The 70,953-nt window shown below is 42.3% G+C and overlaps 8 protein-coding genes across 8 annotated transcripts in view; all 8 read right to left on the bottom strand.

Moving 5' to 3' along the window:
* LOC138605846 (potassium voltage-gated channel subfamily S member 2) overlaps positions 1 to 6,304 on the bottom strand; it is a 25,968-nt gene extending 19,664 nt beyond the window's left edge. The window contains exon 1 of the mRNA XM_069678299.1: positions 6,256 to 6,304. The gene's annotated coding sequence lies outside the window, so the exon portion shown is untranslated. The remainder of the gene's footprint in view (positions 1 to 6,255) is intronic.
* Positions 6,305 to 10,978: 4,674 nt separating this feature from the next.
* LOC138606572 (odorant receptor 131-2-like) lies at positions 10,979 to 13,479 on the bottom strand. Its single transcript, XM_069679042.1, has 4 exons — positions 13,277 to 13,479; positions 12,349 to 12,487; positions 11,507 to 11,932; positions 10,979 to 11,227 (listed from the first exon to the last, which is right to left on the bottom strand). The coding sequence occupies exons 1-4, from the start codon at positions 13,477 to 13,479 to the stop codon at positions 10,979 to 10,981; spliced, it is 1,017 nt and encodes a 338-aa protein (XP_069535143.1).
* A 9,434-nt stretch (positions 13,480 to 22,913) lies between these two features.
* Positions 22,914 to 24,441, bottom strand: LOC138605286 (odorant receptor 131-2-like). The gene is made up of 2 exons (XM_069677432.1): positions 24,331 to 24,441; positions 22,914 to 23,729 (listed from the first exon to the last, which is right to left on the bottom strand). The coding sequence occupies exon 2, from the start codon at positions 23,688 to 23,690 to the stop codon at positions 22,914 to 22,916; it is 777 nt and encodes a 258-aa protein (XP_069533533.1). The 5' UTR covers positions 23,691 to 23,729; positions 24,331 to 24,441.
* A 13,386-nt stretch (positions 24,442 to 37,827) lies between these two features.
* Positions 37,828 to 39,409, bottom strand: LOC138605285 (odorant receptor 131-2-like). Its single transcript, XM_069677431.1, has 2 exons — positions 39,260 to 39,409; positions 37,828 to 38,649 (listed from the first exon to the last, which is right to left on the bottom strand). Exons 1-2 carry the CDS (start codon positions 39,407 to 39,409, stop codon positions 37,828 to 37,830), a joined length of 972 nt encoding a protein of 323 aa, XP_069533532.1.
* Positions 39,410 to 41,947: 2,538 nt separating this feature from the next.
* LOC138605284 (odorant receptor 131-2-like) lies at positions 41,948 to 43,791 on the bottom strand. The gene is made up of 2 exons (XM_069677430.1): positions 43,636 to 43,791; positions 41,948 to 42,754 (listed from the first exon to the last, which is right to left on the bottom strand). Exons 1-2 carry the CDS (start codon positions 43,789 to 43,791, stop codon positions 41,948 to 41,950), a joined length of 963 nt encoding a protein of 320 aa, XP_069533531.1.
* Positions 43,792 to 46,565: 2,774 nt separating this feature from the next.
* On the bottom strand, positions 46,566 to 48,517 carry LOC138606436 (odorant receptor 131-2-like). The gene is made up of 2 exons (XM_069678904.1): positions 48,371 to 48,517; positions 46,566 to 47,333 (listed from the first exon to the last, which is right to left on the bottom strand). Exons 1-2 carry the CDS (start codon positions 48,515 to 48,517, stop codon positions 46,566 to 46,568), a joined length of 915 nt encoding a protein of 304 aa, XP_069535005.1.
* A 7,311-nt stretch (positions 48,518 to 55,828) lies between these two features.
* Positions 55,829 to 57,823, bottom strand: LOC138605283 (odorant receptor 131-2-like). Its single transcript, XM_069677429.1, has 2 exons — positions 57,674 to 57,823; positions 55,829 to 56,596 (listed from the first exon to the last, which is right to left on the bottom strand). The coding sequence occupies exons 1-2, from the start codon at positions 57,821 to 57,823 to the stop codon at positions 55,829 to 55,831; spliced, it is 918 nt and encodes a 305-aa protein (XP_069533530.1).
* Positions 57,824 to 66,544: 8,721 nt separating this feature from the next.
* The window catches only part of matn4 (matrilin 4), a 21,658-nt gene continuing 17,249 nt past the window's right edge, over positions 66,545 to 70,953 (bottom strand). The window contains exons 15-16 of the mRNA XM_069678034.1: positions 69,768 to 69,872; positions 66,545 to 67,834 (exon numbers count right to left, since the gene is read on the bottom strand). Coding sequence (XP_069534135.1) covers positions 67,776 to 67,834; positions 69,768 to 69,872 — 164 coding nt within the window. The 3' untranslated portion in view covers positions 66,545 to 67,775. The remainder of the gene's footprint in view (positions 67,835 to 69,767; positions 69,873 to 70,953) is intronic.

Raw genomic sequence — 70,953 nt, 5'->3', positions numbered from 1 at the left:
GTGTTTCCATGTTATACACCTACTTCTTCTACACTACAGCTCAGAGAAAATATTGTTTCAATTCCCAGTGGTTGGTAGCCAGTGGTGGATAAATTACCATGACTGAGTAAACGAATAGATATCAAACCAGAAAAAGACTTTGGCAGAAGTAAAAGTCAGCTGTTCTAATGTTACTTGAGTCAAAGTCTGAAAGTATCTGATCGTTTTTGTACTTAAGTATCAAAAGTATTTTTCTCACATTATTTGTATTGAAAGTAAAAGTAAAAGTACATGATGTTAATAAAAAAGAAAGTGTTCAGGAAAAGTGTTTCTTGTAAATGTATCAGAGTTAAAGCACATGTTACTCAGGAAATGTAGTAAAAGTTAAAGTTGTCAGAAATGTAAAAACTGTAAAGTACAAATACTCAGAAAAAATACTTAAGTACTGTAACTATAACTTTGTTACATTACACCACTGCTGGCAGCCATAGTTATCACAGTATTATGAAGAGCTACATTTGATCAACAGCAGTGATAAACCTTTAAATATGGTGCAAAGTTACACTGAATGTCCCACGTTAATAAGTAATGAAATGAACTGCTGTAAATAAAACGTGTCTGTTACAGGCCAGTAACAAGTCCGTCCAATCATTTCATTTAGGCTAATTAAACGATGCAGACCTGTGCACTCTGCAGGTGCACTCACTGTACATGACCTGAGTCTTTCACAAGCTAGTCACACAAGGATGGCGGAGGAAGACTGATACGGTTAGCCACGGCATGGACGCTCTCGTGGTCCTGCAGCACAGGTGAGCAGAGCACATTCGTGTGTTTGGTAGAGGAGCTCTGCCACATCCAGCCTTCTCCTGCTGGCCGTTGTTCTGATACCCAAACCAGAGTCTGTGTCTGCGTCAAACACCAAAAAAATGCAGTAAAAAAGAATATTGAGACGACTACTCGTGATATTTTTGTTCCTTTTTAAAGTTGCCTCCTTCGGTTTTAGGTCGAAGAATCATTTAACTAAAAACAGCTGATTACAAGTCCTGCCTTCAAAAACGCCTTTACTTGTTGTGTGTGTCTCTGTGGTCTTTGTGGGTCTCTTGGTGCAGCTTTGTGTCTCTGTGGTCTTTGTGGGTCTCTTGGTGCAGCTTTGTGTCTCTGTGGTCTTTGTGGGTCTCTGGGTGCAGCTTTGTGTCTCTGTGGGTCTCTTGGTGCAGCTTTGTGTCTCTGTGGTCTTTGTGGGTCTCTTGGTGCAGCTTTGTGTCTCTGTGGTCTTTGTGGGTCTCTGGGTGCAGCTTTGTGTCTCTGTGGGTGTCTTGGTGCAGCTTTGTGTCTCTGTGGTCTTTGTTGGTCTCTGGGTGCAGCTTTGTGTCTCTGTGGGTCTCTTGGTGCAGCTTTGTGTCTCTGTGGTCTTTGTGGGTCTCTGGGTGCAGCTTTGTGTCTCTGTGGTCTTTGTGGGTCTCTGGGTGCAGCTTTGTGTCTCTGTGGTCTTTGTGGGTCTCTTGGTGCAGCTTTGTGTCTCTGTGGTCTTTGTGGGTCTCTGGGTGCAGTTTTGTGTCTTTGTGGGTCTCTTGGTGCAGCTTTGTGTCTCTGTGGTCAGTGTGGGTTTCTTGGTGCAGCTTTGTGTCTCTGTGGTCTTTGTGGGTCCCTTGGTGGAGCTTTATGTCTCTGTGGTCTTTGTGGGTCTCTTGGTGCAGCTTTGTGTCTCTGTGGTCTTTGTGGGTCCCTTGGTGCTGCTTTATGTCTCTGTGGTCTTTGTGGGTCCCTTGGTGCTGCTTTATGTCTCTGTGGTCTTTGTGGATCCCTTGGTGCAGCTTTGTGTCTCTGTGGTCTTTGTGGGTCCCTTGGTGCTGCTTTATGTCTCTGTGGTCTTTGTGGGTCCCTTGGTGCTGCTTTGTGTCTCTGTGGTCTTTGTGGGTCACTGGGTGCAGCTTTGTGTCTCTGTGGTCTTTGTGGATCCCTTGGTGCAGCTTTGTGTCTCTGTGATCTTTGTGGGTCTCTGGGTGCAGCTTTGTGTCTTTGTGGGTCTCTGGGTGCAGCTTTGTGTCTCTGTGGTCTTTGTGGGTCTCTGGGTGCAGCTTTGTGTCTTTGTGGGTCACTGGGTGCAGCTTTGTGTCTCTGTGGTCTTTGTGGATCCCTTGGTGCAGCTTTGTGTCTCTGTGGTCTTTGTGGGTCTCTGGGTGCAGCTTTGTGTCTTTGTGGGTCTCTTGGTGCAGCTTTGTGTCTCTGTGGTCTTTGTGGGTCTCTGGGTGCAGCTTTGTGTCTCTGTGGTCTTTGTGGGTCTCTGGGTGCAGCTTTGTGTCTTTGTGGGTCTCTTGGTGCAGCTTTGTGTCTCTGTGGTCTTTGTGGGTCTCTGGGTGCAGCTTTGTGTCTCTGTGGGTCTCTGGGTGTTTGATTGACTTTCAAACAATAAATGTGAACAGTCGCTGCATTCGGGGGCTCTGCTGCAGCTGACATTAAATCATCCATGATGCTAATGATCCATCTGCCCACCACCCTCTGACTGTGGGGGGGCACAGAGGGGGTCAGTCAGATTTAAAGGGGGGGGGACGTGCCCGTCAGAGTCCATTGATTATTTACACCGTGCAGGTTTAGTTGGAGCTCCTCGAGGAAGGTTAACTGTACATGTTTGTAACTGTAAAGGGACAGTGCACCGTTTTTCATCACTGCAGTGGCTGTGTGCAGTAACAGGATGAGTGTCTCTGTATGTTGTTCAGTCATGTGAAGCACATGTTTCAGTTACAGTGGAGGTTCTTCTGCACACATGTCAGAACATCTCTGTGTGTCAGTGGTGCAGAACAAAAGATGTGAAGCAGCATTAAAGGACGTTCAGAAGCTGATGTAAACATTTCACCTGAAAAAGAACCTTTTATAAAGAAGCTTCATTAATATTAAATGAGTCATGAATGTATTCATAATGTTTGTGGGACATAAGGACATAAAATGGCCTCTGGTGAGAAAATCTAAACATGTTTATGTGACAACATAACCTCAGCTTAGTCTTACTCTCTGTCAGAGCCTCCAGCGTTCTTTGTTATTCTAGAAGCTTTAGAGCATCTCAGTCGGGTGACCAGAAGTCTTGTTTGACAGGATTGTCCTGGTGCAACTGTCACATTTTCCACCACAATAAAATAATAATTATTATATTTTACTATTTTACTCCTCAAAAATTAACGCTATCCATACTAACAGTAGGGGGCAGTGTAGAGGCAGAGAGGATGTGACAGGGTCAACACAGCAGCAGGGACAACAAGCTGATAGACCGAGTCCACAATGATCCACATCTGTACGATGTGTCGTTGCCACTACACAGAGACAAACATGCCTGTCAAACAGCTGCAGACTGATAAGTTCTGTTTGAGAAGTCGACATGGAAACCTGTAAAACTAAATGGAAACAAGTCCGGGACCGTTACATCCGTGCACGGAGGAACATGTTGGACAGATGGAGCGAGGACGGGGCAGAAGGCGTGTTCTGTCCACCAGTCATCAGTTACCTGAGCTGTGACTGGACTTCTGAGAATTCAGAACGAACATAACACTAACCTCCTCGAGAGTCGCCATCTCTGTTGTTTACATCCTGTACATATGGTAGTAGCATATAGCCTGAGCTCTCTGCTGCGCCCTCTAGAGGTATCCTCCAGTAACACGCGCAGTGCAGAGACGTATGTGAACAGTTACGTTCATGACACAGACGGTTGTGTACGTGAACACAAGGTTATAAAGCAAGAATATCTCTGGTCTAAGAGGATATGACCATAGATTGTAAATATTAGTGGATCTAACTGATTGTTTTTTAACGTGAAGCCAATACAGAAGTACCACTGGTTTTAAAAGCAGTCTGATTTTATAGAAGTCTATGAGAAAATAGTCCTCCTTCTGTCCTGATTTATTCCCTCAGTAAACATGTTCCTCATGAGTTTATGGTCTCAGTCTCTAGTTCCAACTCTTCTGCAACACAGCATGATGTTCATTTAGTCACTGATGCTCCCGTTTAGAGTCACAGAGGCCATCATCTTGGAACCCATTGGTAAATGGTAAATGGACTGTACTTATATAGCTCTTTTCTAGCCCTGCGACCACTCAAAGCTGCATTTACACTACATGTCACATTCACCCATTCACACACACATTCACACACTGATGGCAGAGGCCTAAGTGTCAATCTCCTGTCAGATCTATGCCCATTCATACCCGATGGCTCTGCCACCAGGAGCAGTTTGGGGTTTAGTGTGTTTAATGTGATCGAACCCCCAACCGTCTGATTGAGAGACGACCGACTCGACCACTGAGCCACAGCTGCCCGCCCACTGGCTATCATCTGAGGATGATGTATCCTCTGGGAGTGACAGTGAACATTTCAGGCATTCCGGGTTAGCCGCGTTTAGCGATAAACGTCTTCCAGCACAGACGTCCTCCTCCGTGCGCTGCATTGTTTACAGTCCAGTCAGCAGCTCGAGAAGCGACCGTGTGTTCAGATCAAAGTGAAGGTAAATTCTCCCTCCAGATGTGTCTGCTAAATAAACGCCGTCATCTCTCGGTTCGTCCCATCCCCCGGAAGAGCGCCCGTTCATCTGTCTATGCTGAGTCTCAGTCTCACTGTAAACAGGAAGTTACACAGAGGCTGCACTCTGGCTTACTGCAGCGGGATGAAGCCCAAACAGAAACAGAGTTTCTTGTGATCGACTTTAATTAACGGCTCTTCAGTTTGCTGAAAGAACAACATCATGATGCAGATTAGGAACAATATGAAGCTTTGTCAGGTCTGTCCTCAAGAGGAGAAGAAAACTACTTTAACATGAGACAGAGGGCGGAGCCATCATTTATGATGCATTCAAGGAAGTCAGGAAATCTAAACTTTAGTGACACAGCACCAAGCGAATGTGTCTCATTTTAATTTGATCTGTAACACTTTTGACTATGGGGCGCTGGTTTGGCTCAGTTGGTAGAGCAGGCGCTTAATGCACAGAGGCTACAGTCCTCAACACACCGGTCTGCCCATCGTTTGGCACATGTCTTCCTTCACTCTCTGTCTCTCTTCCGCTGTAATAAATTCAAAAATAATAATGAAACTACTTGGACTACAAACACAAACTAAAACACTTTTCGTACTAAAATCCGGTCGAGTGCCTACAGATTCCTAATAATAGAGATTAAATAGACGATAAAACGGGAGATGTTAGGGCAGAGCTACTGCGGTCTGTGGACCAGGATATAGACGTAACACTTTCCTTTCAGTCTGAATGCGATCACGTCTGGCTCCATGAAAGAAGATGACCACGGCAAACATTCTGAACCCGAGGCTTCAAAAAGGAGTTTACCAACCAATGAGTGATGTCCCAAAGGCTACGTGCACTTCTTTGATCCAGTCTGTGACTCTACGGAGAGATGTACTCCGTTCTTTGTAAAGTACCCGGGGACAATAATGCCACGTTCAGGGCCTTCATGGTTCAAAAAGGTGGCTCTGTAGACGTGTGCAGAACCAGTGCAGAAACAATGCTTCTTGCTCACACACATAAATATCCTCCTGAGCGTGCTGCAGACTAAAGGCGTCCCTGCGTTGGAGATGTGAATAAATCAGCCTACAAAGGTCAAGAATGAACTTCAGATCAAATCCATTTTTTAGGACGACGGCTCCACTTTGAACAACTTTCTGAGTCTCATTTCTACATTTGCAAAGACATTCAGACTCTTTCTCTTTTTTATTTGACCCTGACTCGTGTCTGGTCTTTGAGTTAATTTAAGCTCCGTCTTATCGCGGCTTAATTTAAGCTTTGAAGGACACGTCTACTGTGGTTTCTTTCCTCTGAAAGGACACTCAGAATCTTTGCTTGAATGTAGCTCCAAAACATGATCTATAGCCTGTTGGTGAAGGTGGAAGTGTTGCTATTGATGCTCCACGGCGTCACTTCTGATTAATGAAGGATGAATCATGATCAGAAAGTATAATAATACTTCAATTTTTTCATGTTTAAAAAGCCACAAACAACACAAGGTAATGAGAGTTAGTATCAGTGGGACAATGTGACTCTGTGTCTATAATTACATGTAGCACCATGCTGGGCTCTCAGGGGAGCTGCAGGCTGCACACAGAAATAAAGTTAATCTATAATTCAGCACATGAAGCTCTGCGGCGTAAACACACACACACACACACACACACACACACCGTCAACAACACACTGAAGTTCATACAAACTACATGTGTTCACCTGGAACAAGGAAAGGATGTCAAACTGGTGTAAAAGTAGGAACACGTCTTGAATGTGAGACTCACCTGTGAGTTCGTCTCTCCTCACCGGACCAGCATCCTCCTCACACGTCGGATTCACCCCATGATGCTTTAATAACTTTTACACTTTCACCACCGGAAATCACAAAACTCCCGCTCACGATTCAGTCAGAGAAAACAAGTCGATCTTTTCCCGCTCAAACCTGCAGGTACACCTCTCCTCCGCCGGGATCTGTAAACTGTAGAGGAGAGGAGACAAGAGTCCGCTGTGGGCTCGCGGGTTTCCTCCATCTGATCGTCTGTCGGTCCGTCCGCTCCCAGAGGACGTCTTCGGCTTTTTCCGGCACATTCCGGAAGAGAAGAACTAGACCCGAGCCTTAAAACACACTCCAGCAGCTTGTCGTTGTTTTTATGATGTGTTTGCGGCCCTTAGCGGTCATTTGGGAACACTTATCATCATATTTATAAATCTTTATTTTTATATCTCCAGAAGGACTCAGTGTGCTCGAGCCAATAATCACTTTAAACGCTTTTTAATGAGTTTCCTGCATCATCACTGTAATACTGCTGCTATCTCCCTGCTGGGATCATAAGAGTGTGTGTGTGTGTGTGTGTCTGTGTGTGTCTGTGTGTGTTATCTAATGAGCCCATGTTTGTTTGACTTTATGACTGTAATATATCTCTAACATCCTCAGAGACACGCTGCAGCACACTCAGGGGTTTTAGGGTCCAAATAACGTGTCGAGCTGAGCCGACACTTTTTACATGAAGATGAGCAGAGAACAGACACCTCCTCTCTGACAGCGCAGTTTTTAAAGTCGCTCGTGATTTGATGGAATAAATCAATGAATGCTTTTGTTGTTTGATTGGTAACTTTTCACAATAAGAGTATAAATAATAATGTGTGTCATGTGTCATTAATTCTTGTCGCTCTTCATTCTGGTTTCATGTAATTGATACTTAATTGATCATTAGTGAAGGGATGTTGATTCACAGGTGCTTCATACATAAATACATTTATGTAACTTTACATTTAATCTCGTGACTGTTTTTATGTCTATATCAATTTACATCCATCATCAGCTTATCCCAGCTGTGATTGGACCAGAGGCGGGGTTACAGCTAGGTCACCTGTCAATCACAGGGCTGACACAAAGACAGCCTTTCACGCTCACACTCACACCTACGGACCGTTTAGAGTCACCAATGAAGCTAAGGAGCATGTCTCTGGACTGTGGAAAGAAGCCGGAGTACCCGGAGGGTAGAAAGGCCCGCTACGTCTGAACCGGGGTTCGAACCATGAACGTTCTATCTGTGAGGTGACAGTGCTAACCGCTGCAGCTCATCCAACGACCAGTTAAAACAAAGCGTCATATTTCCATGAGCAGAGAGCGGCTGAGAGTCTAAGCAGACAATGAGGACATTTAAATACAGACTGGTATCACACGGAAGTGTTTGAGTGAATGCGGCTCAATCGGAGGCTTGTGCACGACCAGTCTTAGATCGCAGCACCGTCTTCACCTCCCTGTTGGACACACAGAGGTCTTTACGGAGAGTCAGACCCGGGATAACCTGCAACATGATGACCAATCAAAAAGCAGCAATTTGATGCTCATCAATTAATCAATGTATGAAGTTACTGTGATTCCCTGACTGGTGATCTATTAATTGGACTAATCACATAAAATCACAGTGACTTGATTATTTATTAATGACGAGCGACATTTTGCAGTAGCTCATTCTGAAGTCATTATTATTAATTCAGAATAAGACGCTCTTATTATCAAGTGTTACGTTTTTATTTCTACCAGCCACACACCTCTACATACACGCACCTGTTTGCACCGGAGCAGGGTTTTAGAAATCATACAACTCCAAAGATATTAGTTTGTTTATTGTGTAAACGTGTGGAAGCTGCAGGTCAGTGTGCTGCATGTCTGTGATGATGGCTCCATCTAGTGGCCAGAGTGTTGTCATGCAGCTCAGAGTGAATATACGTCCACCTTCTCTGCCCAACTACACAACAAGCCAAAAGTGTAAAATATGTCGATTTTTATATGAGGTTTGGTCTGAGTCTTTTTGCTTTATGCCTTTATTATACAGTAACTTTTTGTTTGTGTGTGTGTGTGTGTATGTGTGTGTGTGTTTGTGTGTGTGTGTGTGTGTGTCCCTCTCTCCCTGCTTCTCTCCCATCCAGTCTCTTTAGATGTGTGTTCACCACGAGTCTGGCTCTGCTCCGTGTTTCTGCCTGTTGATGGAAGTTTGGAAGCTGCTCATGGTGAACTCCTGTCAGCCTCGACCTGCTGTTAGAAAAGAGTCCTGACATAACTTTATCTCCTCACTAGCCTGATACAAACACCAGAGTCAACATGCAGCTGTACACCTGAAAGAACAGGTGTGCGAGCTGTCAAGTTGTTCTCTCAGAGGGATAAAAAACAAAAACAGAACTTCCCGATGTTGCTGAGATGTTAGCAGTGTCCACATTCAGGGGCTGCTTCCTTCAATGGATTTATTTAAAGGCCGACTGTGTCACAGCGGCGCGTCGAAGGCTGTCTCATTTCGAAGGCTCCTTCAGATGCGTCCTCCTTTTCCCAGACCACGAAGGATCCATCGGGTGCATCCTTCACAGCCCAACGTATCCTGAGATTCATTGTTCACCAGTCAAAACAAGATGGCGGACTCTCAAGCGGCCAAGGAATAAACGTTTAAATGTAAAAGTTTTTAGTTTCAACTCAGTCGAATAGCTAGTGTTCATTTTTCTGACAAGTTTATTTTTAATTAGTTATTTGATGCTGTAAAAAGGGGGTGTGGCCTCATGATTGACAGCTCTGTTGACAAATGGGGCTCCTGCAGCGTTCTGTTCCAGAGTAGCAGAGTAGAGGAGGAACGGCGAGAGGAGACGTAACTAACACTAATACTACAGTCATTGAACTTTCCATCAGCGTGAATATCTGCTTCAGACCGACACAAGAAGCTGTTCTGCTGCAGACTGAGCCCACCTGAGGGCTCCAACACGCCAAGGACACCTGAGGGCTCCAACACGCCAAGGACACCTGAGGGCTCCAACACGCCAAGGACACAAGGTAAAGGTATGTTTGGGGAGAGGAAGGGACAGGAGGTCCTTTAGCTTTGGTTTCATTTTGGTGAAAATATTTAATTGTGAGATGACTTAAAGGTTTTGGGAGAGTTAATGCATCTTGGATGCTGAGATCGTGAGAAACTTTCAGCACCTTTGGTAAATATAACACCACTCCATTTTCATAATTTGTTATTTGCAGTTGCACCTGCATTACTCAGCATATTATTTGCATACTTTTATGGTTTTAATGCAGGAGACAGAGAGCCGAGCAAATCTTCCTCTTCTGAGAGATTCTTTAATCGGCTCATTAGCAAAGTGCTTATTTGAAAAGAAAGGTTCATCTTGTCTTCACTAAACTTGAATATAAAGATTCTGTCGTACAGTCGTCATGGAGAGCGAAATGAGCCATAGAGACACAAACCGTTTTTGTACCCGGCTGTAAACGTGTTTATTTCTGCTGTAACGTTTTAACATGGGGCTCTATTTCCCCTTTTTATTTAAAAATGTTTATACATGTGCACAAGCTTTATACAACATGAACTGTGGCAGAGCTGCTCAATGGTGCAGGCGAGCTAACAGGTCAGCGGTGGCTGCAGCGTTGCGTCGGCCTCGGTGTCACCGAATTCTGTAAACAACGCGATGAGAACAATGAACTAAAGTCTTCCATCGCATTTATACAATGCTCGTCTAGAAGCCAAAAGTTAAGTGACGTTAGCTTATGAGCCAGTGGCAAAATGTAGCATGTTAGTAGCATGCTAATGCTAGCACGCTAACTAGCTGTTGGTGAGCTAGTATCACACAATTATAACTACAGGGTTTAACGTAACATCACTTTGAAAATGAGCAGCATGTCTGGTAACAAGGCAAACAGAAACATATCTTACCATTATCAGTAGAGACGGCTGTGGCTCAGTGGTAGACTCGGTCGTCTTTCAATCAGAAGTTTGGAGGTTCGAACCCCAGCTCCCTCAGGCTACATGTTGAAGTGTCCTTGGGCAAGACACTGAACCCCAAATTGCTCCCAGTGACAGAGCCAACGGGTATGCTGCTTGCTTCCTGCCAGCTGTCGGCGTTTCTTCATGTCTGTGTGTTCCTGCCTCTGTGCTCTCTAACCGTTCACCTGAAGTTGCATGCACCTTTTTCCTGCCCCACTGTGGTCACCTGTGGCTTCTCAGTCCTTTCTTTTTGAGTCCGCTGCCAAAATCAGTGGGCGTATTTATATTCACCCATTGAGCTCTCGCTCCATCTGCCGGGATTTGGTCCCTTTTCCTTTGATGTCCGAATTCACTGTGGTGATAATGTTCCTTGTACTCTTTGCACCATGCTTTGCACACTACTATCTCTCTCTCTTAGCGACATAAAAGCTAGGTTACAAACAAATGTGTGTCTTGTGTGGAGCATTTGAAGCTGCAAGATTACATCACAGTTCACATCAGGCGTTGCTTTAGCTGCTTTATACACGACAAGTATTCAGTCCAGTGATTTTAAAATCAATCAGAGAAGTCATCCATCGTCTCGATTGTGATTGTGATTTATCTTTGTTAGAAATTCAGATATCGGCATATAAGTTTGTCTAAAGCTGACTTCCTGTCAAAAAAGATGAGCGTTTTATTCTGAAAAACTGCAAATAGCTCTAACACGTCCCAACATGCACTGAACCCAGACTGTGCAGACTGATTGCCGATCCACCTACAGGTTCACTTTCACTAGCACGGGTCTGACCCTGACAGCACGCGGGCTCCCGCAGGTCAGGTACCGGGTCCAGTACTTCCTGAACAGCTCGTCTCTGAAGCCGTAGATCACGGGGCTCAGGAAGCGAGGGATGATGTAGACGACCAGGAAGAAGATGTAACGGATCTCCAAACTGAAGCGCGGGAAGAGAGAGATGAGAGCCGCCTGCAGGGAGGGGACCACGAAGGCCAGCATGCACAGCAGCAGCTGGAGCATAAACAAAGACACATCTGATTGTGATGAGGGTGATATCAAACTATAACATTTACATCAGAGAGTACGTGTTTGATTCAAAGGGCTTTGAACAGTTTAAATGTTTCAGAGCTTCTTTTGTCTTTATAAAAATCCTGCAAACAAAATAAAACCTTAAAGAGACACAAAGGAACCGATCGATGATGTCATCAGCTGTACGTTATCGTTTCAAACTAAGACACCTGACAAAGACGTGAGACCGACGTGTCGACGTGTCGATGCAGACATACCAACCTGCACCCCATGCAGCAGCACCGTGTTCCTGGCTCTCTTCACGGAGGCCAGGCCGGTGGAGGCGGCGCGCGCCGTCAGCATGATCTTACAGTAGGTGTAGAGCAGCGTGAGGGCCACGAAGGACAGGTACACCCCGTCAAACACACAGTTCTTGTAGTAGATGGAGCGGTGGCGGAAGAGGAGCGGGTGGTCGCAGAAGATGGAGGTGTGGAAGAAACTAAGGGGCTCGTAGACGATGGTGATGAGCAGGTCGGTGAGGGGAGGGGTGACGGTGAGGATGAGGATGACTCCGATGAGGAGGAGGGTGCGCGGGACGGTGCACATCTGGCTGTAGTGTAAGGGGAAGCAGATGGACAGGTAGCGCTCCACCGCCATGCCGGCCAGGATGAGAGGGGTGGAGCGGGTGGTGAGGACGGCTGTCATGATCTGAGGAAGCACAGAGGGGATGGAGTGAATCAGGAGGGCGGGTCCAGATTGCCAAAGACAGTCATAAAATATGAAGCACAGGTGTACACAGTATCAAGCATCTTTAACTGGTCACGAGCATACACAAAGAACAAATCACTGTCATCCAATAAACATAAAAGCATCAAGTGTTCCTCATATGGAGGGAAAATCAGGATCTTACTAGAGTCCTACTGTTTTCTACTTTCTCTCTGACTAGATGTTCAAACATTTCAGGACTCAGGACCCTGAAACTGTCATGTCTTATTTCCATATATTTCACAGAGTCGTGATTTTGGAGATGATTAGACCATCAGCTGTTCTCTGCTGCTGTTCACACCCAGACAAAGCGGTTCAGCAGAGCCCAGTGGGCACAAAGTGCATGCATACTGACGGACCAGGAAGCAGCAGAAGGAGGCTTGGATCTTCCTGAAGATGTAGCTGACCACGTAGAGAGCCGTCACCAGGCTGAGCTGCAGCGCGTCGTTGATCACCATGCAGATGAACATGATGTAACGAGGGTTCTCATAGAAGAGTCTGAAGATACACAAGAGGAGCAACAGACCAAACACAGAGAGACAGGTAACTCATCTAAAGACTCTCACCTGCGTCTACACAGTGTGTGTACATGCATCTGCACAGTGTGTACCTGCGTCTGCACACTGTGTACCTGCGTCTGCACACTGTGCACCTGCGTCTGCACAGAGTGTGTACCTGCGTCTGCACAGTGTCTACCTGTGTCTGCACAGTGTATGTACATGTGTCTGCACACTGTGTACCTGCGTCTGCACACTGTGTACCTGCGTCTGCACACTGTGTACCTGCGTCTGCACAGAGTGTGTACCTGCGTCTGCACACTGTGTACCTGCGTCTACACAGAGTGTGTACCTGCGTCTGCACACTGTGTACCTGCGTCTACACAGAGTGTGTACCTGCGTCTGCACAGTGTCTACCTGTGTCTGCACAGTGTATGTACATGTGTCTGCACACTGTGTACCTGCGTCTGCACAGAGTGTGTACCTGCGTCTGCACAGTGTGTACCTGCGTCTGCACAGAGTGTGTACCTGCGTCTGCACACTGTGTACCTGCGTCTGCACACTGTGTACCTGCGTCTGCACAGAGTGTGTACCTGCGTCTGCATAAAGTGTGAACATGTGTCTGCACAGTGTCTACCTGTGTCTGCACAGTGTGTGTACATGTGTCTGCACAGTGTGTACCTGCGTCTGCACAGTGTGTACATGTGTCTCCACAGTGTGTGTACATGTGTCTGCACAGTGTCTACCTGCGTCTGCACAGTGTGTGTACATGCGTCTGCACAGTGTGTACCTGTGTCTGAGGAAGGTGTGCACCATGCTGCCATTGATGATGCTGAGGGTCAGCCACACCAGCATGGCCACGATGTTCTTAGTGAGAGCGTTAGAGAAGCTGTCTTTGACCACCGCCACAGCGCCCCCTGTCAGCGTGGAGCTGCTGTTACTCATGAGCAGGTCCAGAGGGCTGGAGGGGGTGGAGTTCAGCATCACTAACATCTCCTCCCTCCACACCAGCTGAACGAACACAGACATTAAATCTGCTGTTACACAGACAGACACAAACATCTCGTACATGATGTTTTTAATGTTGTTTTGGGGATGCATTAATATTAGATACCAGAACACTGTTAGATGCAGTACCAGGCACTCTTTTTGAGCACACTGGTTGTTTTGGTGGATAATTTTCTTCCAAGAAGAAAACAAATACATCCTTAGAAACTGACAAAAACACATGCAGAGTTTGGTATGTAGGTGAGGAGAGCAGATGCATGAAGGCAGAAGTCGACATCTTTGTAACTGACAGACAGAGGAGCTGCACAGACATACAGTGCTGCAGAATAACAGACATCCTCACCTGTGCACACCTACAACCACAGATCTTCCATCCACACGTTTAGGAGGTCATGGCTCGCAGTGTTAAAAAGACAAAGCTCTGGACTCTGCAGGAAGATCAGAGAAAACAACGTTTAGAGTCAGTTATAAAAAGACATTTTAGTTTGTCGGTTTGCTCTCTGATGGTCAGACTCAGAAACAAGCAGGAACCTGGATGCACATTTTATCAGAGCTTTGAAAGACTTTTACTTTGACAAAAACATGTAAGCGTCTAAGACACGCCGCAGACACTTCAGTGGTGTTGTTATTATTCAATACTATAAAACGTCTCCTTTTACACAACAACATAAATGTGATTCAATACATTCTGAACAAACTTTAAGACTTACCTGATTCAACAGATCATAAATATTCACTGTGGGGTCTGACATGTATTTTATTTATTTATTCGGGTCAGTATTAACAATCGCTCTCCCCTTTAAAAGAACAACAGAAGTTATGTAACTATTACGAATAAATACATTTGGGGACAAACCAACAGAAAAGATGTAGGCTGAAGCTGGGGCTTATTATGCCTACCCTTCTTACACAACTAATTGTGTTTGGCAGCCATTCAATGATTTAACTTTAGTTATACCAAAGCAGAAAAAAACAAAGTTCATTTCTTACACAAGAGAAAAGAAAAAAGTTCCAAAAGAGTTCTGAACAAGTAAGAAACAAAAACAAGACAAACACAATCATCATATATTAGTTTATATTTGTTTATCATCAGAACACATTTTTAATTCTGCAGCTTTACGCCTTTGACAGAGACACAGTCCAGCTTTCAGTGTGTCCTTGCCTTTATTTCAGTGAGAACACCTGCTCACCTGAGTTCATACCGACTGTCTCCAATGTTAAACAAGTTATTTTGTGCTTTGTAAATAATCTGTGCAGTTTTTAGTTCAACTAAATCATAAAAGTTTAGAGCCTGTAGATGAATAAATCATTGGCTGGTTGGCAGTAATTAGATTTACAATTGGTAAACATTTCTTCTGTAACAGGAAAATAGAAACAGTGTGTGTTTTGTGTGACACCACACCTCCACACAGCCTGTAAGAAAAATGCATCAGAGCACAAAACAGCCTTTTTTATATCATCTGAATGATCGAGTTGGAACATACCTGTAATAAACATGAAGCCAGAAATCTGCACAACATGAAACATTTGAACACAAACATCATCATCAGCACATCACAGATCCTGCTGTACGACAGACTCACCCGCTGAGTCACTGACAGTCAGCGACCTCCTCCTGCTGCCTGCTGTCTCTTATATAACGATTCATACGGATGATATATATGGATCTGTGTGTGTGTGTGTGTTTACTGATCAGGTCGTCATAGTGATAGGCTAAAGGTCACGATGTCACAGGTTATGTTATGGATCCCTTTAATGAGCATGAGAAGACGTCTGATCCCAGCCTGTAAAGATGATGATGTGTGACGATAATGAACATGAAGATTGTTTTACAGAATGATTGAGTGATTTTCAAATGCATTCAGGATTTAACCTTGTGTGTGTAAAGTATAGCTTTGGTTTGGAATGAAGATTTTAGGTTGTAATATCCAACAGTGACTTGAGTCGAGCAGAAATTGAACTTACAACCTGAAGGCACAAAGTGCACCTAAAATACCAAAATAATCTTTAAACCAAACTGAAACTTACAAAGGAGACAGTCAAAGAGCCGAGAAATGTACTCAAAATATCCAGTGTGCAAAACTGTCTTGTAAAAAGTCTGAAAGCAAAAAGAAGAAGCAGACGGGTCTGAACGTTAAAACCTTTATTTACCTGCAAAGCTCATCGCGCTCATTGATGATGGTGCTGAGAATTAAAATGATTTTTGCAAACAGAAAAGCTTAAATAAAAAAACCTCATTGTTCAATGTCTAAAAGTAATTAAAAGAGTTTTAATAAATCCACAGGAGGTCGATCTTGGATAGACTTTCACCCAGCGGACTATTATCAGCCAGCAGCCTCTTCCTATTGCCATGACGGAAGATTATTATGGCAACTGAACACCGTAAGAGCCTTACTTTTTGAACTGACTTCTCTACATATAAGGTATAGCACTTTAATGCACAGGACTATTTAGGTTTTGTATAACATTGGCTGCTCTTAGTTCATTACATTTTATTTATTTATGTTCTCACCTGTTACTACCGGACTTCTATTTATATGGACAATGCAACACAAGTGCCTCATTCTCAGAACTGATTTAAGAGAAATTCATTTAGTGGGAGGCTTTCTGCCAATGTGTTTTTATTTTATTTGGGTGTTATTTTATTTCCCATCCTGAAAAGGCACCCTAATGCGCAACATTATTCCGGTTTAATATGTTATTGGCCACTCAACTTTTCTTCTCGTTATATTATACTCCGTGGCTCGTTGGGTATTTTTGGTTGAATTGCTATATTTTCTTTCTTTCTTAAGATGACCAGTTATTTTTCATGAGAACTTCAGACAGTCGGTGGTTACCCTCTGGTCAGCAGTCGTCACTACATCGCTGTGTCTCCATATAGATTTGACTGAATAACTGAGATGTGAGGAGACAGGGACAAAATTAATCTGATATTGGTACTACTAAAGACTTAAGACTATTTGAGACAAGAGAAGATACTCTTTACTTTCAAATCCTGTTTCCAACTCCGTTTCATTCCGTTATTATTACATAATTTACTCTCGTTCTTTTCTCTCTCTTTTGGTGTATATTGATACTGATCTTGGTGTTTTATGTTAAGAATGAACGCTCGGGAGCTCTACCAGGTAGGGTAGATAGCTCAAGATGGTTACAAGGAAGTTGTGTGTTTATCACAGAAGGGAGGGGGGGTGGGGGAGCACTCAGGGATGTTATATTCATCGTGTCATAGCAGGATTACATCTCACTCTGATTAGAGGTTACCTGGATGGCTAACTACACTATACTATCCCTCAATGTTAGAGGGTTAAACTCACCATTTAAGCGCTCAAAAGTCTTAGAATTATTGAGAAGGAAAAATGTTGATGTGGCTCTCCTATCTGAGACTCATTTAGAACCGACTAATGTCTGTCGTATGCAGAACAAACACTACAGAACGGTAGCATCCTCGGAGGATGGATCCAAGACCAAGGGGGTTATGATTCTAATGAAACGTAAACTAAATCTGGCAATTGAGAAAATTAGTTCTAATAATTCAGGGAGATTGGCTTATTGTGGGGTTTCTATCCAAGGGAAAAAAATAGCCTTTGCAAGTATATATGCGCCCACAATCTTTGATCCATCTTATTTTCCTTGGTTAACTAAAGAGTTACTGTGTCTCTCTAACTACTCACTTATTGTAGGATCAGACATGAATACGTTTTTCGATCGTAGTCTGGATAGATCTAATCCATCCATTACGCATTTACAGGCTTTATCCTCTGACGCTTTAAAGAACTTTGCTAAGGACATTAATTTGGTCGATATCTGGAGGGTTCAGAATCCTACAGCCAGAGATTACACATACTTTTCCCCATATCATAAAATGTTCTCAAGAATAGACTATATCCTAGCCACACCAAACCTGATTCCAGCTGCAGATGGGGTTGTATTCCTACCTCGTAATATCTCTGATCATAATGCGATAATAACCTCATTTAATTTGGATTCCCTACAAGGTACTCCGTCCAGGTGGAGGTTCAATACAACCCTTCTCAGAAACGGAAAATACCTCGCACAAGTTAAAACCAGATTGGAAGAATTTATTAATATTAACAAGGATTCAGTCTCGGATAACGCAATTGTATGGTCAGCGATCAAAGGCTTTCTACGTCACAATGCGATTGGTTTCTCATCTTATCTTAAAAAATGTAGTCTGCAAAAGATTTCTCAGTTGGAACGGGCTTGCAATGATTTAGAGAGAGAGCTTAAGGACAACTATAGTAATGAGGTGGAAACAAAGCTTAAATCAGTGAGGGCAGAATTGGATGATATACTTAGACAGCGGGTTGAATTTATGATGCACATCAACAAACATAGATATTACACTGATAGCAGTAAACCAAGCCGTCTCCTTGCACTTACATTGAAACGGCAAGAAAACCAATTCAACATTCCATCTATAAACTGTCCGGTGAAGGGTCTGGTCACTAAAACAGCCGACATTAATAATACATTCAAGTCATTTTTTGAGAATCTATACTCCTCAGAGGACAGACTTTCACAGGAATTATTCGACTCATTCTTTGACAATCTGAATCTACCCACGCTTTCTGACAATGAATCTAGAGAACTGGATGCCCCGATAACTTTAGATGAACTACACACAGCAGTTAAATTAACCAACAGGGGGCGCTCCCCAGGAATTGATGGGATCCCTGCTGAGCTATATTTAGAACTATGGAATATTGTAGGGCCCATTTGGTTAGACACTATTAATTCCGCTATAAGAAAGGGTTATTTCCACAAAGATCTTAACACAGCACTTATTTCAGTGCTTCATAAACCTGGCAAGGATCCCCAGAATTGTTCAAGTTACCGTCCTATATCGCTAATTAACGCAGACATCAAAATTTACTCCAAAGTTATTGCTATGCGTCTGGACAAAGTCATCGGGAAGTTAATCAATCCGGACCAAACCGGTTTCCTTAAAGGGCGATTGGCATCAGACAATGTCCGCCGGCTTTTGCATGTCATCGCTGATACCAAAAAGACAGGCTCGCCAGGTGGACTCCTATTTCTCGATGCGGAAAAAGCATTTGATCGCCTGGAATGGGGATATTTGTGGAAAGTCCTAGAAAAATTTAAATTCGGTCCAAATTTTATTAAAATGATACAGGTTTTGTATTCTAATCCCTCCGCTAGGGTTGTCACAGCTGGGCAACTTTCCGATCTTTTCAGTATAGGTCGCGGTTCTAGACAGGGGTGCCCAGCATCTCCCTCCATTTTCAATTTGTCGCTCGAACCATTAGCCCAATACATACGACAAAGTACATTAGTTACTCCAATTAAAATAGGGTCCACATCACATTCCATCTCAATGTACGCTGATGATACACTTGTTTACCTCTCCGACCTACAACAGTCCCTCCCAAACGTGCTGAAAATTATAGAACGCTTTGGTATACTATCTGGTTATAAGATTAACTACTCCAAGTCGATCCTACTACTGTTGAACACAGATCTGAAGAAATTGAACATCCAATCATGCATACCGGTCGCGCAAAAGGTGGTATATTTAGGTATAGAAGTTAGTCCTTGTGTCCAGGCAATAGCGAGAAATAATTACTCGTCCATTTTGAAGAAAGTTGAGGATGACCTTGAGAGATGGGCAGCACTCCCTTCGTCAATGCCCGCCCGTGTAGCTACAATCAAAATGAATGTGCTTCCACTCATAAACTTTGTAAGTTCTATGCTCCCTTTACCAACCCCAGCGGGGTATTGGCGGAAACTTGACTCAAAGCTTAAAAAGTTTATTTGGAATGGAAAGAAATCTCGCATCAAATGGTCAACATTACAACGGGACAAACCCCAGGGTGGATGGGCTTGCCCAAACTTTAAGTTATATCATTGGGCGTTTGTGCTGCGTTCTTTGAAACACTGGTTTGATGCAGAAGTGGCTTCACCCTGGAAGACGCTAGAACAGGAGCTGGTTCATCCCTTAAGACTTCAAGATGTAGCTTTCTCTGGACTCAAACATAGGAAGTGTTATTCTCAATATGGACCAATAGTATCATACATAATACAAACTATGGTGAGTGTGGAGAAATATATGGGTTTTAAATCAAAATGGCACAAACACTCCCCTATTTGGCATAACGTCAATTTATTGACAGGTGGCGAAACATTCATTTCACAATCATGGGCTCAACATGGCATTTGGACATTGGGGGATATCTCGGGCCAAAACTCAATTTTGGATTTCCCGGATCTAATGTCCCATTTCGGTATCCCAAGAAGCTCACAGTTCCTCTATTTTAGAATAAGGTCAGCACTTAGTTCACTCAAGGTTCCTTGGGGGGCTGAATTGAGGACTCACCCTTTAATATCATTGATGGAGAGTGCTCCCCGAAAGAAAACAGTCTCCTATATTTATAATAATCTCATGTCACACACCCCTACAGAATCATCTGAATGCAGATCATGGGAGGCAGATATAAATCTAGGAACGGAGACCATTGATTGGGATGCTGTGTGGAAAAATGTCTTTCGGTCATCTAAAAACCCAAATCACCAGCTAATCCACTACAAAATTTGTCACAGGACCTACTTAACACCACGTAAAAGACATTTGATGGGTTTAGCTCCCAATCCTGACTGCACATTTTGTAATCAGGGCATTTTGGGTACACTGATGCATGTCCTGTGGGAGTGTCCAGATGTACAACGGTTCTGGGTTGAAGTTGTGGATAAGGTGTCTGATCTGATAGGGGAGAAACTTCCACTGGAACCGGCACTTCTTCTCTTAAATGATGACTCCAGGTTCAAGATTGCTGAGGCAGAACGTAAACTCTGGTTGGCTGGCATGACTGCAGCAAAAAAAATTATAGTTTTAAGGTGGCTCCCACCACACCAGTTACCAATAAAACATTGGCTACGAGCTCTCCTCGAGGTGATCTACCTGGAGTGGTCATCAGCTCGCATTAATAATTCTAAACCACGAACGTTGGAGATGTGGAAAAAAGCCGCAGAGGATGTTAAAACATTATTGTCATGACTTTTGTGGCTCATCTGTGGTAACGCTGTATGTTTAGTTTTGTAATCCTGTTTATCACTCTGTCTTATCCGATTATTTTGATTTTGACTTTGTTAATATTTCTATGTTGGTCTGTGTGCTCCGCGGGGAGGGGGTGGGGGGGGTGGAGGGACAGAGGGGGTTGTTCTGTGTGTTCAGTATATGTGTTTTGTATTTGTGTCATTATTGTCTAAAATTTAAAATAAAAATAAAAAGTTGATTACAAAAAAAAAAGAGTTTTAATAAAGTGGTCAGGACCGACCAGAAGGGGAGCGAAGGCCCGCGTGATCCGATCCAACAGAAGAGCTTCTGAAGCTCAATCTGCTAAAAGAGTTCAGGCTGGTTCTGAAAGGTGTCAGAACACACAGAGCATCACAGCTTGTTGTGTATGTGGCTGACCACCCCTTCATGGAAACAGTATTCCCTAATGGCAGTGGCCTCTCTCAGCAGGATAATGTTCCCTGCCACACTGCAGACATGGTTCAGGAATGGTTTGAAGAACACGGCGAGTTCAAGGTGTTGACTTGGCCTCCAGATTCTCCAGATCTCAATCCAACCGAGCGTCTGTGGGATGTGCTGGACAAACATGTCTGATCCATGGAGGCCCCACCTCGCAGCTTACCGGACTTAAAGGATCTGCTGCTCACGTCTTGGTGTCAGATACCTCAGCACACCTTCAGAGGTCAGATGGAGTCCATGCCTCGACAGTCAGGGCTGTTTTGGTGGCAAAAAAAGGGAATACAGCATCTATGCAGCAGCTAACCTGAAGCTAGCGTGCAGTAGGACACACTGCTGTTCTAAGGAACCAAACGTCTGTAATGTGTTGGATCTGAATAAATTCATTAGACGGTAGAAGACTGCAGAATAGAAGAGACACAACTCAGAGAGATACACACGTGTGTTTATTTATTGTGTTAATAATTAAAAAAGAAAGTGCTCTCAGCAGATACATGTTGTCCTTCTATCATTATTAAACCAAATCAACCTGGAGGATCTGTGTGCTGCTGTTCAGATGTCCTGCAGTCAAGAATAAATCATAATAATATATAATAATAAACTTTATTAATATAGCACGTCTCTTAACGAGGCTACAAAGTGCTTAGAAGAAGCAAAAAGACATCAGATTAAAAGACAGTTACAGACGGCGGTCTTCAGCGACGATGTTGTGGGCGGAGAGCTCCACAGTGTGTGACCTCTGACTGCAAAGGTCACTTTGGTTACCAGACGAGATTTAGGAACAACCAACAGAGTTGCATCCACTGATCTTAGGGAACGCCCCGGGCACATAAGGGGTTAAAAGATCTGTAATATATTTTGGGGCCAGGCCATTTAGAGCTTTAAAGGAATCAATAACATCTTAAAATCAATACGATAAAAAACTGCGGTGTTGTGCTGGTGTTTGTGGGTGCCTGTTGAAACTCGAGCGGCGGCGTTCTGGACCATTTGGAGTCGGTGGAGGGAGCTCTGACGACGCCAGTGTGAAGTGCATTACAGGCGTGAGGAAATAAAAGCATGAATGAATGTTTGAAATTAGTCTGAGATGATTAGAACAGGATTTTACAACATTCTTAACGAGGGCGTCAAAACTATGCGTCAGATATTACGCCCAGATTCTTACCTTTCAGAGGGATGTTGTTGTGAAGGGAACCAAGTTTGCTTGGTCAGGACTGGAGGGATGCGTGTGACCGAATATTATGACTTCAGATTTGTCTGAAGCTTTGGGACATCAAGCATTTGACATCACTGAGGCATGAGAGGAAGTCCTCTAAGCTGTTATTGGATCGGAGGGGAACACACAGCTGTGTGTCATCTGAATGATGAGAGCTGGTTCTGAATGTGTCTGCAGCTTATCTTACAGTTGTTTAGACTGACAGTTATATTCAGTGTATTTATTTCTCTAGCAAACACAAATAAAAACGACTCAAATCGAGCTGCACCTAAAAACAGAGAATCAGTTACCTCACATTTTGTTATCTAAATCTCTGCTTTTGTTTCCTGCTCTGATGCATCCTTGCCATGCAGGAGACTCAGCGTGACAGGCTGCAGACTTTACAGACTAAAAATGACCCGTCACCAGGTTTTATCAGGAGCTCAGAGGTCTCCTTCTCTCCGAAACAAACCGACCTGGTGTTGTAAACCTGCAAAAACACTCGACGCTTTCACGCTGAAAATCTGTGACAGCAACTTAAGCTCACGAGCAGATTAAAATCCTTCATCCAGATAAATTATGCACAAACACATGTCCTCAAACGCTGTGGAAGAAGTACTGAAATGTTTTCTTATCCACTTGATGAACGTTTGTCTTTCAGGTAAAACATCAGACTCCTGTAGGCTCACACTTGCATGTAAATCACAGACTAAATACCTGCTACATGCTATCTGTGTTCTGAGGCGCCACGGCCTTCACTTTGACCCTGCACCTGTTGCTCAGCAGGTACATCTTCAGGTACTTCCTGAACTTCTTGTCCCTGACACCGTAGATGATGGGGCTCAGGAAGCGCGGCAGGATGTAGACGATCAGGTAGTTGGCGTATCTGATCTCTGAGATTCTCCCGGGGAAGATGAGGTGCAGGACGACCTCCACGCTGGGGGAGATGTAGGAGAGCATGCACATGGCCAGCTGGGCCCCGTGCAGCAGGATGGTGTTCCTGGCTCTCTGGGCGGAAATCTTCTCCGTGGAGAGCGCCCGGGCCGCAAACAGGATCCTCAGGTAGGTGAAGACCAGGGTGAGAAACACGCAGGAGAAGTATATGATATCAAAGACCTGTCTCTTGTAGGCCAGGATCGGGTCTTTGAACACGTTCGGACGCAGGCAGAAGACCGACTGGTGGAAGAAGCTCAGAGACTCTGTAGCAAGAGTCACGAACAGATCTGTGATGTCAGGAGCCACAGAAATGAACCAAATCAAGCTGATGACGATGTACGTCCGCCTCACGGTGCAGATCTGAGCGTGGCGTAAAGGGTCACAGATGGCGATATAGCGCTCTATGGCCATGCTAGCGAGGTTGACGGGCGTGTTCCTGGTGGTGAAGACGGCCACCAGGATGAAGAAGCAGCAGAAGGAGACGTTGATCTTGTAGAGGACGTAGCTGAGGACGAAGAGGGTGATGGTGACGGTCAGCTGGATGCCGTCGTTGATCACCATGTGGATGAAGAGGATGTAACGGGGGTCTTCGTAAAACGTCTGGAGGAGGACGGAGGAGGGAGACACGGTCAGAGGGACGACAGCAGGTTATGGTACAAAGGAAATGAGAGTCACACGGTGACGTTAAGCTTTGTTAAACTGTCAGTCTGCGGTTATTTCAGCTTTAAACATATTTCATTTACAACGAGAGAAAGGCAGGTTTCCCTCACTTCTAAAGAGCCGGAGTAAGAGAACGTTTGGGCGACTGAAATGATTCGTAACATGAAATATTAATGAACACATGTTCACCACCAACTGGCTGCTTATAAGCACATACATAGGAAACATACTGGCCGTTACTTGGCTAAAGCACTTATTAATGATGTATCATGCATGATTAGAGTCAACACTGCCGGGCAGTTTCCTCTACGCTTCCTTTAAAAACCTCCAAATAACACTGATAAATAGTTCGTTAGGAAGTTCACACATTATGATACGCTTTGTTCAGCATTGTGATAAACAAGGAAGGTATATTCAGACTGTAATGTTAACGGCCTGGCAGTGGTGGAATGTGGTCATGCAGAGGAAGGCATTAAAGGGAACAGACAGCAAATAGGTCAAAGGTGCATCTTCTGCTGTGTGTGTGTGTGTGTGTGTGTACCTGGTGTCTAAAGAAGGTGGTCACCAAGGTGCTGTTGATGTAACTGAGGATGAGCCAGACCAGAACCACGATCAGGTTCTTCACTAACGCTGCGGTGAAAGTGTCTCTGACAAGCAGGAACTGGTGCACCAGCAGAGGGAGCCAGAGAGACACAGACACGCGGCACACTCAGACACGATCCATCAATATTTACCTTTTAATGCCATCAAAGCTGACACCTGTGGCCTGGTTCATATTCAAGGCAGAACAACAACTCACACATGTAACGATTCTCCTTATTTGTCCAATATTGATGAATATATTAACATCCTCAACATTTCTTTGTGTACAAGCTGACTGAAGTCTGGAGCGGACACAAAGTCCACACTTGTTTACATTTTCATCTCTAACAATAGTTATCTAAAGTCACCTTTCTGTAGCACCAGATATAACAGGGTCACAGCAGCAGATCCAGAGCAGGGTAAAAAGCAGGTTTAGTTATGAAGCAGCTTAACATGAAATATATTAAAAGGGCGTATTACAAAGTCAAAGGCTGCATATGGAGCTGTAATGATACACTGACTCAGTTCTGGAGATATAAACAGTGCAGCGGCTACAAGAATATAATTTAATAAATATAATATAGAACATGTAATACAACAGAAAACAGGTAAAACTGTAATCTAAAGTAGTTATGCAGAATTATCGTAAATGTATATAAAGAGGTTGGAGACAGGTATGCACATAAATATATATATTCTGATGTAGTCATAAATATACACATACAGAGATGTAAACAGTGAGCAGGTGGAATATGTGCAGTATAATATGTATGTAGAGTTTATATAAGAAGCAGTGAAGATTGAGCAGCTGTCAAACTGTAAAGATGAACTTCTGATTTAAACGTTAATAAAGAGCATGTTTTGTTTTAGTGAACTTTACTGGAGGAACAAACAGCAGACTCAAATTAAGAAGAGAGTTATTCTTTATATCTAAACGTACGTGCCGTATCAAGAGCAGAAAGCAGGGAAACGCACGTCTGCAGGCTTTAGAGAACAGCAACACTGAACGTTACACTGAAACAGTGCTCGGGAAACGTGCAACACAACGGCGAATCAAAAACGGTGGACCAACTCAGTTAAAACATTTAGTGGCAGAAAAGATGCCTCAACAAACCTGATTAACTGTCATGTTTCCTGCAGGACTCAGTGATGAGCTCATACTTCTTAGGCCTGAGAGAGAGAGGGAGAGAGAGAGAGAGAGAGAGAGAGAGAGAGGGAGAGAGAGAGAGAGAGAGAGAGAGAGAGAGGGAGAGAGAGAGAGAGAGAGAAAATTTACAATCAATCAAAATATTGATAAATGTATAAAACAAGCCCTCTAATGATGAAAGCATATTGAATAAGTGCTGTTTTTTTGTGTTCTTCACATACTTTTACTCCCATATAAATCTGAACTCTGCAGCCTCTCGGTCCTCTTCGCTGTGAATCAGAGTTTAATCATCAGTCTTAATTGTGCGTGTTACACACAGCAGACCTGCAGCTGCGGACACTGTGGGAATCCGACGCTGACGTTCACCTTGAAAAGTATAAAATAGATCAAAACAGCTCCTTAAAAACTTGATTCAATGACATGAATTGTATTAATTGTCATTGTAAAACTGGCAGCAGATAATGAGCGTAACCTTTAATGTAATGTGAACACAAATATATCAGTGTGACTGGAGATACACACAAACTACTACCGAGCTAAATCTTACTTCACATGTTTAAACTAGTACACAGAGTTTAAGGTAACACTAAAAAAACATAAACATATTTGAATCTTCACATTTTAATAAAGTTAGCCAAAGTTAAAGTCTAAAGTCAGAAGCGACCTCACCATCATCTCCATCCTGTTGCACCTACCTGAGTCCAGGTGAGACTCACAGGAGGCAGCACACACACGAGCCTTTATGAACACTGAGAAACAACACTTTTTGTCGTCATCACCGCCTCAGAGTTCATCAGAGGAGAAAACATGATGATGCTCATGATGTAACTGACAGACAGAGGAGCTGCACAGACATACAGTGCTGCAGAATAACAGACATCCTCACCTGTGCACACCTACAACCACAGATGTTCCATCCACACGTTTAGGAGGTCATGGCTCGCAGTGTTAAAAAGACAAAGCTCTGAACTCTGCAGGAAGATCAGAGAAAACAACGTTTAGAGTCAGTTATAAAAAGACATTTTAGTTTGTCGGTTTGCTCTCTGATGGTCAGACTCAGAAACAAGCAGGAACCTGGATGCACATTTTATCAGAGCTTTGAAAGACTTTTACTTTGACAAAAACATGTAAGCGTCTAAGACACGCCGCAGACACTTCAGTGGTGTTGTTATTATTCAATACTATAAAACGTCTCCTTTTACACAACAACATAAATGTGATTCAATACATTCTGAACAAACTTTAAGACTTACCTGATTCAACAGATCATAAATATTCACTGTGGGGTCTGACATGTATTTTATTTATTTATTCGGGTCAGTATTAACAATCGCTCTCCCCTTTAAAAGAACAACAGAAGTTATGTAACTATTACGAATAAATACATTTGGGGACAAACCAACAGAAAAGATGTAGGCTGAAGCTGGGGCTTATTATGCCTACCCTTCTTACACAACTAATTGTGTTTGGCAGCCATTCAATGATTTAACTTTAGTTATACCAAAGCAGAAAAAAACAAAGTTCATTTCTTACACAAGAGAAAAGAAAAAAGTTCCAAAAGAGTTCTGAACAAGTAAGAAACAAAAACAAGACAAACACAATCATCATATATTAGTTTATATTTGTTTATCATCAGAACACATTTTTAATTCTGCAGCTTTACGCCTTTGACAGAGACACAGTCCAGCTTTCAGTGTGTCCTTGCCTTTATTTCAGTGAGAACACCTACTCACCTGAGTTCATACCGACTGTCTCCAATGTTAAACAAGTTATTTTGTGCTTTGTAAATAATCTGTGCAGTTTTTAGTTCAACTAAATCATAAAAGTTTAGAGCCTGTAGATGAATAAATCATTGGCTGGTTGGCAGTAATTAGATTTACAATTGGTAAACATTTCTTCTGTAACAGGAAAATAGAAACAGTGTGTGTTTTGTGTGACACCACACCTCCACACAGCCTGTAAGAAAAATGCATCAGAGCACAAAACAACCTTTTTTATATCATCTGAATGATCGAGTTGGAACATACCTGTAATAAACATGAAGCCAGAAATCTGCACAACATGAAACATTTGAACACAAACATCATCATCAGCACATCACAGATCCTGCTGTACGACAGACTCACCCGCTGAGTCACTGACAGTCAGCGACCTCCTCCTGCTGCCTGCTGTCTCTTATATAACGATTCATATGGATGATATATATGGATCTGTGTGTGTGTGTGTGTTTACTGATCAGGTCGTCATAGTGATAGGCTAAAGGTCACGATGTCACAGGTTATGTTATGGATCCCTTTAATGAGCATGAGAAGACGTCTGATCCCAGCCTGTAAAGATGATGATGTGTGACGATAATGAACATGAAGATTGTTTTACAGAATGATTGAGTGATTTTACAATGCATTCAGGATTTAACCTTGTGTGTGTAAAGTATAGCTTTGGTTTGGAATGAAGATTTTAGGTTGTAATATCCAACAGTGACTTGAGTCGAGCAGAAATTGAACTTACAACCTGAAGGCACAAAGTGCACCTAAAATACCAAAATAATCTTTAAACCAAACTGAAACTTACAAAGGAGACAGTCAAAGAGCCGAGAAATGTACTCAAAATATCCAGTGTGCAAAATTGTCTTGTAAAAAGTCTGGAAGCAAAAAGAAGAAACAGACGGGTCTGAACGTTAAAACCTTTATTTACCTGCAAAGCTCATCGCGCTCATTGATGATGGTTGTTGTTTTATTGTGTGGTTTGTGTGTTAGTTCTTATCATGCTGATTTATGTCCAAGTGTTCATTTTTCTGACAACTTTTAATTAGTTATTTGATCCTGTAAAAAGGGGGCGTAGCCTCATGATTGACAGCTGTGTGGACAAATGGGGCTCCTGCAGTGTTCTGTTCCCAAGTAGCAGAGTAGAGGAGGAACGGCGAGAGGAGACGTAACTAACACTAACACTACAGTCATTGAACTTTCCATCAGCGTGAATATCTGCTTCAGACCGACACAAGAAGCTGTTCTGCTGCAGACTGAGCCCACCTGAGGGCTCCAACACGCCAAGGACACCTGAGGGCTCCAACACGCCAAGGACACCTGAGGGCTCCAACACGCCAAGGACACCTGAGGGCTCCAACACGCCAAGGACACCTGAGGGCTCCAACACGCCAAGGACACCTGAGGGCTCCAACACGCCAAGGACACCTGAGGGCGCCAACACGGCAAGGACACCTGAGGGCTCCAACACGCCAAGGCCACCTGAGGGCGCCAACACGCCAAGGACACAAGGTAAAGGTATGTTTTGGGGAGAGGAAGGGGCGGGACGTCAACACTGTGGCTCCACCAGCTGATCTCTACTGCACACACTCTGGATACAGATGAACAAGATGGCAGCGCCCGCTCCGGGGGGGTTTAGGCTTCGGCTTTGTCTAACAGGAGGAGACGCGTTGTCCACATACATTAGGCCTCATTTACGAACAGTGCGTACGCACGAATCTGTGCTTGAACTGTGCGTACGCACGTTTGACGCACAAATCTTGGATTCATCAATTTCTTCTTACCTAAATTTCTTCGTACTCTGCGAACAAATGTAGAACTCCCTCAGACCATGCGTACGCACAAATGATGAAAGAAATGTCCTAGGAAATGTTAACACACACCCTTTTAACTAAATGCACACTATATTAAAACTTCATTTATTGAAAAAAAAGGCTTTAATAGACAATAATTGAATTTACTAATGTATGGACCAAACGTAAATGCCGTGTCATCCTCATAATTCATTGTCATATAATTAAAATCTTCAATTATAGCAGTTGAGTTAGTTTATTAAGTGTACAATAGAGTAGACCATATGAAAATGTTCATATTGAAGTGTAACACTTTTGTTACAATTGTTTCTATTTCTGCTGATGTGAAATGTTTCTTTTTTCCTTTAGAGGCCATCTTTCACGTTCTTTCAGCTTCTCCGTAACACCGCTCTCTTCATGCGGCACCAAACAGATGTCCTTATATGAAGAAATAGAGGCGTGGCAGTGTGCTGATTGCAGATCGCGGACACGCGCCTGTCGATTTAGAATGGTTCTGATTTACTAACATACGCACGGTGGTGAGAACAAAATTGGCCGGTACGCACGTGTCATAAATCCGACGGTGATTATGCGCAAGTACTTATTTTTTGTGGAGAGTAAGAACATTTCTGCGCAGATATTAGTGAATGAGGCCCAACGGGTGGTTGCTATCATTAAATATCTAATTAAATGTATATCCAACTATCATAAGTCTTAGATATCAAAACCAAATATATTTTATGTCATGACAAAAAAGAATTTCTACACATTTATTTTACCACTGCACGCATTCAACTACTTTCTGGACTACAATGAAACATAATGTATCACGTAAAACTAACAGCGTATGTATGTTGAGATTGAGAGGTCAAAAGGTCATCATCCACTCCAACATAAACTAATCTTTAATCATTTTAAACAAAGATACTTTATGGTAAGATTTACATTCTTAAAAGTATTATAGTAAAAGCCCATGTCTCTGGGTTTTAATGTGAATTTAAAGAACACCCTTAACAGTGTCTCTTAGTGTCTGCTATTTATTTATTTTATTTTATTTTTATTCTTATGCTGCAACTTATTTATACAGTACATTGATTTATGTTATCACTTTTGGTTTAGAGGGATGAGAGGGTGTCAGGGCAACATGCATTTTATTGACTGTAAGTTTGTGTGGTCTTTGGCAACATAGTATGTAGTCCCAATGAGAGCGCCTGCTGTCCAGATTTGGTAATCTGTTAAACACTAGCTGGATCAGGTTAATCCAATCCAGTTTCTTTATGAAAAATCAGGACAAAAGTAAACTGGATTATCTGATCCTGGATTAAACTGTTTGAAAAACTGAGCACTGATGCTTCAGTAGACTTACCCCTTCATGCTCACAGACGGAGAGCACCCTCAAGACATTCTGACACACGTTCTCAACCGCTGTGTTCCCAAACACACAGGTGACGCCCACAATCCGAATGTTGGGTGCTGCCAAGGCCATCATGATGGCCTGAGCTGTGTCAGTGATCACCTGCTTCTTCTCCATTGTCTTCCACAGAGTACACATTTCAAAAATCGCAGTCAAAATTACAAAATACATTTTGTCAAATACTGGAAGAATTGGCAGAAAGAAGCATTTCCATTTGTGTTACACTAATAATAAATTATATACACCTTGATTTATACATAACAATCCTCATTCCTAGCGACACGGTCGTGAGAGAAAAAACGCTGCGAACGGGTTTGGTTTCTATGACAACATAAGTTGTGGGTCTGTTTTGATTCCCAAAAGCAATCGAAGGTCTCTCCATGATCTGCATGTCCTGCCGATGTTGACTCTAGTTTTTCCCCTGAAGTCGATCACGTTGCTGTTTGGTCAGACAGGCTTCACTAGATAAAAATTATCTTTGTTTTTTATTCTTGTGTGTACGTTGTGTTGGTGTTGTTGTGGGTGCCGGTCATTTGTTGGCGTTATCCTTCTCCATTTCACAGCTTGCGTTGTCTCGTGTTGCACACGGTTGATTGTAGCGGCGGAGAATGAGCTCTCGGCAGAGGTACTCGCGAAGGCGCAAATACGTCACATCCTCATGTTTCCCGGAAAAACCGTCCCGAGTGCTTTACATAAAAATCAGCCCACAGGCTGTTAGAGGCAACAGAGGACGTTGGGGAAGGTCTCAATTTATCAGTTCCTCTACTATCCCTTCACACATTGGCAATAAAAAATGATATTTGATAGATGAATACATGTAAAATCTTACATATAGCCCCTTTAATTAATTTAAAATAAAGAAAAGATTTTAATTCTTTTCTGTGAAGTTTAAGCAGCAGGTTTCAGCGAAATGGTAAAAGCAATAGTAAAAGTTATTCTTTTACCTGTCGCCTTTTATCAGAGTGAAAATATAAGATTACATAGAACTTACACAGAACATAGAACCCAAACGATAAGTTATTTACAACAATAAGCTGAGTAGAAAGTAATGATGGCAACAAGAAGTAATAAAAAACATTGCACCGGATAGGCTATATAATGTCATGTTTATATTGAAATAGATAAAAATAAATAAATTACATTCAAATAAAGTTTTTTTTTTATTTTAATTTTTTTATTTTTTTATTTTTTTGTTTATTTATTTTTTTGTTTCATGGGTTAGTTAACAGAGGTTCCGTCTTGTTCATTTAAAGAACCAGAGGAATCTCTCGCAGAGAGAGTGTTTCTGCTGCTGGAGATTGTCCATTCGGTCCACAACTACTCGTGGGTCTTCACATGGTATGATGGTATTCGACTCCTCTGGGGCCACAGCTGCCTGTGGTTCTTCAGGTGGTGTTGCAGCATTTGACTCCTCTGGGGCCACAGCTGCCTGTGGTTCTTCAGGTGGTGTTGCAGCCTTTGACTCCTCTGGGGCCACAGCTGCCTGTGGTTCTTCAGGTGGTGTTGCGGTATTTGACTCCTCTGGGGCCACAGCTGCCTGTGGTTCTTCAGGTGGTGTTGCAGCCTTTGACTCCTCTGGGGCCACAGCTGCCTGTGGTTCTTCAGGTGGTGTTGCGGTATTTGACTCCTCTGGGGCCACAGCTGCCTGTGGTTCTTCAGGTGGTGTTGCGGTATTTGACTCCTCTGGGGCCACAGCTGCCTGTGGTTCTTCAGGTGGTGTTGCGGTATTTGACTCCTCTGGGGCCACAGCTTGTTCCTCTGCTGCGGGTGGTTCCTCAGGGGCCACAGCCACAGCCACCTGTTCTTCTGAAGCCATCAAAAGATGTTCATCACTGGCTGGTTCTTCCTGCAGGGCCTGTTGTTGATCTTTTATTATCTGCAGGAGCCGGGTCTGTTCCTCTTGCCACTGCAGTTTTTCCTTTTTTAGGTCGTCCTCTGCCTGGGCCAGTGCAGCCTCAAGCCTGGTGTTTTCCTCCCTCTGTCGGGCCAGGGAAGTTTCTACTTCCTTCTGACGATCCTTTTTCTTTTCAAGAGCTTTCTCCAGCTTCCTGACTTTGCAGAGAACCTCCTTTTCGGTGGTCTCCCTGTCAATTAACTCCAGCTGGAAGAGCTTGATCCTCGTTTCATATTTTATGTGAGCCTCGGCAGCCAGAGCTGTCTGAGTTTGGAGCTTTTCTTTAAGATGCTTCACCTCAGCAATTAAAGCTGCCTGCTCACTTTCCTGCTTGATGGTCAGCTCATCTTTGTCTGTCATGAAGTTGAGCTCAGCAGCTTCTACAATCTTCACCGCTGTCTGCTGATAGAAAGCCTCCCCTGGATTCATTAACGTTGTCTTCAGAGGCTGCTGTGTTGTTGTGTCAGGCTCTCTCTGGAGGATACAGGTGAAAGGCAGTCTCATTTCACACTGTGGTTCCTTTGGTTCCACAGCTTTCTGTGGTTCTTTAAAGGCCAAAGCCAGTTGTGGTTCCTTAGAGGTTATGACAGATTTTGACTTCTCTGGAGCCACCGCTAACTGTTCTTCTAGCACCACAGCAGCTGGTGGTTCTTCAGGGGTCACAGCTACTTGTGGTTCCTCAGGTGTTAGGTCAGGCTGTGGTTTCATAGATGCAACAGCAGCCAGAGGTTCTTCAGGGGTCCCAGCTTCCTGTTGTCGTTCAGGATCAGGCTCTACCTGTGTTTCTTCAGGTGTTTTATTAGAACTTGCTGCTTTCACAGACCGTTTAGGTGTAGCAGTCTGCTTCATTTTCTTGTTTAATGCCGACATGTTCGGCTCAAGGAGGGCTGGACCTTTTGATTGCCAAAAACTGACAATCTGGATGCTATTTTTACATTTGTTCCTGCCTTTCTTTCTTGCCACAGCTACCTGTGGCTGTTCTAATGTTACAGGTACCAGTGGTAAGTCAGGCTTTGGTTCCTTAGGTGAAAGAGCTACCTCTGGTTCTTTGAAGGCCACAGCCACTTGTGGCTCTTCGGTTGTCATGTCTGGCTGTGGCTTTTTACCTGCTCCAACAGGTAGGGCAGCCAGCACCAGGCTTTTAATACGAGTTATCTTTGGCAGCCCTCTCTGGAGCTCGGGATACTCATTCACGTTGAGCTCTGGGCAATAAACAGACGGATTTTCACTTTGCACATTAGTTTGAGTAGAGTTCATCCAAGGGTTTACCACCTGGGGCTCTTTCCTCTCCACTGCAGTTGGCTTCACAGGCTGCTCAGGTTTGGCAGATTGATCAGCTTTGCAGTTCAGTGCAGGCTTTGGTTCCTCATGTGCAACAGCTACCTGCAGTTCTGTTGCCATGACAACCTTTAGTTTGTCAGTGTCCACAGCTGGTTGTTCTTCTTCTGGGGACTCAGCTACTTGTGGTTCCTCAGGTGTTAGGTCAGGCTGTGGTTTCACATATGCAACAGCAGCCAGAGGTTCTTCAGGGGTCCCAGCTTCCTGTTGATGTTCAGGTGCAGGATCTACCTGTGTTTCTTCAGGTGTGTCATTAGAACTTGCTGCTTTCACAGACTGTTTAGGTGTAGCAGTCTGCTTCATTTTCTTTTTTAATGCCGACATGTTCGGCTCAAGGAGGGCTGGACCTTTTGATTGCCAAAAACTGACAATCTGGATGATATTTTTATGTTTGTTCCTGCCTTTCTTTCTTGCCACAGCTACCTGTGGCTGTTGTAGTATTACAGGTACCTGTGGTAAATCAGGCTTTGGTTCCTTGGGTGAAGGAGCTACCACAGCCACTTGGGGCTCTTCAGTTGTCGTGTCTGGCTGTGGTTTTTCAGCTTCTCCTACAGGTAGGGCAGCCAGCACTGGGCTTTTCACACAAGGTATCCTTGGCAGCCGTCTCTGGAGCTGGGGATACTCATTCATGTTGAGCTCTGGGCAATAAACAGCTTGATTTTCAGTTCGCAGGTTAGTGCCAGTAGAGTTCAGCCAAGGGTTTACCGTCTGGTCGGTAATAGGCATGATACTGCCGGTGTGGGTTTGAGTCTTTCCACTTGTTTGCATTTTGAAACTTTTCTGGACGTTGGGATACGTTTGTGTTCTGTCTTTGGACTGTGTTTGTCTCACTGGAGGTTAACATGCTTTTATAGCTTTTTAAAGGTTCTAGAATATCTTTGAATCAAAGCATCCAAGGAGGATTTGCATTAAAGCCTTCTTAAGTCCCGCCCCTTTTTTCTCTTTGCTCCAATTACAGTTGAGCAATTTGGGTACCTAACAGAATAGCTAGTGACATCACAGTAGTTCTTGCCAATGACATCACAGTAGTTCTAGCCAAGCGTCACAGTTAGTTCTAACCAATCATAGCACAATATTACTAGCCAATCACAGCACAGTAGGAGTAGCCAATCGCAGCATAGGAAGTGCAATTTGGCCATGTTTATTGGAACATTGGAACAATTATACTTAAGGTTAAATTACATTATTCAACAAGTTGTTACGTTTTACTGTCATAGCCCAGTTCAAGGGAAAGACATAGAGAAGACCACACATGAAATTTAACTCAACATTTATTTAAACCAAAGATAATTTAAACAATTGCAATGTTAAATATGTGTATGTGTAACATCAACATGTGAAATAAGAGTTTACTCTGTGATTCAGAGGTACCAGCTTGATTGATATAGACATACACAGTTTGCTGTAATGTTAATGTACCCTTGGCTATGACATGGAGGTCTGTGCGGCCCTCCAAGGAAATGCCTCCCCAGACCATCACTGACCCACCGCGAAACCAGTCATGCTGGATGATGTTACAGGCAGCATAACGTTCACCACAGCATCTCCAGACTCTTTCACGTCTGTCACATGTGCTCAGTGTGAAGCTGCTCTATTTTGTGAAGAGAACAGGGCGCCAATGGCGGACCTGCCAATTCTGGTGTTCTCTGGCGAATGCTAAAGGAGCTGCACGGTGCTGGGCTGTGAGCACAGGTCCCATTAGAGGATGTTGGGCCCTCATGCCACCCTCATGGAGTCTGTTTCTGACAGTTTGGTCAGAAACATGCAAGCCAGTAGCCTGCTGGAGGTCATTTTGTAGGGCTCTGGCAGTGCTCCTCCTGTTCCTCCTCACACAAAGTAGCAAAAATCGCTCCTGCTGCTGGGTTGATGCCCTGCTACGGCCCTGTCCAGCTCTCCTCGTGTATGCAACATCGTGGACGCCAGCTGGTGTAAAAACCTTGAAGCAGAAGATTTTTAACTTCCCAGCACCTTTTCCTCTGCTCCGCCTGGTGCAGCGTCACTTCGCCTGCACTTCAATACAAAACGGTAAAACAGTTACACCTGCAGTACGTAGTCCGACAGTTACAAGTGTTGAATTGATGAAGTAAGATTAAACAAAATATAATAATGTTTTATGTTCTAGTGTGTTAGAGCTGTTTCGCTGATTATGGACCGATTTACTTTTGTTGTTGCCAAAGGAAAAAATGAGGGTGTGTGGTGTCGGACAACTCACAGGCTGTTAAGTGCAGCAATGAGGATGCTAACTGTTAATGTGGTGGAGGAGGACCTTATGATGCTAAATCTGGTGGATAATATGGAGGATGAGGAGGATGAAAAAAGGACTGTCAGAACGAGCTGTATACTGCAAGTTACTGTCTTGAGCTGAAAGTAAGCTAATTCTATCATGTCGTGTGTCCCTCGGGCTAATGTTAGCTAGCAACTAGCAGGCAACTACTAGCTTGAAGGAGATATGTGTGCATACATTATCGTTTGATGAATCTTCTTTTACCATGAAGTATACAACTCCAGCCAGTAGTGCAGTAGTTTTTGCTCACAGCTGAATTCGTGTAAGTCATGTTCCTGCTTGTTGGGTACTCTCTGTGTGCATTTAAGTTGCTCAGTCTTAATTTACGGAATGAAATTGCACTTACATTTGACATTTAGTAACGTGCAGACGATTTGCCAAAACACCATCGAGTCGATAACATCAGCTAACTCACGCAGACTCCTGGGGCTGATCTGGTTGATAATTGAGTAATTTGTCGTTTGGTTACGAAGCACAATGCCAGATCCATGCCGTGTAGTTATGTTAGAGCTAGTTGGCTAACCTTAGCATGCTCGCTAATGTTATGACAACCAAAATGCGTTCTGTGAGTGTGTATGTCAGTGTTGTCAGTCTAGCTTGACATATAACTTTGCCACCTAACATGATACTAACTGAGGTATTATGACAAACAGTGTTGATTTTGGACAACATGATGCCGGTCAATGAACACGTCTCCTCAGTGAAAAGTAAACAGAGCCGGTGAGTTCTGAGACTGAGCATGCTCAGTTTTACATGTCTTCGGCAAAAACCCCGGGTGCTCGTTCATGCGTGTGCAAGAAGGTTGACTGCAGTTCCCTCAACGGCCGGCCGTGTCGCTAGGAATCAGGATTGTCTGAGAGTTACATATAGCACCTTTGTCTTTCGATTGTAAGTCAATCAATAGTTTTTAGGATTTTTTTGGTCGAAAAATAACAATAATAGATTATCGATGTAGTTAATAATTTTCTGTCAATAGAATAATTGATTAATTGACTCATTTTTTCAGCTCTGCAGCAAAATGATGCACGCAGCTGTGTAGGATTATACAGACCCAATTCAGACATACAGTGACGTGTTATAACCATATCAGCGCTTCATCTTCATAGATCAGTGTGCACAGTGACCTGAAACAATTACTTTATTATGGATAATCATGTTTTTTAAATTTTGGAAACTTTATTGCACTGTGTACATAGTGTGTGTGTGTGTGTGTGAATCTATAAAGCTGAGCCTTGCCCTCATGCAAACACAGATATGAAGCATAAACAGAAACACAAACATGACACACTCAAACTGTGGTTCCAATCCTCGGCTTGCAGCGGTGCTGACTGGATCGACCACTGTCGGATCTTTTCCCCAACAGATTCTTAAGCCTTCAAGCCGCATGAGCTTCTCTAAGGATTCATAAAATCTTGACAGTCCACCCTGAATGTGACCGCATCTGTTAAATAATATTTTGAAAGTATTTTTCTTTTAAATTTTTTAGTAGTATTCAAAAAAGTAAAAACAAACCAGCAAAAAAAGTTACCCCAAAATGATCTTGTCACATGCTGTAGTAGAGATACGTGTTCAGACTGCAGATGTGGCATCATGCAGTGTTTTTCCTGAGACTCTCTGCACCTTCACAGTTAGGCTGAACGATTTAGAAAAAATATCTAATTGCGATTGTTTTGACTTGTATGCAATTTCAATATGATTTGCGATATTAAAGGGAAAGACAATTTTTACATCATTATTCTCATTTTCATTGAAAAATATGAATGAGTGATTATGATGTGATTTCTGCAGGGATCTGTACCAAGCGAAGATGATACTTTTATTGTTCAGCCCTGTTTCACAGTCACTCTCATGGTTGATGTGGTGACAGTTTCCGGGTGGTTTCTTATGCTCACTTTACAGAGCAGGTACTGCCTCACATACTTCCTGAAGGTCTGGTCTCGTAGTCCGTAGACGATGGGGCTCACAAAGCGAGGCAGGATCTGGACAACGATATAGGAGGCAAAGCGTACAGCCAGGTACTGCCTGGGCAGCAAGTAGTGCAGACTCTGTTCAAACACGGGGCTCACATAGGTAAGCATACATAACAGCAGCTGGAACCCATGCAGGAGGGTCGTGTTTCTGGCTTTTTTACCGTCTAATGTTGCTCCTCTGGCAGCAAACACAATCCTGAAGTAAGTGTAGAGGAGTGTGAGCCAAACCAGGACGAGACAAACAATGTGTGAAGTGTTCCTCTTCTTAATGCTGTAGTTGCTTCTGAACACATAATCTCGGGCACAGAACCGCCTGGAGTGAAAAAAACGCGGCGGCTCGGTGGCGATGAGGATGAAGAGGTCGGGTATAATGGAGAGGGAACTGGCAACCCAGATAAAACCAATCAGGATGTAGGTTTTCCCGACGGTGCAGATCTGCCTGGAGCGGAGGGGCATGCAGATGGCGATGTAGCACTCCACTGCCATGCTTGCCAGATTCAGCGGGGTGTTCAGGGTGGTGAGGATGGTGATGATCAGTAGGATGATGCAGAAGGACACGTTGATGGTGTAAAAGGCGTAGCTGATGATGTGGAGGAGAGTGGTCAGGGCCAGCTGCATCATGTCGTTGATCACAAGGTGGATGAACAGGATGTAACGAGGGTTTGAGTTGAAGATCTGAAGGAGAAGAATTCAGAGTGGTTTAAGTATCACAGATGATTAAGTTAAAAATAACTCTTCTCATCATTTCTTGTCTTTTTAAAATCATTGTTTCTTATTTTGGATTTTGTGAAGAACAAAAAAAGAAAAGTTTGCACTACATCACAAGAAAAGCCAATGCAGCCGGCATAATTCACACTTACAGTCCACATGCTGTCAAACATTTGAAGTACAGCAAATTACTAACGAAACATTTACTAAGTAAATGTCCAAAACATTCAAGCGACCCTACCCTATGATAGAAAAGACTAAACAAACGTATGCTGCCAATACATGTGTTTTATCTCTGAATAACATTTTTTTATTCTCGACCTTTTCTTCTTTTGCTTAACTGTATTTACAGTCTGCGGTTATCCGAGATATTTAAACTGGGAAAGGTTTGATCATTTATCTGGTCGATGTCATCTACATTTATTTTTTCAAACTGATTTCTTGAAGTTGATAAAACACTGCACACGTACACGAGGGGGCAAGACATTTAGAAGAAAAGGGCAGGGAGGTATGGCATGTTGCTTTTCTGCTTGCACACATATGCAGTATAAAACATAAATACAGGCACATTTCATACCTGGTGCTTCCTGAAGGTGTGCACCAGAGTACCATTGACGTAGTTAATGGAGATGCAGAGGGCTGTGACGATCACATTCTTGGTCACAGCTGTGGTGAAGGTGTCCCGCTGGTTCCCAGATGAAGAGCCGTTAAGGGATGAAACGTTCATGTCTGACGTGATGCAAAACCCTTCCGTCTGAAATCAGCACAATCATTCAGCAGAGAGTGACATGTCCTCTAGAAACGCAATAACTCTGCCATTAGACTCCCTGATCTGTGGAAACATATTTCTCTTCTAAAAATCTGATATTTATGTCAAACTGTTCAACGTCAGGTAACTTAGAGTATATACAGCACTCGTAAGACCTTCACAGTTCGTACCCAGAGAGACAGAAGCATCAATATATCAGCAATATCTGTTGATCATTAATCTAAATCACACAAAAGGACATGATACATAAAACATATTACATAAATGATAAACACAACAAAACAGTACTTTGTAGACCACACAGTATGTGTATCAGTCCAGTGCAACCAAAGCAGTAATCATGTACCCAGCAGGATGACACACACACCTCTGTTCTGTCTGCTGATGAGAGGTGTTCACTTATGATCAGTGAAGACATTTGGGATTATATTAACCCATGTGTGTGTGTGTGCGTGTGTGTGTGTGTGTGTGTGTGTGTGTTTCTGCTACAAGATTTCACAGGACGTCAATCACACATGAAGTCTTGGCAACCAGATAAACAACAGAGGGACCAGTTTACTTCTAACGGCAGAATAGTTAGAAGGCATATGCGCTTCTACTACATGATGTAAACAATCCACGTGCCTATATCAGCCGTATCTAACTCCATATGTCCCTACTCATAAATTCATTGATTGTTTCTGTTTATGAAGCTTATGAAAGGTGATGATGTCATCTGGTAACGATCGATCGTTTTGATCGCTACGTCATCAATAACGTCCCTCGTGCACACGCGGCTCACATGCTGTTGTGAATTGTGAGAGAAAATATTTAACTTTTGTGACTTAATGAAACAGAGTGCTGATGAAGACAGTCAAACAGACAGAGAGAAAGAGGGGGCGGGGCCAGCAGCTGTGCAGAGAGCAGAGGTGCAGGTGTGTTGGGGTACTGAAGCAAAGCAAAGTGATCCGATTAAAGTAGATCACGGCTGCAACAACTAATCGGTTAAAATCGATGATTAAAATAGTTGGCAACGAATTTCATCATCGATTAGTTGGGTCTTTGTTATGATGCACGGCATGCGCTGTGAAAACATCACTGGGGGCAGGCAGCCAACGCCGCGGCTTGTGTAGCTCGTGATGAATTACAGGAAGTTACAACATCTCCGGCCTCCTCTGGGATAAACAATTATATTTCAATGAGGAGTATCCGACTAGGAATGAACCGATACTGACACCAGTATCGGGTATCTGAGCTTAAGTACTCGTACTCATAAAACTACGACGAGTACAGCACCCAGGATACCACTTTGACGTTAGCCGCCCGTTAGCAAGATAAAGGCTTAGTCCTCACAGACAGCGCTAACATGTCCACTCACGGCCAAACTGAAGCTAACAGAGTGTAACAGAAACATTAAGGCAAACTAACTGACATATTCATGGACGCACACACGATGAAAAGAGTCCGTCGGCGATCACTGCCCGGACTGTGAACAAGTCCGGGCATGTCTCCCTCACCGCCGTGTTTCCCAGGGATGCGCTGTGGAGTGCTGCGTTCAGGTGCGCTCAGAAATGGGAGTGTTCATCACGTGACCTTTTTTACACTATATGTGGGATGTTGTGTTGTACTGAAAGTGTCATGTTTGTTAAGTAAAACAAAGTTGAGTGTTAAAAGCAGCAACAGTTGCATCATTCTGTCGATTCACTTTGTTACAGTCAGAAAGTGAGGAACGTCTAATGAAAATGAAACATGCTTTTAAAGTCATTATGAGAACTGTAACCATATTATTAAGTACTCATATCGGTACTCTGTCCCCAAATGTAAGTACTTGTACTTGGTCTGAAAAAGAGTGGTATCAGTGCATCCCTACACCCGACCGTTGTTTACTCTTCCTCTCTAAACTGCTGTCGCTGCGAGGTCATCACATGACATGCCAGCTCCAACCAAAAGTGAAGCCCAAACCCCTCCATCGCCCCCTGGGGGAGGGGCTGTTAGTTTAGGGAGCGCTTGATTTAATATGCAGCAGAGTTTTCTAAATAATATAGTAAATAATGATTTGATGTTAGTGTGATCATTGCCAGGACATATGCTAGCTGTTGCTGTCTGTTAACCTTGTTTTCTGTTGCCTGTCTGCACAGCACTTTGTTCGGCTCACGTTGTTATGAATGTGAGATAGAAATACATTTAGCTGTTAGATCACACAGATCACACAGCTGCTTCATTGTATTAATTTGATTTCAGACTGAAAACAGAGACTTGTCGGATGTTTGAACATGATTGTGTTTGCTAGTGAGACTGGAGTTTTGTAGTCGTTCAGACTTGATAAAGAACTCAAACTCAAGAACATCAGCAGAATGTGTTGCATTATTATTTACTCATGTATTAGTTTATTCATTATCTGATGCAGCAACACAATAATATAATGACATGTAGGAAATACAAGAAAAGCATTAAACATGAAGCTAATGAAAGCAGGTTTATCTTTTAGAGTTTAGACAGCTGAGAGAAATCTGAGCATTATTTTGCTGCAGTCTGTGGTTTGACGCTCTCCCTCGCCGCACACAGCATGTACATTTTCAAATGGTGTCGAAATGTCTTGTCTCGTAGCCCGTACACAACAGGACTGATGAGCCGGGGAAGGATCTGGATGATGATGTAGGAGGCAAAGACTACATGTACATAATGTTTAGGAAACCAGCTCAACAGAGCCTTTTTGAGCACATGGGCCACAAAGGTTAGCATGCACAGCAGAAGCTGAAAAGCATGCAGCAGGATTGTGTTCCTGGCCTTCTTTGCATCTCCGTCAGTTAAGTTAGCAGCTTTAGCTTGTTTAGCAGCCGTGAAGATCTTCAAGTAAGTGTAGAAAAGTGTGAGCCAAACACCAATCAGGTAAATGATGTAAACATCCTTCTTTTTCACATGTATGGGGTGTCTGAACAGGTTGTCCTTTTCACAAAAAACTGCAGAAGAGAATAACTGCACAGGTTCTGTTGCCAGAAAAATAAACACATCTAATAGTGTGGAGACAGCACTCATGGCCCAGATCCCAGCAATCAGGATGTACGTTCTTCTGATCGTGCACAACTCGGCGTGTCTCAGAGGTAAACAAATGGCGATGTAGCACTCCACTGCCATGACAGCTAAATTTAATGGCGTGTTGAGGGTCGTGAATACGGCGAGTGTAATAATGAGGCAACAAAAAGAGGCGTTAATTTTGTAGAAGATATAACTTGAGACAAAAAGGCTTATCGTTGTTGTCAGCTGGATCATATCGTTCACCACCAGGTGGATGAACAGGATGTAACGGGGATTCACATAAAACACCTGAAGGAGAGAAGAAGAAGAAAAACAGCCGGTTAAACTCCCCCAGTACTCCGTCTCTGTTCTATACATGATTCTTTGTTGTGTTTGAGCGTCCTGAAAACCTGCTCTCGATCCCAACTCGTCAAATATGGCTCGGACTGTTGTTTAATGCTCTTTCTATATGAGGTGTTAAAGTCAGCTGATTGAGGATAAAGAGCGATAAATTACAGGTGTGACTTTCACACAGGAGTCAGGGGTTTCTGTGTGAGAGCAACAGTCAATGATCGCCTCTTTTTGACACAACTATTATGCAAAAGTACTTATTTAAATATTTTCTAAAACCAAACCAAGTCGTTCAGCTGCCTAAACATGACAAAACTGAAACACAAACCTCGTGTTTGTAATTGTTGCATGTCCAAAACTCGTAAATGTGCCGTTTTAGAGCAACATTTATTTTGAAGTTGCATGTTTTTAACTCGACCACACAGCTGTGCACATAAACATTGTTAATACTTTGAAGCAAAGGGCCTCTGACAGAGCTGCACATGATGAGTTAGGAGGGAGAACACGCTGCTCCTGCACCAAATGGACTTACAGATACTAAAGACAGCAGTGACAGAAAGGATGCCCATGTGACAAATTGTAATATTAAGTTCTACAAATTAAAAACACCAAATGTTCTACAATGATGCATTCAGTGTTCTGTTTCTTTACGTACAGAAGACACAAAAAGGTGATTCCTCACGTCCCCACACTCATCCTGAACAACAATCACATCTGAGTAAAGACTGAGCCTTCTACTTTACACGGAAAACTGATCATTGAACAGAAATGATTTGGCAATAACAACAGTCACACTTATATACATGTGATTTAATGTTAACAACATGAAGCAGTCTGACCTCGTGTTTTCTGAAGGTGTGAATCAGAGTACCATTGATGTAGTTGATTGTGAGGCCGACAGCCAGGACGATCACGTTCTTGGTCACAGCTGTGCCGAAAGAGTCTCGATACGTCGCACCGCTCGACATGTTGAAGCCATGAGACGAGGAGTTCATCGAGTTAATCTGAGGGTCTGTGTCACAAGAGGACATTTAAACATGTTTAACTTTAGTTCAGACTCGCTGCAAAACTCAGCTTTAAATGTGTTCATCTTAAAATCAAATGTGTTTTTACAATAAGGAATACCTTTGTTAAGACTTCAGATAATAACATCATGAGAGTGATGCAAATCTACAAGCAATAAACTCATCATAGTAACATTTATCTTTTAATGTGTCCGTCCCTTTTAACAACGTGTTATATATATGTATATATATGTATATATATACATATATACATATATATACTGATGCATGAGGCTGAAATGTTAAGGTGCTTTGCATTGATACGAGGCGTCATATAAAAGTTTAGGTTCCCCTGAATAGTTCAAAATTGCATCAACAAAAGCTCGATGAATAGATGTCAATAAATACCGCTGATGAAAAATAACAATAAAAACACAATTATTAATTGTTATTAATTATTAACCATCTCATTGCTGAATTGTTTAAGAGTTACTCAATTAATATTGCAACACAATTCTGTAGTTCAACATTAAATGCAGATACAGTTCACATGGATTGCATGAGTAAAACATTATTATAAAACATTGCATTAATGTGTTTCCTACCTGTGAGGGTGAACTTCAGTCTCCACCTTCACGCTGCACTGTGAGTGTGAAACCAGTTTAATGGCTTTATATTATACAGGGTGTCAGAGATGATGTCACTGCGATATCCAGCTGTGTGTGTGTTAGGCTGCATCAGCAGTCCTTAGTAAACGAGACCAACGTGGAAAAGTTATAATCTTTAATAAATGGGAACCTTACCACTGATTAGGGCGTGTGCATGCAAGATGTCACATATATGAGTTACAAGTAATGAGATATATTGATCATAGACAGTCGTTTAGATTGCTTTAGTAAATGATCAAAGTGATGAAGTGCTACCAGCTTCAGCACTCGATGTTAGGGCTGCTCGATCATGGCAGAAACCACCATAACAATTATTTTGTTCAATAATTGAGATCACGATTATTGAAACGATTACTCACTGACCTTGGAACAGCAACCATTTATTGAACAGTCGGGCTGGGTTTAAAAAATAGATTTTTCTGATTCGAATCGATTCTCATTTGAATGACCCAATATCGATTAATAAATCCCGAGATCGATCTTTAAAAATATGTAAAAACGTGTCTGATCACTCACGTTTCTGAGCGCTCCTGAACGCAGCACGACTCAGTGCATCCCCTCGAAACACAGCAGTGAGGGAGACATGCCCGGACTCGTTTACTGCAGCTACTACGGAGACGTCAGTGATCGCTGACAGACTCTTTTTATGTGTGTGTGTCCATGAATATGTGAGTTAGTTTTGCTCTGATGTTTATGTTTCTCTCTGTCAGCGTCGGCTTTGGCCGCGAGTGTATTTTCAGCATGTTGGAACATTACAATATTATAAAAGCTTCCCACCCTGAGCGAGGAAAATGTCTTGTGGCAAAATCCCGCGCAAGTTGAAGCCCAACTGTTTAATCAAAACCATGAGCCAGATGTTCAGACTGAAAACTTTGAACTGGAAAAAAAGTTCATAAGCTGTCTTATTTATAACATTGTTAATATTGTGTTGACTGACGTGTGTTTGTCATGTTAAATAAAAAGTACATGATGTAACTCCTTTGGGGTCAATTCTTATTGTAAACATTAAACATGTTGATAACGCACCAGGTTAGAGGTGCAGTGATATTGTAACTGAATATATATATATATATATATATATATATATATATTATATATATAATGTATCCTCACTGCTCTGTCGATTATAAAGGAAGAACAGGTCAAAGGCTGCGCGTGAGGAAACTTGTGGTGTGAAGTTTTTTGTCTGTTGAAGTGTTAAATGTTGTAAAATCGGTATGAGCTGCTGTTAATATGAATTCACTGAGCATGGATTACTGCGGCCACTGATGGCACCATGAATGAACCCCCGCTATCTGCTCTGCGTCAAGGTCCGATTCCCAAATCATATTGTATTAACGATAATCGAGCGCATCCTTACGGAGCTCAAGTCCTTCACATAGCCTACAGATGATGAGCTGGATGGGGAGGGGCACGTCCCACCAGTTTCAGCAGTGAGCCAGCAGGAGCAGCTCGTCCAGATGACACTCTGATCCGCGTCATGTGTAACAGCTCAGGCTGTCTTGAGGTGAAAGTGTGGCCGTGTGTGCCGGAGTTAAGCCCCGTACTGATTTAATCCCTGGTTATAACAAATTAGTCCCCTAATGTCAAAGTCATATTTACAGACAAATTGTAGTTGTGGGTCATCCAGAGGGGGTTGCGGATGTTTGTTGTTGTACGTGGCTGTCCGAGTTATTACCTCGTGGTCATGCATTATTATTTTTTCCTCAGATGTCACCAGAGGGGCTCCGTGCTTCACTTCTCTCTGTGTAACAATGTACAACAGACCAAACCTTTCTTGTTGACCAGAGGCTCTCTCTCTCCGTCATCTTGGCTCGGACTGAACTACGTGCCGCTACATCCTGGCGAGTGAGTGTGGGCGGGGCAAACGTCATGCTAAGGCAAAGGGCTGCGCTGGATTTAGATCACGGGACGAAACGAAAGCGGCAAAATAATCGTTTTCACTCGATATACAAAATAGTAATTTAAATGAATTATTCGATTAATCAAGCAGCCCTACTCGATGTCCTTGCTAGTTAGTTCACATTGTTCACCACCTCGTAGCTGAAATAACTTTTCTTTATTTGAAAGACATTCTCGAAGGTTTTGAATGGCTGCTCACAGTATGATGATTTTACAAAACAGATGCCTTTTCAGGTACCTCCTGAAGGTGTTGTCTCTTATGCCATAGACAACAGGACTAATGCATCTAGGCAGCACCTGTACAATGATATAATAGGTGAAGAGATGATCGACATATTTGTCAGGGAACCATAGCTTCATAGCGTCTAAGAACTGGGGGCCTACATATGTTGTCATACACAGCAGCAGCTGAAACCCGTGCAGGAGGACGGTGTTTCTGGCTTTCTTAACATCTTTGCTCGCTGCTTTTGCAGTGAACAGGATCTTGAAGTAAGCGAAGAAGATAGTCATCCAGACGATAACTAGAAACAGTGTATATGTGATGTCTCTCTTCTTGGTGATGTAGGGACTTCGAAAGACCGTTTGCCGGAGGCAGAACACACGGGAATGGAAGAAGTCCAGCTGCTCTGTGGCCAAAGCGATGAAGAGATCAGGAAGAACAGACACCATGGTCGTCATCCACATCAAACCAATCAGCACCACCGTTCTCCTGACGGTGCAGATCTGCACGTGGCGGAGCGGGATGCAGATGGCGATGTAGCACTCCACTGTCATGCAAGCCAGGTTCAGAGGGGTGTTCTCGGTGGCCAAGAGAGCCAGCACGATGAAGACGCAACAGATGGACACATGTATTTGGTAGACGGCGTAGCTGATGACGAACAGGACAACGGTCAGGGTCAATTGGATCATGTCGTTGACCACCAGGTGAATAAAGAGGATGTACCGAGGATTCCTGTAGAAAACCTGAAGGGTGGAACCAAAATATGAGCAAGTTGAGGAAAAGTTTAACAAAAGAGGAAACATCATTGCAGGCAGTGGACATGTGTGGGTGTCATTCACTTTAAAAATCACTATTTGTGTGGAAAGACTCTCCAGTTACTAGAGAGGCAGAGGCAGGTGAAACCTGTTGCTGCCGTGGTCCACTGGTCCAGATTGTGCTGTTCCAGATATTCTGATCCACATGTCACATGTTGATCCCATTCACAATATTCACATGGCTGGCACTTTCCTCAAACATCACACGCATGGTGGTAATTCTCAAATGCTAATAATGTTGTCCTGCTGCGTTTCAGGTTGACACGTAAAATGTCGGGAATCTGACAAAGTGTTACGAGGTCACCGCTTTTCATTAGTCAGCAACCACAAAGACAAAGGATAGTTAAAATGTGTGGTTCCAACGGGCACATTTCAAGGTAAAACACTAAACTGTAAACTCATTAGGTAGCAACAGCTAATTCACAACACATCAGCATTCAAACATTTGTTTGCCAATTCTTAGTGTTTTAAAGCTTTCTAAATAATCCATCAATGGTATTGTTAGCTAGGAAATGGCTGAATGCTAATGTTAGCTGCTGGGTTAACGAATATGTTCTACCTTGAAATACAGCCCAATGTCCCTCTAGATTTTCAGAACTTACAGTTGCTGATCAATTAAGAAGCTTTGAAATGATAAAACTCTTTATCGTTATCAACTTTCATATCTGGAACATTACAATATTATAAAAGCTTCCTGCCCTGAGCGTGACGTCAGAGGAAAATGGCTGCCGTGTGAATATGGTGACCAAACACAAACAGAGCTTTGTCTCCACAAAGAGGATCGAGGAGTGGCTGTGTTAGAGGAAACACCTTCGGCTGTGTGTCTTAAATGTTTTGTCAGAAAACTGTGAGACAGACTTTTGTTCCTTTAGAACTAATGCTGCAGTGTGTCAGGCACAATTTGTTGAGGTTCCCCTTAAAGTCTCATAGAGACGCACAAGGTTGCATTCTTCGTAGTGCCAGACCTCGTGTTTGCAGAAGGTGTGAAAGAGGCTGGCATTGATGTAGTTGATGGAGATCCCGAGAACCACGACAAACACGTTCTTGCCCAGAGCTACGGAGAGGGAGTCATGCTGCCGAACGACCACCGTCACGTTGGCCGACACGTTCATCTCTGAAAAGACAAAGTAATGTCTAACAGAAAGAAAGCATCATAATGTGCAGATATTAATAATTGATATGAGAATAGAACAAATCAATCTTACTGGATGAATGTTATTCAACGCTGATTATCGGACAATTTAACAGCATGAAGCAAATTATTAAATTGTTTTCCAAATACAGTAACAAAGCCTACGAGGGAACATTCAACAGTGGTTTAGTTTGGTAACCCACCACCATTAAACCTCATTCTCTTTCATTTAATTATTATAACTTAACAAAACATGATAAACAAATGGGAAGTGTCACAGTTTTATTCAAACAGAAAGGGAGAGGAGCCAAGGTGCAGACAAAACTAAAGTTTAATTAACAAAAAGGCAACAAACAAAAGGTCACTGTGAGCAGTCCAGGTCAAATCCAACAAAAAGGTCCAACTGAAAGGTACGACCACAAATCCAACGGAACACAGGGAGGCACATAAAGTCCAGGTAACAGGTTCGGGCAACAAAGATACAGGATGACTACGAGCTCTGACAAATGACGACGACCTGACACTGAGACACGGGAGCACGAAGACTAAATAAATTTGGGAGGTGATGCTAATTAGGCACAGGTGAGACAATCAAGAGGCAGGTGAACACAATAATCAAACTAGCGGGAAAACACACAAAGGCAGGAAGTGGAAGATCACCAGAGACAAGGTGTCAAAGTAAAACAGGAAACACTAAAAACCAAACTCAGGACTGTGACAGAAGAACTTCAGGAAATCATCTCTTAACATCCAGCCATCTATGCCGCTCAGGGTCGCGGGGGGCTGGAGCCTATCACGGCTGTCATTGGGCGGAAGGCGGGGTTACACCCTGGACTGTGATCAATCACAGGGCTGACACATAGAGACAGACAACCTACGGGCAACCCAATAAGCTGTCTTTGGAGTGTGGGAGGAAGCCAGGGACCCCGGAGAAAACCCACGCATGCAGAGGGAGAACATGCAGACTCCACACAGAAAGGCCCACTTTTTGCAAACTGGGGTTTGAACCAGTGACCTTCTAGCTGTGAGGCAACAGTGCTAACCACTGCACCACCGTGCAGCCAATCTCTTAACAATGAAAGACAAATAATTACATAACTAAACAAGACTAAATCAAGACAAGAACACAGAATATATTAAATACAGAACTAAACAATTGAACTCATGCATGTGGGCATTAGAAGTGTTTTGACTATTTGACACACCCTAATGACAGAGCTTATGACAGAAGAACTGAAAGGTCAAAAGTCATGTCATATGTTTTAGTTAATGTCAAAGTGCTTGATGGAAACACAATCTTAACCACATCAGTAACATGTCTCAAAAAGGTTTTTCGTTCCGCGTCAGTAACGATGACATTAATGCCAGACCTTTTCAGATACGACAAACACCTTCTACATCCTGTAAACCAAACATGTTGTCGCTACATGGAATCAAACTTTGTCTTCTAAGACCGACACTGTTAGAACAATGTATGCAGAATGTGTGCGTACAGTAGAGGCAGAAAATGCATCGCTGAAAAGTGCATCGCTGCCCTGTTGAGGAAGTTGTTATTCATAAATTGTCCGTTTCAAACTAAAATGAAATTGGATTATTAGTGTCAAACCTCCTAAATTTACCTCGTCCATCGTTTAAAACAGTACTGTATGATATTGCATGTGAACTAATCCGTTTGTGTATCTCCTCATTGATAATTCAGCCAATGACTTTATATGACTTTGATGATTTTTCACTAAGGTGAAGGTGGTTGTCTCACACGTAAATATGGTCATAACTTATTCAATTCTGAACAAACTTCTGTTTCAAGCAGCCAAATGGCACCATCTTTATCCCATGTCTACTGAATGCTTCACAAAATCTCACTCGTGCCTCGTCTCATTCAGGTTACACTGAACAACTGCCCATGTCAGAGTCAAATTATAGTGATGTTGTCTAGTAAAAGTTCCACCATGACAACAGACACAAAAGGCCGATTAAATTTAATATGAGTTAAGTTTAGTTGTGTCTGTATTTTGTACTAAACTGGTTTACAACCTGTGAAAAACGTATAACTCCCAAACAATGTTCAAACTAATCTATGTTTGAACACAAACAACCTTCTGATAAATCAGGATGGTTTAGTAATCAATATCCAACTATTTATTGCACTGTGTAATGATACATATGAAAGGTGTCATTTTGCACGTTACTTCATTATTATATGAAAATAATGTCGCACCTGCTTTTTAAAGGTAATTTTGGTGCCAATTTTCCTCCTCAATCAAACCATCACGAGACATTTAGAGACGCTCAGTGATGAAAGCAAAGAAGAACTCACCTCTGGAAGAAGGTCAGGGCATCGATCTTAAATAAAAAAATATATATATTTACTCGCACAAATAGACATCAATGCATAAAGACTTATGGGATAGAAGTCTGACGAAAACAGTATGACCAAAAGATGTCAGCGCTTTGGAAAGAAGCTAAACATGCAGTCAGACAATCAGTTCTTTGAAGAAGTGTTTTAAAACGGTTTCATTCAGTCTGTACCAAAACAGTCAGAATCAGTTAATTGCAAAAATAACAGTAAAACAATGAACACATTTAACAATCATGAAAGGAAAATCACCAACACTGTTTATGCAGAACCAACACGTTTGCCTTAATTGCAAAATATTAATTGGAAAGTTTGAAGCCATGATAAATAAACATAACTCATATTCAGAGTGAGGTGGTTCTTCTTACCTCAGTTAATGCAAAAAGACAAGCGCATCAACATTCGCTCCAGTTACTCTCTGACACATATTTGTATTTATAGCCCAGGATTCATGGGTGTGTTTACATGGTGATGAGTTGCATGCATCCATGTAGGGGATGTTCAGATTTGGATTCTTAATCAATAATTGATGAAAATAAGCTTTGCATTTCCTTTGAAAGCAGAATGAAGTATTCTTTAAAAAGCACTTCAAATACAACACAGTGTAGCTCACCTGTAATCTGCAGCTGCACTTCTGGAGACAGCCAACATTTAGCCATCCCTGTAAGACTCGACAGTCTGTCAGAAACGTTTTAATAATACCTTTACATGAACATTGTTTGCCCTAACTCAGAAAAGAGTATTCCTACTAAAATAATTTTGTGGCTAATGACTATTATTATACTGTATTCCTGTCCTCCGCACATATTGTGATTAACTGCAGCACAGAGCAATCACACAAACAGACAGGAGGCCATCTTTCACAAACTGAGCATATTCAAAATTCATGCATGTCCAAAGAAGGCTTCTAAAACCTGAATAATAACTGCATATCAATCAGAAAATACTTCATTATGAGGCCTAATTCAGGTTTCAATCCAAACAGAATATTACTAGATGACTATAACCAGCATAGTCAAGAGGAAACCCCGCTCACTAGGAACGGCCTGCGGGTTCCTGAAAGATTGCTACTTTTGAGGACAGCAACATTAACCCTATAGAAAAGGGCAAAGGTGCCTGGTGTGGCCCAGGCAGCCGCAGCACAAATCTCAGTCACAGGCAACCCTTGTAGGGCTGCCCAGAAAGTGGAGACGATCCTGTTGAGTGGCCCTGAAAAGCCTCTTTTCAGTTTCTGGCAACCAGCAGGAGTCAGTGGTTGCCTTTCTGGACTCTGGACGGAAACAGGAGGCCCCCTGACCATGGATGCATCAGGGCGTCCTGTCCCAATAGACTTGTTGACTTCTGGGCAGTGTGTTGGGGACTCTGAGGTGACAGGTCCACTTATGCTGTGCCATATTGGCTCCTAATTTATTCACCTCTGAATGGAGTCTCTATTCCCCCGAGGGTAGCTTCTGGCGTGAGAGAAAAACTGCCACCTTATTTCCTGGCTCTGGCAGGTGCATTGCCCTGAGGCTGGAAAGCCAATATGAGGAGCTGTCTTGCAACCTGTACTGACAGATCAAAATGGAGGTCATTTATCCAAACTTGGAATGGCACCAAGTACACAAGGCCTAATGGCAGTATTGATGTCACTCACGTCATCAAGACCAATAGTTTAAAGAAGCTGGAGTATTGTCTCTACTTGTCGCAGAGTTGGGGAGGCCAAAATCTGTCAGAAGTTTGAAGTTACACCAATATACACGGCCCTCTGGCTGGAAAGACGGACAGTGTGGCCGAGTCTTGTCACATGACTGAGAGGGGCTGTATAATTCTGCTCTGATTCTTCCTGAGTTGGAGCCCAGATCAAGCAGTGATGTAACTACTGTTGGCTTACACTGGGGCAAGTGCTGCCTGCATGCACCTTGTAAAGACCCTTGGGCCTATGGAAAGACCAAATGGGGGAACCTTGAACTGACAATACTTGCCTTCAACTGTACTTAGCATGTGTAACATTTTCAGATAGTCATTCAGAGAAGGGTGCCATCTTTTTAGATCTTGTTTTTTGATTTCTCCAGTGCCTTCAACACCATACAGCCTCTGCTTCTGGGGGACAAGCTGGTGCACTCGGGAGTGGATCACCTCCTCACGGCCTGGATTCTGGACTAACTCACCAACCGTCTGCAGTACGGGAGGGCTCGGAGGTGTCAGTCCGACACTATTGTCTGCAGCATGGGGGCCCCCTGGTAACGGTGCTGGCTACGTTCCTGTTCACCCTCTACACTGCAGACTTCACACACAACTAGTGTTGCAAGTTAGATACTTTTTCGAAACAGTTTGGTACCTGAATTTCTCAACGTTCGGTACTTGCTGTAGGTCAAGTCTGTAGGTGTGGCTCTGGTGTAAGTGACAGAGAGTGGCATGTCTTGGCATGAGAGGATAAAATACTACGACTCGCATCTCTACTAGGCGGCAGTATTAGCAAGGTATGCAAGTCAGACCGTTGATGGTGAGGTAGACGCCTGTCATTCATCCACGTTTATGCAGCATTAGCCTCAGCTTTGATTGAGAGAGAGAGAGAGAGGCAGTGCCTCTGCCTCAACAGGTCCACTATCGGCGACAACAGCGAGTCATCTTCTGAAATAAAGTACCTCCGTACTCTGTACTGGAGAACACAACAAGCTGCTGAAGTTTCCGTGGGGACGACTACTACAGAGCAGATGCTGATGGTAAACCCACTGACTTATCGACACCTGTATGCTAAAGTTCTTCAAAACAGTGTCGTTTAAGGGAGGAAACACTAGAAACCTCGCCAAGCACCTCATAACAAACAGCCAGACATCTCCAAGGAGTACAAAACATGACAGGTTAGCATACAAGCGTGCATCGCAAATAGCATGACAAGCATATTAGAAAGTTCCACACGACGAACGTATCATCAGGGTGTCGTTTCTGTGCTTTTAAACGCTCAAATAATGCAGGGCTACTAGCTGACGTTACATGTCACTTCTATTATGGTGGAACTGAAGCGTTAGAACAGCCAGCAAAAGAGGAACACCCCACCGTAAACAATGTGATTGGGTTGCTGGAGTATCTTGTAAGTGGAAACGGCCTGTTGGCAGAATCATGGTTTGTCCGTTTGGAACTAGCATATGACTTTATATGAATGAAATTCAAATGACATAGTTAAGATATCATTGAAAAGTTTTTGTTCGCTCTGTGAGCGTCGTGGGTTTTGCAAAAGAGCACTGAATTTGAGCCAATAGATTAGAATAAAGAGATATACAGTATATAAATATAAATTGGCAATTTGCCCTGATATGTATGAAATAAATATTAAATTATAAATAATTAATTGTAAATGTTGTGTTAAGCTGTGGTAATTGCAACTGCAGCTACAAGTTTAAAGTGTTTAAAATATTTCGATACTAAATTGACGTTTTTCTGACCTGAAGTTTGTTTGGGACTTGTCCAGTAATCTCACAGTGTTACAAGCTGTTAATGAACTGTGAATTCCAAAATGTGACCAACCCTCGTGGACATCCTGTGTGTGATATATTAGGTATCGTGTATCGAGCCAGTATGGTTTTACTTTCAAGTATCATATCAGTATGGAGTATTGTGATACTAAACTCGGCATTGGTATCAAAGTCAACAACACTGTGACAACACTACCCACAACTCAGCGAACCGCCACCTCCAAAAGTTCTCTGACCATTCTGCCATCGTCGGCCTCATCGCCCATGGGGACGACAGGGCGTACAGAGAACCGACCCAGGGTTTTGCAGTCTGGTGCCAGAGAAACCACCTCCAGCTCAACGCAGGGAAGACCAAGGAGCAAGGAGAAGACCAAAAGGAGAAATCTTTTAAGTACCTGGGTGTCCACCTGAACAATAAACTGGACTGGTCAGAGAACTCAAACGCTCTCTACAAGAAGGGACAGAGTAGACTCTATCTGCTCAGGAGACTTCTGAAGTCCTTCCTTAACTCTGTGGCGGCATCAGTCATCTTCTTTGGAGTCGTCTGCTGGGGCAGCAGCATCTCTGCTGCTGACAGGAATAGACTACACAGACTGGTGAAAAGTCCAGCTCTGTCCTGGGCTGCCCTCTTGACTCTGTGGAGGTGGTGGCTGACAGGAGAATGATGGCCAAGCTGTCGTCTCTGATGGACAACACGTCCCACCCTTTGCAGGTGACACTAACAACAATGGGGAGCTCGTTCAGTGACAGACTCCTTCACCCGCGGTGTCTCACAGAGAGATACCGCGGGTCTGTTCTTCCTGCCGGGGTCAGACTCTATAATCAACAGTAAACACCAAAACGGACACAAAGTGCGATAACACTCCTGTTAAGAGTGCTGCAACATAATCTACATGTGCAATATTTATCTTTATTTATTAATGTGCAACATCACTTCACTTCATCTCACCTCTCAACATGTGCCATACTTCTTCACTTGTCGTATTCGTTCTGTACATATTTTTTGAGGATACACTTATTTACTTACTTATTCTATATGCCCTTTATTGTAATGTTGCACCATCCACTTTGCTCCTGCACAATGTACATTTCCCCGTTGTGGGAGGAAGAAAGGATTATCTGATCTGATCTTATTAGGAAGGAAAATATCGGTTTGTGATTGAACCACCATAAAAAAGACTTGCCAAAAAACACCACAAGCAGGCCTTTTATGTTGAGGCAAGATTAATAATAAACAATATAAACTAGAAGTTGTTTGGAGAAAAAAATAGTGATATGAAGAAGCAACCAAGCACAACTTGTGCTGCTCTGAATGCCATGATTTAATAACCAAACAAGAATAAACAGAATCAGTCTCAGTAACTTGATGTTGACATGACGTGTGGTCTCTAGCAGAACAAAGTGAATGCAGAGGTTTGTTCTGTTTTACGATCTCACTCCATGTAAAGCAGGTTTTTGACGGTATGTGTGTGACTGCTGCTCACTGTGTTCTCACTTTACAGAACAGATACCTTTTCAGGTACTTCCTGAAAGTCTTATCTCTAATGCCATAGATGATCGAGCTGATGGACCTCGGAAAGATTTGTATGATGATGTAACAAGCGAACAGGGTGTCTGAAAAATTCTTAGGAAACCATTGCAGCAGAGCGGATTTTAGCAGGGGCTCTACATACGTCGCCATACACAACAACACCTGGAAACCGTGCAGGAGGACGGTGTTTCTGGCTTTCTTAGCATCTCTGCTCGCTGTTTGTGCAGTGAACAGAATTCTGAAGTAAGTGAAAACAATAACGAGCCAAACTAGAACCAGATACACAATATATGTGACGTCTCTCTTCCTCATGATGTAGGGATTTCGAAAGGCAGTTTCCCGGAGGCAGAACACACGGGAATGGAAGAAGTCCAGCTGCTCTGTGGCCAAAGCGATGAAGAGATCAGGAAGAACCGACACCATGGTCGTCATCCACATCAAACCAATCAGCATCAATGTTCTCCTGACGGTGCAGATCTGCACGTGGCGGAGCGGGAAGCAGATGGCGATGTAGCACTCCACCGCCATGCACGCCAGGTTCAGAGGGGTGTTCTCGGTGGCAAAGAGAGCCAGCAGGATGAAGACGCAACAGATGGAGACTTTTATTTTGTAGAGAATGTAGCTCATGAAGAACAGGATGATGGTCACGGTCACTAGGATCAAGTCGATGACCACCAGGTGAAAAAACAGGATGTACCGAGGATTCATGTAGAAAATCTGTGGGAAGAAAAGCACACAGAAGAGAAGTGAAGAACAGCAGGAGCTGGAAGTATTGATCTTATTTACTTGTTACTGTACTTATCCAGCAGGAAGTCTTTTGGATTGACAGTTCTACAAATGTAGGCCTAAATGAGGACATTGATCTGACTGCTTTGTGTATATTGACGTGTTTGTTGTAAGCTTTCCTGTAACCCGTGTCTGACTGGTTTTGTTGAAATTCAACTGCAGATTTTAATGTGTTTGTGTTATTCAAGAGTAACACCTACTTCTTCTGCTAACATTGGTTATATTTAGTTTTTTCTCTGTGCTCTTTCGCGTCCCAGAAACAACACATGAATGAGTGAAGTCATAGAAATGACATCATCTTTCCTCCCCCGTCTGTGTTTCCTATAAAGCTGCATGTAAACAAACAGCTTGAAAAGTGACCTCTGATTATAATACCCTTCTGTTTTAAAGTTATCCATAATAAAGTCCGTACTAGGTAGCACAAAACGTGCACAACATTTAGTTTTTACAGATTACAGGTATCTGAAGTTTTTGACTTTTTCCAAGAAATGACGTCAAAACAGAAAAAAAACACAAACATAGGCTCCGTATTTTAACTGCAGGTCCAACTCCTTTGCACTCTGCTCATAAATATGAGCATTAACGTTAAAACATAATGATACAGAGTTCAAATACGTTCTGTAGTGCAAAGACATATTTTGTTCATCTGTTTCCAGATTGAATTGTTTTGGATCGATATGTTCTGTGTGTTTAATCAGCAACATTTAATAAAAACAAAATGTTTAATGTATTTTAAGACAACTTTGATCAATATTTATGTTCCATTTTCTTACTTACATTAAGCATATTTGAGGGATATGAAGTGTTTGAGATACTTCATCACAATAAGCATGAAAGACACATGTGAGCAGGAGCAGACCAACACTAGATGTTTCAGGGTGCTAATGATTACAAATGATCAGCACTGATGAAACTCTTCTGCTGCTACATTGATCATAATTTGAAAATGTACTTCTGTCACTTTTCTTGAGTAAACGTGTTATTAATGTAATCAAAGGAACATCAGACCTGGTGCTTGCGAAAGGTCTGTATGAGGCCTGCATTGATGTAGTGGATGGAGATGCCGATAACAACAACAATCACACCCTTGGTCACAGCTTTAGTGAAGGAGTCTCGGTACTGTATCACCACGGTCACATTGGCAGATGACGCGTTCATCTCTCGAACATCTAACAAGGCAGAAAACATGCACGTTAATGTTGACAATAACTTCACCAGGAAGTGAATTATTGACCCACGTGAAGACAAAACTATTTGGAACAGGTGAAGCCCTCAGGTGTGTCATTACATGCCGTCATTTTCATTAAAAGGAAATCTATAAATGCTCTTTATTAGACAATATTAAAGCAACATATAATGTTGAAGCATCGTACATCAAAGTTGGACACACATTTGTTATCATTATTATATTCCATTAGCGCTTTACTTCACATGACGTCATGACATGAGGCAGCTGAGTGATTCAGCCTTTAAGCAGAGCACTTTTTCTACAATATGTTTCATCGATGTTCCAAATTAAAACTGAAAAACAAAAAACCTCAATGTTTTTAGCGTCTCTGCTCGCTGTTTGTGCAGTGAACAGAATTCTGAAGTAAGTGAAAATAATAACGAGCCAAACTATAACCATAAGTCAGAAAAACCAGCCCTCATCTCCGGCTCAGAAACAGGACCTCCACTTAAGATTCAACATAAAAAGTCTTTTATCCCTAAAATTGGAGCGAGTCAATTAAAAATGTAACAGATCAAGAAGAACATAAGGTGTTCTCCTTAATTCACGTTCTCTGCAGCTGTCCGAACGGTCATGAAACATCTGATTCAGAGTTAAAACGTTCAGTGCCGTTAGCTGTATCTGCATTTCTGTAAGAAGTAATAATTCATTTAGAACACTGACACATTGTTGTCACATTAACTGTCCCTTAAACAGCGCTGTATTCACAAGCAGAAGCTTATTGATATTTTTCTATGATCAGCCTTAGTGTCATTTTAATTTTCAAATTGTCAACATTTCAGTCTTTAACTGAACTTCTGCTTATTGTTTTAAAAGTATAAACTGTCTTCCTCAGATAAAATCATCACTTTAAAAAGAGAACACACTGGTAAACAGACACCCCACATTGTTGTTGCGTTCTGTAGACACTAATAACACAACCAACCAGCCGCGCTCCAACAGTCAAATACAGGATTCATCAGCCACGTAACTGTGCAGTTCTTACCTCAGTTGATGCATTGAGACCACAGAGGCAGAGCGAAGGCTTTATATGTGCTTTGTTTAGCAGTCATGTTTGTGTTGGTGTGTGTTTTTACACAACGCCTTTAGAAGTATGATTTGATGTTCAAACTTGCGTAAGTAAACTTCAGAATGATTCTGAATGTGCAGTAATCTATAGATACAAATGAGCCACAAAGTCTTTGTGTGAAGCAAAAGCATTCATTCAAACCTTCAGTCAGTTTGACAATTTAGGATTTTTTTGGACATTTATGTCGCCAAAACATGTAAACCAACTTGTGCTTCCGCGAGGTTTGGATTTTATTTTATAAGTGAAACATTTCAAAAGCTTTTGGATGGATTTATTACAGTTTGATAGAAAGGTTCTGTTTCCTCTCAGGGTGAACTGAAATCACTTTTGTGATGCTCTGAAGTGGTGCCATCATCGGGACATGATTGTTCCATCCAATACTTTGGTTTATGATTATGTACGTGCAAAACTAATGACGACTTCAACAGCCTCAGCTGAGCTTCATGTTTAGTTTCACAATGTTAGCATGCTAACAGGCTAAACTATGCAGACTGTCAGCGTTTAGCATGAACTTAAATTGCTGCTGTGCCCGAGCCTCACAGAGCCGTTAGCAGGACTGTAGAGTCTTAAGCCCAGTTCAGATCAATGATTCAGATCAATGATTCAGATCAATGAATCACAACGCAACAAAACAGTTTGAGAATGTTGCAGAGGAAGTTGCAGCGGTGTGAGCTGGTTAGCTGCAGAGCGTCTGAAGCCGTTGCTTGGAGTTGCAGAAGATTTGACTTGTAAAATCTCCAAATGTAGTTTTAGAACAGAATGATGTCGTTATTTCATTCAGCCAATCAGGAAACAGCATGAATTGGCATAGGTCTCTGGCGCTGCAGTAGCCAAAATTTTACAAATATAATGTAAAAAACTATAGAAAGGAATCGTGTCCTGGAATTAGCAGCAGCTCTAGACCTCGACATTGTACCCTTGAATCAAGGTCCTGTGCATGTTTCACTGCACATCGGCTCCTTTGTATCAAACAGAGCTTCCACGTTTCTACTTTCACTCTGACCGTGTTGGCCTTTATTTTGAAAGTACCAGCTGTTGGATGCCTGCGATGACGATCGGTTGCTTTACGTTCTCACTCACGTTGCAGGCTATGAATGTAAACTCACCGGTATTACACAAACTCTGTCTCAGCGCAGTGCTAAAGAGCAGTCCAAAAACTGAAGAAATAATCCCAAAACAAAAGCTCACTGTTGTTGTTGTTTTGACTCACACACCTGTGCTGCAGGCGAAGCAGTGGAGCATACACACAAATCCCCTCAATAAACATGTGTGATGTGTTCACTGTAGACGTACTGCTGTGTGAAAAACCTTTTGATTTGATGACCTGCCTGTTTTATGTTTCGGCCTTTATGAAACACTTTGTAGCTTTTATTTTGAAAAGTGCTCTATTAACACATTTTATTATTATTATGTCGCCTCCTCTTGTAGTGCATACAGAAGGATTTATGTTTAGTGTTTGCAGCGGTGTTCCAAAAGTTGAACTATTTTCAACTGAGAATGCAGCGACAAAAAACAGACGACAGCTGACGTGGAGCACTGAAAACGCTGAACTGCATTGGTGTTGTTTAGAAAGTCAGCGCTGCCAGCGCAACACAACGCTGTTAGTGGACACAGGCCCTAAACACAGTTCTAATTTTAGCCCAGTTAGACTTGGGAAAAAACCCATAAAGGCTGTTTGGTGAAAAAACGCAATGAGAGATAAAAACCCGAAAAGAAAATGTGACATTTCAGTGCGGTTTGTAGTCACAACATCAATGATCATTATAGGAAAAATAAAAATGTTGGAGTTGTAATATTCGAATAAAAAATTAAAAGATTAAATTATTACATTTAATAAGTAGTTCGCTAATTCTTTTTTTTTTTTTTTGGCCTGATGAACAGGAAATTCATTGATTCAGAGGCCAGAAGTTTTCAGAGGGGACTGGTGCTGTGATGGGAACCGAAGCCAGGCGAGTGAGCGTCCGAGCGTCACTGAGTAGCCAGTTCAGAAATACATGCATCAGTCTGAAAGCTTATCAGACGGCAAAATACTGCACAATGTTTTTAATACTACTGGACGTGTATAAAATTCAGACATGCCTGATTAAACGCCGTTATAATCAGCTGTGATGCATTTACAAACTATCTGCATCTTTCGCTCATCTAGAGTCCATTTTTAATGTAGGATTACCCAAAGGAAGTTTGCCTTCCTCTCTTGCTGATATCTTATTTGAACCAACTTTATTACAGTTTTTAAAGAGATAAAATTTATCTCTGCTCACTGATCAGGTGGATGTTTACACCACTGTAGCTGCCCCTTTAAACCGTACCGCGTGAGAATAAAAGTTGCAGGTTGTGGTCCTGCAGGAGGTTGATTAAAAAGTGTATAGCGAGATGACACTTAGTCGATAAAATCACAACAGTCTGACCAGCTTTACTTTATCACATATTACTTCATCCCACTTTTCCATTGGAGAACTGTATTTGAACTCTAGAAGTTCTCGCCTCACCCGCGGTCACTGATGTGAGGATGAGTCTGGGTAGACCGAACTTGATCTCTGCACTCGAGCCCTTTGTTGAGTCGCTTAATTTGTAAATGAATCAGCTGTAAAGACCTCTGTGCGAAAAAGCGATGGTTTGCCGATGTTTAAACATTTAAAACATTTAAAAGTCTCCAAAGAGAGCCAAACACACCTGTCATTTCTTCTTAGGGTTTACCTGGACTCTAGGACTTAAAGCCAGACTCCAGACCTTTACAGGAGGGGGTATAGGCTTAATTAAGGTCAACAGGTCAGGACCCTTCTATTACCACAGGTCACGAGTCTGTTGGTTTATCACTAAGTCTAATACCTGAGTTGGACCAATAAGATCCGAGATCAGGGTGGTTAGAGGTCAAACCTAGAGGTGCCTCTTCTGTCACTTCCCCGTTCATGCAAATTCAAGAAGTTATTGAGTCCGAGAAATTTAAGCAGCTCACATCGCATCAACAAACTTTATTTAAACGGCACCTTTTATACAAACACGCAGCCCAAAATGCTTCACATAGGAACAAACAACAGAAAGAAAAAAAATAACTGCAATATGTTTTACTAAAGAATATGAAACTGGGATCTTTGGGACACTTCAAAGGGGCTATATGTAAGATTTTAGCTTCTTATAAGGTTGACATCTATTCTCCGTTACAGTGAATAGATTGCAATGTCATATCTCTTAAAGCTGAACGTGCAGTGTGTGTTCAGCTTTAAGAGATATGACATTGCAATGTGCAATCATCCCAAATCATCAAAATATTATTTTTTCTGTTTATAGAATACATTCAGAATACATTTTTAAATGTGTGATTTAAAAACTTTTCACTTTTTTATTTACATTATGAAATGTATAATCAACAACTCGTAATGACCTGTTTTTGTGATGTTGGAGGGAAATGATTTGACTTTATCTGGTGAATTAGTTTGATAGAAAGTCACTCAAGAAAGTCTGTATTGTTCAGAAACAAAAGTTCTTCTTCTTCTTCTTCTTCTTCTTCTTCGTCTTCTGCAGCCTAACACTTCTCACAACATTGTCCCTGAGTAAACTTCCTGTAATCGTTGCACGTGAAGGACTTTGGGACCTCCTGACATTTTCAGTAATCCTCGGTGTATTCAGGAAGTGAGCGATGCTGCAGGACGCAGAGCGAGCTTCCCTCCCATCAGCCCTCATTAGACTCTGTGAGTAAAGGTCACACACACTGGGGTCACTTGTTATGTAGCATGCAGAACGCACACGCAGCATCAGAGGGATCTATTACACAAGTCTGCTGAGAGTTTCATCTTTGTTAGTAAAGTTAAACCTCAGGACCATTAGCTGTGATATTTAAGATAATTAACCTTTTTAGTAAATTACAAACAAGCTGCACTGACATTAAGAAGGTTGTTTAAGAACAAAGGAATGTTCTCTGAGGACCTGATCTTTGGATAACACCTGGTGATCCCAGAGGTGAACCGCTCTGTTCCCCACATGTTGAACTTGTTTGCTGTTTCATGAACTTTTACTTTGAAACCAAAAAACAAAAGTTGTCTTAAGGGCGACTTGAAGTTTGTTCGTGATGAAGAAAAACTTCACTGTGAAGATGTTGCATCATTTCAAACTTTTAAAGACACAAAAGATTTTTATTAGTGAATCTTTGAAAGCAACATGAGTTCTACGTCTCCATCTTAACTCTGTTCAACACATTTGTACACTAGCTGACACGGTTAGTTGATGAATCAATGTGTCAGTCAACAGGAAGTCATTTTGATTGCTTAAGTGATTTCTTTCAGGAGAAAAACCTGATCAGCAGCTCTGATTTCTAAGTTGTGAATATTTTGGGGTTTTTTTTGTCTTAAATGATTGTACATTGGATGTGTTGGTTTTGCACTGCGCCTGCATTTATTCATATAAAACTGAGCTCTGAGAAATGTTGACAGACGTTTTTATTTGAGACTTTTTAAATTTACAGAGGAAAGACATTTGGTGATCCAACTTTTTCTTTCCTGTGATCACTTCAACTCAAGATATCTGCCAATGCCGAGCATTGACCAAATTCTGTGCCTGTGTTCTCTTTAATTTAATATCGCTACAGAAGTAATCACTGTGATTGTTTGAAGGAACTTTTGGGTAGAAAACACATCAAAATCACTGGCTCAGAGCAAACCATGGTGAGGAACAAAGAACATAATGTTAATTTGCGTTTTGTTTGGGGATTACAATAAAGAGTGCAGACTGTTGAGGTTTTTAAGATATCTTTAGATAACGATCACGCTCAAAGACAGCTCTGGATTCAGAATCTAAAACTGAAGACAGTTAGCTAGGCTAACATTACTGACTGTCACGCACGCAGGCTTGTTAGCTTCAGCAAGTTGAAACAGTGACACTAGGATTTTATATATACTGTGTTTGGTTTAGGGCTGCAACAGCTAATCGATTAAATCAATAAAAATCGATGATTAAAATAGTTGGCAACGAATTTCATCATCGATTAGTTGGGTCTTTGTTATGATGCACGGCATGCGCTGTGAACACGTCATTGGGAGCAGCCAGCCAATGCCGCGGCTTGTGTAGCTCACGTGATGAATTCTCCTGACGAAGCAGCGAAGGGCAGTGTATACCGTGTCAGTAAAGCTGTTGATAAGTTAACGCCGCAGTGAAAGCTAACTTACCGCTAACGCTTGATAAAGCTAATGCCCGGCTTCATTAAACATCACAACATGGAGAGAAAACTGACGGAACGTATTTCTGTCCGTCACCTTGTGTTTAAATTAACTTGTAATCGTGTGTTTGTCCGTCAGAACGGAAACTAATCTCTCACTAATTTAGCTGAAACTCGGTCAGAGAGACTCTGGAGTGTAACAAGACGTTATGGAGTCTTTGAATACTTCATGCCATCAGTCAGAGACAGACTAAAGTGGATATTTAATTTATTCACAACAGAAACTTGAGCAACATCTGCTTAGATATATTTTGGTTAGTTACATTTCCCTGTTATACTCAGTTCATGGCTGCATCCCCAGTGTCCTTTTTTATTGTAGAGGCCTCGTCTGAACTTTCCTTTTTCATGTGACATTATTAAGTAAATCAACAAGATATTAACTGAGTTACATAACTGATATATTAACATTTCAATGTACAAGAAAACAAGATGTAATATTTTTTGTGTTTTAATATAATGCTGAAACCAAAATTGAGCTTTTTTTCTTTTCATCCGATTAATGATCTTAGAAATTAATCTTAGAAATAATCGACAGATTAATCGATGATCAAAACAGTTGTTGGTTTACCAGTAAGCTGGTTTAGTTGATGTTGCGACCTTCTGTCTGCTGTTCTTGGTGCGACATCATTAAGTTTATGCCTCACTGTGCACAGAACAAAAGTCCAGAGGTTTAATTTTCTATAAAAACATTGATCAAGAGAAAGTATTTGATGAGTTAGTCACATCATGGCAGATATCTGCTGTGCTTGATGTCACTACAGGCGCTGATACTGATCAGATGAGATCATGTCCTGAAGTAGAGCTGAACTAAGGCCTGACTCATGATGATTTTATGCATTAAGTTTTGCAGGATGTATCAATAAATTCCAGTTGCTCACAATTATCAAATGATTAGGATTTATACAGCGACTTTATGTGAATTTCCTGCTAATAGATCATTACTTAACGTGTTAGTTAACAGATTACTCCAGACATAAATCAATATGCATCAAGAAAGCAGGACGAACGAAAATGTTTTGACCTTTCTTTGTTAATGGCAACTCTACTAACAAAAGTTTTGTTTAAAAGTAAGAAAGAAAGAGAGAAAGAAACCGGTGGAACAAACATGAGTCACATCAGTCCACTGAGAACGTGTGCATAAGGTCATTGTCAGTAACAACGCTCTTTGTCTGGGAGCAGCACCTGATCCCTGAGGAGCTGATCTTTAAACGCAGTAAATATCAGGAATCCACCGGGAATCAGCTTTGTTCCCTGAAGTGTTTCACTCACCTGCAAAAACAAAACGCCTGTTTACTTACTGAGAACAAACTTCTGTCATCAGGGAACTCTCAGCAGGTAGGCTAAACTCGACATGTGAAGAAGTTCTCAGCATGAGTCATACGAGGAAAACTTTAGTCCAAATGTTCCACACAGTACATCAACTTCTAACCTGTTTTTCAACTACAGTAAACACAGACCAGCCTTAACATTATGAACACTGACAGGTCAAGTGAATAACAGTATCTCGTTACAGTGGCCCCTGTCAGGCAGCAAGTGAGCATTCTATCCTCAAAGCTGACGTGTTGGAAACAGAAAAATGTGCAAGTGTGAGGATGTGAGCGACTCTGACAAGGACCAAACTGTGTTGGCTCGACGACTGGGTCAGAGCATCTCCAAACCTGCAGCTCTTGTGGGGTGTTCCCGGTCTGCAGCGGTCAGGAGCTTCTAAAGGGGTCCGAGGAAGGAAAACCAGTAAAGCAGCGACAGGGTCATCGGCGGCCAAGGCTCATTGATGCTCATGGGGAGTGAAGGCTGGCCCGTATGGTCCGATCCAACAGAAGAGCTGCTGAAGCTCAAACTGCTGAAAGAGTTAAAGCTGGTTCTGACAGAAAGGTGCCTCTTTCAGCAGGATAACGCGCCCTGCCACACTGCAGACATGGTTTGAGGTACACGATGAGTTCAAGGCGTTGACTTGGCCTCCAGATTCCCCATATCTCAATCCAATCTAGTGTCCATGGAGGCCCCACCTTGCAGCTTACAGGACTTAAAGGATCGGCTGCTAATTAGAGCCCGACTGATGCTGGATTTTTGGGGCCGATGTCGATTCCGATATTAGGGAGTAAAAAAAATCCAATATTGATATATCGGGAGCCCACTGGTTGATGGCATTTATTTCTTTTGATATATTTTAGTAAGGGATAATGTATACAAACAGACCAACGTCGAATTTACTGTTCTGTTCTTCATAGCAACAGTCTACTATTGATAAATAGCAGACCTCAGAATGCCATAGTTAACCAATCAGAAACAAGTATTTAACAAAGCCGTGTAATAACGCTAACAGCTCTGAGCTAACCTCCTGGACTGTTTGAAGCACAAAATGTCTCTCAGCAGTGAAAAGTTCACTCTTTTATTGCTTTCTGAGCTGTGATACAGAGAAATACAAAAAGGTAACGTTATTAGAAAATATACAAAAACATACAAGCATTCAAATATAAAGGGGGGATACATTTGTGGTGTTTTTTTATACACAACTACAAGAGAGAGGGAGTCTACTGTAGTTTAGAGGGTCATTAATTTACACACAGTACCCTGTAAGGCCTCCTGATGATCGAGTGTGACTGAGTTACCACAGAACGCTCAGTCAAGAGATTTCCTGCCATAACGCGTCGTGTCGACATCATGAGGAGCGTTTTTTTTTTCTACTTGGATGTAAAGAAATATTCAGACCAAACGCAGAAAGTGCAGAGTGAAGAATAAACGTGTGTATTCTGAGTAAAATACTGAGTCCTGTCGTGACTCATTCATTTTCTCTCTGAACAACAGACCACAGCTTCAGTGAACGTGATACTTTTAACTTCCCTTTTTTTAAATCTGAACTACTTTTCTCCTCACTGCAGAAACTGTTTTCATGTCCAATTTATTATTGGGAGTGGTAATAACACTTCATTTTTATAAAAACTACTACTCTACTGTGATACTGAAAGAGCAAAAACAATCTGCTATAAATACATCATATTTAACAAACGGTACAAAACAGATCAAGTATAAACAGGGCACTTAGAGAGGCAGACGGATGGTGTGATGACAACTGTAACTCATGTTTATCTGAATATTAATCTGTGCTTTTAATCTAATATCTACACTGATTATAGCTACATGCCTTTAATCCCCTTTATGCGTCTGACTGCCTATAAAGAGTGCTGTTACATGGAGGCTTAATTCACAAATCTCTTTCATTATTCTGTTTGTTGTTTTAAATCCCAGAAGTTGAAAGACTTCCTGGTGAATCGTCTAAACGTAGCGTCCTTCTGTTTTTTTGTCTGCTTTGCTCTGAGACGGCCGGGGAAGTAAATGTGTTGTTGTAAGACAAAACGTGTAAACTGTAGCTCGTTCCTATTTGTACCAGAAATGAGCATCTGCATCGCGAGCCTTCAGATGCATGTCGGCCTCATAAAGACCATCAGACCTCGTGAAGGCTACGGAGGCTCTGTGAAAAAGACTCTTTGGTTGTGTCCATTGATTGGAGGGGTTTCTGATCCCCCTTTAATGATGTTTCCAGGATGTGCCCTCCTCCTCCTCGCTCTGTTCTTCTTCTTCTGCGGCGTCATGTTCGATGAACGGGTCACTTCCTGGAGAGGAGCTGGTTCTCCAGCTGCTCCAGACGGGAGGTCATCCCAGTCAGTAGACAGGCCATTAAGGAATAACAGTTATATGCATGAACTTCAGAAACCAGAGTCTTTACATGAATGGTTCCTCAGATAAGTCCAGCCTTATGTCTCCAGCTGTGATGTGTCTCTCCACCAGAATTTCACTTACTCCCTATAATCCAGTTTGTTACCCTGTTTTCAGCCACAACTTCAGGGCACACTTTTAGATCCTGGTTGTTTTTACTTTTATGTCTTAATAAAGTAAAAGTTGTCGTCATTGCATGCAGGCTTTACGTTAGCCAGTATCTTTAGTAGCTTTTGGCCAGTATCATGTGTAGTTGTCCGGCAGATAAAGATATTAACGCCCAAAATGTCCGGTGGGAATATACGCCAAATAAATAGATATCAAAAAATTAGTAATTGCGTGTTAATTAAAAAGCGTGTTGTCAAGAGAACTTCAATATAAATGTATACAGGGTTTGCCTCCACTGTTCAAACATGGAGAGATGGACAGGCAAAGACGGACAACGGCACAGTGCGACCCATCATTTGTGTCGGTACACGGCGAGATGCAGTGCCGATGATGACAGCGCTGCCGCCTCACTGAGGGAAAAGGCTGGCAAGTTGTCCCAATGGGTTGGATTCAGCTTTGAAAAGCAGCGGAGCAGTTCTGTTTAGTGAAGCCTCTAAACGTAAACATCAAGTTGACAAACGTGAATTTTTTGTCTTTTTTCACAACTATTTTGGCTTCTTCATGTAACTTATTATAAAGTTATTTTAATCAACGTCAATGAAATGCAAAGACACATTTAGGATGATGGCCAATGAATTCATTGATGTCGAATTAATTTATTAATAAGGCATATATTGCTATTCAAAGTATATGTCCATTTTCTACATCGCCAGAATTCTGGAATATTAACGTCCAAATTGGTCGTCAAAAAAAGTCTAGCGTAAACTCTGACTGGATGTTTGGACCTAACGAAATCTAAATTTGGCTGGCGGTTGCATGTTGTCTTCGGGACTGCATAGATAGCTGCTTTGGCTTTGTTTTTAGCCTTTGGCTAAGTTAGCTAGCTGCTTTCATTAAGGTTTTTTAGCTTTGTGCAATTTCTTAAACTTTACGACTGATTTTATTTCTCAGTTTAAAGACTTTAAACACCATTTCTCCTGAATACATTTCTAAGCAGTTACTGCTGGTTACTCTCAGGTTACGGTTTGTGACAAAGGGAGATCAAACTTTTGCTGCGGAGCTTTCTTCCCAACGAGTGTCTTAAATCCCTTTTTAAAGTTATTGTTCAGATAAGTGCTATAAACTGAGTGATCATTAATAGTCTGATTGTTATAGACTCGCCTTGATGCTGGTTACTGAACTATTCCATCATTTAATAAGAGCCCTTATGGTGGTGTAGCTTTTGAGCTCCACTTCTCTGACACTATCTAACATTCATGAGGCCGCCTCTTTTAAAACTTTAAATACTATCAGATAAATCTGTTCAACATGACATCCCCTAATTTCAGCTGCTGGGAACCCTAACCTCTGCCAAAAATGTTCCCGTTTCTACGGTCGATTCTTAGAAATGATCCTGGAAAACAAACTCACTTGCCTGTCAGGGACACCGTACAATCAAGTCTCTAAATAAAACAAAGAATTATAATTCATGCTCACGACTAGTTAGAAGATACAGTAGATGTTGCCTTAGCTCCACATCTGTAACACACAGATGGTTCCTGATAGGGATGAACCTTCAGAGGAATGTCTGCTAAACCTTTCCTGTATGAACACCTGCTCACGATATGTTTCAGCCTCCACTATTTTATTTCAGAGATCCAAAGAACAAAGAACAAAGTCCTCGTCCGTCACACAGGCATATGAAGAATATTTGTTTGTGTTTCACTGTAAGAGAGGTCGGTCGAGCTGTTCCTTCTTTCTGGAATATTCTGTGTTTAATTCAGTGAAAGGATATGTTTCTGTGTGATCTGCTCCAGGCTGCTCATGGTCGCCTGCTGGAACTCCACCAGACTCTCACAGGCACAGGGGTCCTTCACCTCGATCTCCCCCTGACTCTCCTCTGCACACACACACACACACACACACACACACACACACACACACACACACACACACACACACACACACACACACACACGCACACACACAGGAGCAAAGATTAATATCCAGTAGTTAAATCTTTTACTTAAACTATTTTAATTGACTCTTTGTTTTATCCTTCTGTCAGATACAGGTAGTGTGTATTTTTGGTACAAACATGCTGCAGAATGAATGATTCTGCTTTAGAGCCCCATTCAGCCTCCTTTCTACTTTACAATGTTCACACATTAAAACAACAAGTTAAGACTTGGTCATTTAAGGACAAGGGAATGTCATGTTTTTGTTTTGTTATTGCTTCATATCTAAATGATGTTTCTGCAGCTGACAGTAGATGGAGCCAAAGATCAACACATCACGACAGCAAACACACACTACACTGGGAAGGGTATCACATGTTCTCATACTTTAAAATGAACTTTATGTTCATCTCTTTATATATTATACTAATTTATAGTCATTTCGGGATGTCATTTCATTATGTTTATGACCCTGAAATTAAGAGGATTGATTAATATTTAGTAAAATATTGAAGTTAAACCTTAAAAAAAGGTTGCTATTGACAGCCTCCTGTAGTTTGTAACCATGTGCCTGCAGTCACACACCAACCATGTCATTGAATATTTATATTTTAAAGCCTGTGACGGCCACAGGCCTTGGGTCAGTCTGAGTTTGTTTTCCTGCCTCCCTGATTACCTGGCTCCTCCCACCTGGTTGAGGGATTGCGCTCACCTGATGTGGCCTTTAAAAGCTTGGGGGAATCCAAGATGGCTCTCTCTTTCTCCCTTCCACATTGTTTCTTTTAGTTTGTTTTGATTGTGTTTAGGTTAGCCATGGTTCCCTCTGTTACTTATTAAATGTTAGCTAATTGCTGACTCAACTGTTAGTTTTCTTTTGTTGGTTTAAACTTAACAAACCATTTGTTTATTTAAAACGCTGTTACTGTGTGGATCTCCCTTGTTTGTTATGCTCTTCAGCGAGCCGGAGAGTGTGGATATCAAAAAGTGCTCAGTAAATAAATTGATACATTGTTGATGGTAAAT

Source organism: Semicossyphus pulcher, unplaced genomic scaffold (genome assembly GCF_022749685.1).
Source record: "Semicossyphus pulcher isolate SPU_LCO1_2020_fin unplaced genomic scaffold, fSemPul1.0.p SCAF_3, whole genome shotgun sequence".
NCBI classification, from domain to species: Eukaryota; Metazoa; Chordata; class Actinopteri; order Labriformes; family Labridae; genus Semicossyphus; species Semicossyphus pulcher.
The sequence above is the reverse complement of the archived record's forward strand: the minus strand, read 5'-3'. Positions and strand labels throughout refer to the sequence as shown.

Coding starts and splice junctions, on each gene's coding strand:
- LOC138606572 (XM_069679042.1), bottom strand. CDS start 13,479: ATGTTAGTGATGCTGAACTCCACCCCCTCCAGCCCTCTGGACCTGCTC. Junction 12,488..13,276: donor CACACCTTCCTCAGACACAG/GTACACACTGTG, acceptor GTGTATCTTCAG/ACTCTTCTATGAGAACCCTC. Junction 11,228..11,506: donor TGCTGCTGCATGGGGTGCAG/GTTGGTATGTCT, acceptor TTTATGCTCCAG/CTGCTGCTGTGCATGCTGGC.
- LOC138605286 (XM_069677432.1), bottom strand. CDS start 23,690: ATGGTGATCAACGACGGCATCCAGCTGACCGTCACCATCACCCTCTTC.
- LOC138605285 (XM_069677431.1), bottom strand. CDS start 39,409: ATGAACGTTTCATCCCTTAACGGCTCTTCATCTGGGAACCAGCGGGAC. Junction 38,650..39,259: donor ACACCTTCAGGAAGCACCAG/GTATGAAATGTG, acceptor CTTCTCCTTCAG/ATCTTCAACTCAAACCCTCG.
- LOC138605284 (XM_069677430.1), bottom strand. CDS start 43,791: ATGAACTCCTCGTCTCATGGCTTCAACATGTCGAGCGGTGCGACGTAT. Junction 42,755..43,635: donor ACACCTTCAGAAAACACGAG/GTCAGACTGCTT, acceptor TCTCTCCTTCAG/GTGTTTTATGTGAATCCCCG.
- LOC138606436 (XM_069678904.1), bottom strand. CDS start 48,517: ATGAACGTGTCGGCCAACGTGACGGTGGTCGTTCGGCAGCATGACTCC. Junction 47,334..48,370: donor ACACCTTCTGCAAACACGAG/GTCTGGCACTAC, acceptor TCCACCCTTCAG/GTTTTCTACAGGAATCCTCG.
- LOC138605283 (XM_069677429.1), bottom strand. CDS start 57,823: ATGAACGCGTCATCTGCCAATGTGACCGTGGTGATACAGTACCGAGAC. Junction 56,597..57,673: donor AGACCTTTCGCAAGCACCAG/GTCTGATGTTCC, acceptor TTCTTCCCACAG/ATTTTCTACATGAATCCTCG.